Below are 72,089 nucleotides of genomic sequence, written 5' to 3'. Positions count from 1 at the left end.
CTGATTGAAAGAGTAGTTTATACATCGGTCGATGCTAAAATTAGATGCAATAATCCTAGAAGGCTGGTTGAGCTTAATTAATAGTTTATTAAGCATGAAAAGAATTATATTCCTTAAATTGTAGTATAATAAGTTCCTAAGAGTTGGTAGGGACATAGTAGGTGTTATTCTATCATAGACAGTCAGCTATGGAACCCTTTAGCAATATATATATATATATATATATATATATATATGCAATATATATATATATATATATATATATATATATATATATATATATATATATATATTTGTATACCTCCATCTGCCTATCCATGTATCGCTGATTTGGCCAAACCTGGGGGTCGTTCTCAGAGCCTGGGAACTACCTGACATCTTCATTGGCTAGAGGCTGCCATGCTCAAACTCACCCAATCATGAATTGGGCCTGCTAGGCACTAAGTTCAGATCCTGGCACTGCCAGGCATGATGGAGAACACATCTAACATCTAGATGTGATGTAATAGGATGTAAACAATGTAATAAATGGTATAGGTGTCATCAGAATCAATAAAATAAATTCTAAATAAATGAATGACACAAGAAATAAAATGAATAACCACACCAAACACAATAAGGACTGAACATCTGTATGGGAGTATAAATCCTATCTTTAAAATATATATATGGAGGGCTGGGAAGGTGGCACAGTGGTAGAGCTTTTGCCGTGCATGCATGAGGCCCTGGGCCCGATTCCTCAGCACCACATAAGCAGAAAAAAAAAAGCCAGCAGTTTCACTGTGGCTCAAGAGGTAGAGCACTAGCCTTGAGGAGAAGAGCTGAGGGACAGTACCCTGGCCCAGAGTTCAGTCCCACGAGTGGACCAAAAATAAAGTATATAAGGAATATCTTTTCCAGGCCTGAGGCTTGAATTCACCCCCCCTATGCAGAGGGAATGGCGGGAGATCCTGAGATACTTGTTCCTGGACCTGGGATGAGTCATGGAATGTGATCGATCTCATCCTTGAATGAGTAGTTCTTGCAGGATACAAGCAGAAAATGATAGGCAAGACTCATGGGGTATTGATTATTTGTAAAGAACAGTTGATGAAGCATGACAATAATCAGCACAGTCATGAAATGGAAGCATCAGGAAAGATCCAAGAATCGGTAGTCACACAGATTGGATTCCACCACAGGTTACCATCTCTCCTAATCCATACAAAAGTGTACTTATTTGCATACTACTTTCAGCTTATGAATGGATGACTGTTGTGCTCCCCGCTACCCCCTCTTGGGGGGTGCTCAATTGCAGGTCCCAAAGGCTGGTGTGCTCATGTGGACTCATTCACCACTTGGTCCTGCTAGGTCTCGAGTTCAGATTCCCCGCCGTGCCAAAAGATTCATCTTGATTTCAGAAGTCAATCGTTGTACCTGTTTTCTTTCCTGTGCAAGTCCTAGATCTCAGCTAGGATGGAGAATGCTTGGACCACCTTGTGGCCATGGGAATAAGTTGTTATCCATGTCAGCCCACTTATACCTGTCATCATATACTCAAGAAAATACATAATACACTCATGAATAGCATACAAAATAAAGAGAATAACTACACTCAATGTACGATGCAGTCCACACACGGATGTGAATATACATCTCCTGATATACATCTCCTGTTTCAATGATCATTGAAGACTACTTTGGCCTCCCTGGGGTTCGATCCCAGCTCCTTAGTGGCTCACAGTCTGGTGTGATCACGTGGACCCATTGGGCAGTTGGGCGTCCTAGGCCCAAAGTTCGAATCCCAGCACTGCCAAATATTCACCCTGATGTGAGAAGCCAGTCGTTGCACCTGTTTTCCTGTACTGTGAAAGTTCTGGGTCTCAGCTAGGAACGAGAATGTATACGCAACTCTATACTCATGGGAATAGGTTGTCATCCAGTTCACCACAGTTATATCTGTCATCCTATACTCAAGGAAATACACAATACATCAATGAATAATACAGAAAACAAAGAAAATGACTACATCAAACGCAAGATGCCTCCCATCCATGTTTGGAAATATATATCCACTGTTTAATTATGAATTTATGAGTATATTGGCCCCCCACCAGGACTCCATCTCAGGTCCCAGGAATGGCCTAGTTCCTTAGTGGCTCACAGCCTGGTGTGCTCACCATGACCCATTCACCAATTGGGCATGCTAGGCTTTGAGTTTAAATTCCTGCACTACCAGAAGATTCATTCTGATGTAAGAAGCCTATGGTGGCACATGTTTTCCTGTCCTGTGAATGTCCTGGGTCTCATTGAGGATGGAGAATGCTATATAGGCAACTCTTAGCCAAGGGAATAGGTTGTCATCCATGTCAGCACAGTTATTTCTGTCACCATATGCAATAAAATACACAATACATCCATGGATAAGACAAAAATAGAACGAATAACTACACTGAATGCAAGATGCATACCACATCTGTAGGTAAAGAGAAATCCTATGTTTAAAAAAGGTTGGCTTGTTATTTTGTCCAGTGCTGGGCTTCAAATCAGGCCCTACACCAGGCCTGACATTCTAGTCTTCAAAGATGGTGAGCTTCCCCTTCCCCCACAGTGCAACAGAGTTACTCAGACCTGAGCTCAAATCCCAGCACTGACCAAATATTCATCCTGATGTCAGAAACCAGTCGTTGTGCCTTTTATCCTCTCCTGTGAAAGTCCTGGGTCTCAAAAACGATGGAGAATGCATAGACAACCCTGTCAACATGGGAGCAGGTTGTCATCCATGTCAGCACAGTTATACCTGTCACTATACTTATTAAAATACACACTACCTCCATGAATTAGAGGCAAAATAAGGAGAATAATTGCACTGAACACAAGATGCTGTCCACACGTGTATGTCAATATAGATCCTATGTTTAAATTATGAATTTATGACTATAGTGGACCACCCTGGGCATCAATGTCGGATTCTGGGAATGGCCACACTCCTTAGTTGCTCACAGGCTCATATGATCACCTTGACTGATTGGCCAATTGGTTTTGCTCTGCCCTGAGGTCAGATCCCAGCACTACCAACAAGTGGATCATGGAGTAAGAAGGAGAGTTTGAAACTTTTTTTCCTTTCTTCTGAGAATCCTGGGGGTCAGTCATGATGGAGAACATTTCTACAAATCTAGATGTTCTGTGATAGGTTGTCATCAATGTAATAAACAGAATGGGTTTCATCATAGTAAAATCAATGGTAAATAAATGAATAAAACAAAAGATACAAGGAACAACCACACCAAACATGTATGGACTGAACATCTATAGGTAAGTATAAATCCTATGTTTACAATATATATAAATAATATGTATTCCAGGGCTAGGTCTTGAATTCAGGACTAGTGAACAGGCCTGATTTTTTATCTTCATCTAAGGTGATCTTCCGTTTTATCCACATTGTTGCAGATTTACCCAGATACTGAGTTCAAATCCAAAGCCTGTATGAATAAACTGTGAATTGCAAGCCAGGGAGCTAATTCTTTTCTCAGCGTGGGGCTTGAACTCAGGTCTTGGCAAGTCTGCCTCAGCTTCGATCACGCTAGGATGGGGTGCAGCCACTTGACACACAGGTGCTTCTGTGATCCTAGACCCAAGTGTTGCAGGGAAAACAATGCACAGAAAAAAATGTGGCCTTTTATGTTTTATTCCTTTGCACAGTGACCCTTCTGGGTCTGAATGACACTGTTGCAAAAGGTACTTCACCTTGCATTGCTGATGGCTGGCAGACTATCAGGGAAGCCATAGGCCCACATGGCAACATAGGCTCTCATTTCGAATCCCCGTCCTGACACCAACCAATGGCAGGGGGAACTAATAAACTGGTTCCCATCCAAAGGAATAACAGTGGAATTTTGTCAATGTCACAGTTGAATGAGTTGTTTGTGAATGATGATCCTATAAAATTAAACAGCAGCATATCAGAAGGCTGGTTGATTTTATTTAATATTTATGAATCATTAAAAGAATATTATTACTTACAGGAACACAATAATTTCAGGACACTGTGTGCATTCATTAATATTTTCAGGATGAAAACAATAACATTAATTACATGGACGCATAAGAAATACCCAGGAACTGGTAGGAATGTAGTCCATATAACAGAATAATGTATAGACATCTGTGGCACTCTATAAAGATATATATTTATTGGCATATTGTCATCTGCATGTCAATCTGTTCTTATTTCGTTCGCTCCTGGGGCTCATTCTCAGGTCCTGGGAACAACCTGTCAGCTCAATTTGCCCGAGGATGGCATGTTTACACTCAACCATTCATGAATTTGGCCTTGTAGGCCATGAGTTCAGCTGCCAGTGCTGCCAAACAATGAATCGTGGAGTAAGAAGCTGATGGTGACACATGTTTTCCTTTACTGTGAATCTTATGGGTGTCAGTTATGAAGTAGAATACGTATGTAGACCTATAGCCTATGTAATCAATGTTCTATGTGCTATAATAGTCAATAAAATAAATGGTCCATACATGAATACAACAAAAATAAAATAACTACACTTAACACACTATGGAGTCAACATATGTATATAAATATAACACATATATGTAAATTGTATATGAATAGGGTGTTTTCTAGTGCTGGGGATCGATTTTAGGTCTAAGGAACATACATGAATTTCTTGATTTCAAGGAAGCAAGCTTCCCCTTCCCACACAGTGCAACAGAGTTACCCAGACTATTAGTTACAATCCCAGTCCTGGTAGAAAAAATGTCATCTTTATAGTATGTGAGGCCCAATTCTTAGGTACTTCATTATGCCTCCATTTAATGAATGTGATTGTTTAAATGTTTAATAAAATATTAACTAAAATTGATCAGTGTCGTGTAATATAATTGTGTATAATTTTATCCTAGAATCTTTCAAGAACTGTTCATTCAATCATGACTTACATCCCATTCCATTGTTAGTCATATGGATAGGAACAAGTTTCTTAGGCTCTCCTACCATTTGGACGTGGCAGGACCAGGATTCGAATTGTGGGCTCCAGCTCCCACCACTTCAACCCGAGGATAGGGAACTAACAAGTCTGTCCAAGAACATCAACAAGAGCAGTGATTAGGCAGGCACCAGTGGCTCTCAGCACTCCTCCTTGTTACTTACAAGGCTGTGATAGGAGTATCATGGTCAAAGTCACCCTAAGCAGGAAAATCCTTGAGACCCCTGTCCAACTTCATTGCCAGCAAAGCCAGAAGCCTTGTAGCTCTAGTGTAGAGGACCAGCCTTGAACAAAAGCAGCTTATGGATTGTGCCCAGATCCTGAGTCCAAGGTCTGGGACTGGCAACAAACAGAAACACACAACAATCTGTGTAGACATCCAGCTAAAGCAGGTCACCCTCTTGTCTCCAACTGAATAGGACAGAATACCCTGGGAAAAGAGCTTTGAGAACAGCTGTCATCTTGACTCCCCTCATTCTGCTTGCTTCACAGGATTCTGGCCACACCCCCACTCTTTCATGCTTCTTTCTGACCAATGGGATACAAGAATGGTGGTCACACCCACATTCCATGCTGCCTGGTAGCACTGGGATTCCCTGTTAGTTTACACCACTACCAGAAGTTGAGGAAGGTAGAGGTGGCTGAGTGGTGAGGAAGAGACTCGAGATGACTTTGAAGTATAGTAGAAAATTGATGGTCCCACCCCAACCTGGCCCTTTACACTGTGCCAGGTTTCAAACCTCAGGCAATGGTGTGCTGCCAGCCTGCCTAAATCCCCGACCTGGTCCCTGCCCCGAGTCTTCGGCTCTGGGCCCATGTGTCCGCAATGCTGCCGCCATCGCTGCTGCCCCATTTGGAGCAGCTGCCAACAGCTTCTCCCAGCATCACAGGTGAGTGGGCGTCCCAACACCAACCTACCCTGGGTCAAACACACCTCTGGGAGCACCATGACCCCCCTACTTGTTTCCTCTCCCTGGCTCTGATGAGCCACCTTTCTGTCTTGATCATTTCTGAGATAGAAACTAAATATATGCTCAGGCTGGACTGGATGGCGGTTCTCCTCTGACAGGTATGCTCCACCAAGCCTGGTCCTCTGTAGTTGGGATGGTAGACATGTGGTGTCATGCTCAGTCATCGGTTTAGATGGATTATTCCAAACTCAGTCCACAGCAGTGGATTCTTGACCACACGGGCAGCTCTTGGTAGGGTCTCAACCATTGGACCTCAGTCTCCTCACAGGAGAGTTGTGAGGTAACAAGGTATTTATACAGAGAGATCTCTGGAGAATGGCTAGGCAGAGAGGGAGAGGCCTTCAGATAAGGTTTTGGCAATTCTGTGAGCATATGACAGGAAGATACCAGAAAGGGCTCAGGTGGGGCCTGTTATAAATCATTGAACAGGTGTGGGATTATGAATCGAAACATGGCTCTCTTTCATTATTACACTATCCCCATGAGGAAGGAGATCCTTCACTTTGTTCAGTTTTGCAGCTGGGGAAACAGAGGCACAGAGAAGCCAGGTGACCTACTTATGACCTCAAGTTCACAGGAAGCTCGGCCTGACTTCTCTACCATGATCCCTAGGACAATGGATGCTATTCAGTCCACTTCTTGTGGTGGGAAGTTCACTTCTTTTCAGTCATGGGTCTTGAACTCTAAGATTGGACACTGTTCCCGAGCTCCTCATCTCAAAGTTAGTGCTCTATCACTTGAGCCCACAGTGCCACTTCCAATGTTCTGGTGGTTCTTTGGAGATAAGATTCTCACAGTTGTTCCTGCCTGGGCTGTCTATGAACCATGATCCTCATATCTCAGCCTCCTGTGTAGTTAGGATTAGAGTTTTATGCCACTGGCACCCGATTTAAGTGTAATTTTTATTTTCTTTCTCTGTCTCTCTCTGTCTCTCTGTCTCTCTCTCTCTCACTCTCGCTCTCAGGAACTGGTAGAATGGGTGCTATAGGAGGTGGTCCAACGTCCCCAGGTGGCTGGAACCCAAGATGGCCCACTCATTCTTGAGGTGAGCTGTGGGTCAGGAGCTGTCTCATTCAGCGTATTGATACATCTCCATGAGGTAAGCCCTCTATGCCCTTGAAAGACTGTGAGCGTTATTCATTGTCCATCTAGCTTTACTGGATTTACTATATTGTTTTCTTTTCTACATCATTTTCTAGCACCTGGCCAATATTATGGTACATAGTTACTGGATGAAAATGTAATGTCAACTTAAGAAAGTCATTTAGGGATCTGGGAATGTGGCTTCATGATATGGTGATTGCCTAGCATGCATGAAACCCTGAGTTCAATTCCTCAGTACCACATAAACAGAAACACACTGGAAGTGGTGCTGTGCCTGAAGTGGTACAGTGATAGCCTTGAGCTAAAAAGCAAAAAAAAAAAAAAACCAAAACCAAAACAAAACCAAAAAACATTTAGTTAGTAAATGCAAAATAAAGAATCCATACTTGGAATATATAATTGCTCTTGTCATACTGACACCTGACAATAGTCCCTAATTCATGTACTTTACTTATATTAGGATATTATGTTGAAAAAAGTTTTGTTCATTAGGTGACAGCAATTAATGGCTTGAATGTGCTCAGATATCAGGTGAAGATTAATTCTGGAAATTCAAAGCTTCCAGGTTTTTGAATGGTCACTGTTAATCACAATGAGAGGGGTAGTCTGAGATTTGGAAGTCTTTTTGGATACTCATGGCACCAAAACTGCAGAGGCAAAGTAACAGTTGTGACAGAAGAAAAGGAATAACTCGAGAGTTAAGTAATAAATGATAGTAACTAAGGTATACCAAAAACTGTTTTAGAGAACTCTTTTTGGTTATTGAACAAATAGTTATCAACGAGTCTTATTCCTCATTACCTTTAGCATTCTAAATCTCTTAGGCTACTTGTTAATCTCTGTGTAATAAATGTATCTCCTTCTGTGCTGTTTATTCTTACCTTATCTTCTTTGCTTTCTGAAAATCTCAGCCTTTCTATATTTCTCTATGAACATTTCCTGATACTAAATACACCTACACAGATGCCAGAGAATGCTAATTTAAGGGTCCCATAGCTCATGAATCATTAATGAAACAACATGGAAAAGGAGGACATATTTATTGTTACCACAAATTTTCTGAAAAGCTGCAATGCCATCATTTGATTCAAATTTCCAACATTTGTCTACATAGTGTCATATCAGTGGACATAAATGCAAATAAGACCTGGGTGCTGGTGGTTCACACCTGTAATCCTAGCTATTCAGGACACCAGATGATTGTAGTTCAAAGCCAGCCTGGTCAGGAATGTCCATGAGAACTTTATCTTCAATTAACCACCAGAAAGCCTGAAGTGGTGCTGTAGCTTAAGCCGTAGAGCACTCAACTTGAGCTGAAGAGCTGAGGGAGTGTGCCCAGGATGAGAGTTCAAACCCCACAACCAACAAAAAGTGCAATTATAGCCTTAAGTTTCCCCAAAAGTTAGGACAAGATCAATAATCTTGCCAAGCAGAAAAAATAATATTAAATGATTCAGTGCACCTATTTTGCTGAGTTATTTAAGTTATGGCTTCTTTGCTAGACATAGTCTCTTCCTTTAAAAATTGTCAAATATTAGCTTTACAATAAACTTCATCTAATATTTCTTGTTTCAAAAGAGAAGTCTATACAGTTGATGTCACTTAGCTTTCTTACCATCTTAATACAAAGCCAAACCAGGCAGGAGAGTCTGTCAAACTCTTATCGCAAATTGAACACCAAAAAACCAGAAGTGGAGTTTTGGCTCAAGCAGTAGAGTACTAGCTTTGGGGGCAGATGGACACGAAAGAAAGCTGTTCAAGAACAGAATCCAGCCTCTGGGTTCAAGCCCCAGAACAAACACAAACTAAACAAACAAGCAAATAAAAATCCCAGATATTTCTTTGGGACCTCTTTAAAGAAGTACTGGTCAGAGAAGAGGCTCTTTTTGTTGATTATATTCAATGGATCCTGCTTTTTTGGAATCCGTTTTGCTCTGGAGAACTCAGGACCAGACCAAAGGAATTGATAACTGACTCCTGTATCAAAAGAATCATCTCAGGGGTGAAATATCCATCCATAAGACACTTTGAAACCTCCATGTCTTTGTTACTTTACAGGAGAACACTTTTAAAACAACGTTATTTCCTTTTGTTCTACGCTGGCCTTCAAATGGTACATTATTTCTTTTTGTAACACTCTGAGCTAGAAGTTTACAGAAAAATTTTATATGAGTAAAGAGCACACTCGAAAAAGCCAGGGACAGAGGTTCCTTCAAGCCTTGGGATACTTTTCTTGTACAGCAAAAAGGAAAGCACAAGGTAACTTGAACTTTGTTATTCCTCTATGTTCCATTCCTCTCCTGGGGTCAGTTTCCACATCCAGTAACAGTTACTTCCAGTAACAATCGATGGTGCTGCTTGAGGTATAATGAATATTTTCTGGCTTCACTGAAATAACACTAGAACACCTATGGACCTGAGGTAACACGTGTTTCAGAGACAACTTAGTAAAGAGAAAATATTAAATTTATATTGCTTATTAATACATTATACATGAGTACATTGAGTTAAAACTTTGTCAGTTCTCTGTAAATTAAGGCGAATTTTAAATGGGAAGAAGGTTCTCAGAACATTCTTTTTGTGAGTGTACATGCTGTTCATTATTTCCCAAGTGTACATGAGCTATCAGTAAGGGAAACAATAGCAATAATAGGAGAAAGAGAAGTTCTGTGTTTAAGTATAAAGGTTCAATACAATATAGAAGACTACAAATAAGGCAACATTGAAACAATAAAGCCAAGTCCATTATGTAGATTTATGGGAGTGATAAACAGAAAGGATCACTCCTACGTGGAACATGAAGTATGAGGCCAATCTCATTCTAAATCATGCTTGGTAATCATGCAACTTTGTAGAAAGAAGAATGGAAGAATAATTCTTTTTCCAATGAAAGTCAGATATAAGAGCAAGGATTTAACTGGAAAAAAATGTCCATCTTGTGAGAGGAGCGATTATGCTAGCAATGAACTGGTGGCTAAGATCACATTTCTTTTTTTTTCTTTACACACACACACACACACACACACACACACACACACACACACACATATATTTGTTGACTCAGGATATGTAATATGTGTGTTCATCTATCTTTATAAAAATTCTTGAGTTAGGGGGTGGGAAGGTGGCTCAGTGGTAGATTGCTTGGCTCGAATACATGAGGCCCTGGGTTCGATTCCTCAGCACCATTTAAGCAAAAAAGAAAAAAGCTGAAATTGGCGCTGTGACTCACGTGGTAGAGTGCTAGCCTTGAGCTGAAGATCTGTGGGAAAGAGCCCAGGCCAAGAGTTCAGGCCCCATGACCGGACACCCCACCAAAACAAAAAAAAATTCTTGAGTTAAAAATCTGGGCTACATCTTAGACATTACCCTTACAAAAATGTTTGTAGTTCAAAAGTTGGTATTCCTGGAGAAATAAAACCTAAGAATGTAAAGGAGTCTGGGAAGTTAAGTTTGCATCCAGCCTGGGCAGAACACTCTTTGCAACAGTATATAAAATTAAGCACTCAAAAGCTGGATTGGAAGAATGGCTCAGGTCATGGAATACCAGTCATGAGCAAGATTGCTGAATAAGAGCTTGAGGCTTTTGCATACATACATATAAACATACACATACACACAAAGGCACTTATATGTGCACACACAAATACACAAATGAAACAACTCTCAGAATGTGTAGAAAAGTTAGAAAAAAACAGAATATATATTCTGAAGAAGACTAGAATCAAGTGATCATTTTTAATATTAAAAAGTCCTCAAATAAACTTCCTTCAAATAAGTTTGAGTATATTACCTAGGTAGGGACCAGAGTTAGTAAGTGAGTCAATTAATCATTATTAAAGGGATCGCATCCATGGAGGAATGAATCAGAGACCCCGCAGGTGCATCTGAAAATATTCATATCCTGTGTCAAATGTTAGAACATCTTTGAAAATAGTAGATAAACAGTCTGAACAGTCACTCTGGTGTATAATATCCCTGGAGAAGTTCAGAATTGGTAGTCTGTATCTAGATTAAATAAACCAAGAAACTATGGCAGGACAATGTGATACAAGCCTAGAATTCTAGCACTGAGATTAAGACAGGAGATTAGAGAGTGGAATCACATAGTGATACCTTCCCTGGACCAGGTAGTATACTTTTGTCTTAATAAAACAAAACAAACAAGAAGGGAATACATAGTTGGAAGTTTGGGCTAATTTTGTCACTATGTTTTGAGAAGTCAAATTTCCTGTTGAAACGCAACTCATACTTAATCCTCACTTGTGTTTTAAATTCTCTCTTAATTACAGAACATTCCTAGATGCAAAATCACACATGATTCCCATCCAAAATTTGAAAAAGTATGTTATCATTATAATGTTATATCCCAAAGAAATGATGAAGGATTACAAAACTTAAGCCTGGAAAAATTGCAAAGTACCTCTAATGTAGGATTTTTTTTTTAAATTTTATTTTATTTTATTTGAGAACATACTGTATAGAGGGGTTACAATTACTTGGGTAGGATAATGCATACATTTCTTACCAAGCATTGCAGCCTCCTCTTTGTTTACCCTTCACCTCCCTTCCCACCCTCCCCCCTCCCCCCCCACCCAATCAGCCCCCCCTCCCCCCCCACTCCGACATTGTAAAGCTGGTTTTGACATGACATTTTGTACTTCTCATTGTTGCAACAGGTCCACCTGAATCCTTAAACGACTTGTTTGTCCCCGTCTCCTCCACATGTTATACTGACATCAAATATAGTGAAAGCAGGGGTTACACTGTGGGGGAGGGACATACAAACCAACAAAGAAATAATCTTATAAATTCGCTAGAAACTCATGCATGAAAGAAACAAAAACATTCAAATACATATTTGAAGGTTCGTTTTCCTAACATCACATTATCTGACTTTTTCCGCTTGACTCATACCTATACTAGATATTGCAAATAAGGGAAACCATGGGACTTATGTTTCTTTGGGCCTGGCTTACTTCACTTAATATAATTTTTTCCAAGTTTTTCCATTTCCTAACAAATGGGGCAATGTCATTCTATCTGATGGAGGCATAGAATTCCATTGTGTATATATACCCCATTTTCTTGATCCATTCATCTACTGAGGGGCATCTGGGTTGGTTCCATATCTTAGCTATGGTAAATAATGCTGCAATAAACATAGTCGTGCTGGTAGCTTTAGTGTGGTCTTGTTTGTAAACATTAGGGTAAATGCCCAAAAGTGGGATTGCTGGGTCATAGGGGAGATCTATGTGAAGTCTTTTGAGGAACCTCCATACTGCTTTCCAAAGTGGTTGAACAAGTTTACATTCCCACCAACAATGAAGTAAGGTTCCTTTCTGTCCACATCCCCTCCAGCATCTGTTGTTGTGAGAGTTCTTGATTTTTGCTGTTCTAACTGAAGTGAGGTAATATCTCAATGTTGTTTTGATTTGCATTTCTTTTATGGCTAGGGATGTTGAACATTTCTTCATGTGTCTATTGGCCATCCTTCTTTCTTCTTCAGAGAAGCTTCTCTTTAAGTCTTTCGCCCACTTACTTATTGGGCAGTTGTTTCTTTGAGGATTTGTTGTTGGGTGGTTTAATTTTTTGAGTTCCAAGTATATTTTAGATATGAGACCCTTGTCCGTTGTATGGCTAGTAAAGATCTTCTCCCAATCCGTGGGCTTTCTATTGATTTTGCTAGCTATGTCATTTGCCCTTCAGAAGCTCTGCAACCTTATGCAATCCCATTTGTCCAACCTTTCTTTGATTTGTTATGTTTCCGGGTCTCTATTCAGAAAATTTCGGCCTGAGCCAAGGAGATAATTCACTGAATGCATTTCTTTTGGACAATGTTAACCTTTCACTTTATCTTTTTCCGTTTTCCCGTCCTTCCAAAAAAGCAAATTACATAGGTCATTTTCAACATAGTACCAATTGAATACCAGTGTTACACATATTCATTCCTTGCCCCTCCTTTTCTATGACCCCTTTAACTTCTGAAAGAGAGATAAATGTAAAAAAAATGACAGAAATGAAAGAAAATAAATATCTTGTTTCTTTTTCCTGGTCACTGGGACGGACTCTTGGATCATGCACACGGACACTCCCTATCCTTGTCTAGCGAATCTCACCCCCAGACTTGCCTCAAACCCCTTGTGTGGCCAATGCTATCCTTACCAATGTAATCCTGTTAAAATAACCTTTACAGAGGGGGGGAAACGATAACTAACTGGGAGGTGGGTCTGCCATTAAAACCAAAAAGGGGAATCTGTAGAGCACATGGACAGCAAAGATGGCACTGAAAGGGAGTTGAGTGGGCAGAGCCCAATTTGCTTTATGTTCAGTGCGAAACTAGCCCGTGCAAACTTAGGTGCATGATAGAGTGTGACCTTCACAGTGATTGGTTCCTCTTCCTCCCCTGCCATGCCACCTGCTCTTTTTTCCTTTAAAAGGGCTTGCTCTGTGTTAATAAATGAGTTTTCCTACTTGACTTGACTCCCTGCTGTTGCTTCTGATTGTCTCCTGGGCTGAGGGAGGCTGGCGATCGGCCGCGCAGCCGCACTTACCTTTCCTCAGACCACGTCCATCTTTCATGGGACGGATAAAGACCCGACACCCAACAACTAATGTCTTTGGATCTATGTGAGATTTGCAGGAAAGTAGTGTTTCTCGTTGTTTGGCAAATAGATATTTATAATTGTAATATCCACCTGAAGGAGAGATCCCCTAATTAGTATGTAGCAACATTCTTTATCTCTTCTCACGAATTTTAATATAAGTCTATTTTATCTGATATTAGGATTGCAACTCCTGCCTGTTTATGGGGGCCGTTTGCTTGGTACATGTTGTTCCAGCCTTTCACATTTAAATATGTTTGTTTTTATGGGCTAGGTGTGACTCCTGAAGGCAACAAATAGAAGGATCTTGCTTTTTAATCCAACTAGACAGTCTATGTCACTTAATTGTGGAGTTAAGTCTGTTAATGTTGAGAGATAGGACTGAGAAGTATTTGGGAGTTCCTGCCATTTTATCCACCTTCTTGGGGGCTGTGGCAACTAGGTTCTCCTATGGTTCTTGGATTCTCATTTTCAGTGCAGTTTCTTGACCTTCATTGTGGTCTTGTTGGTTTTCTATGTGTAGAACATCTTTAAGAATCTTTTGTAGGTCTGGTTTGTGGAGATATATTGTATCAGTGTTTTTTTGCAATGGAAGGTGTTCATTTGACCCTCAGTTATGAAGGAGAGTTTAGACTGGTACAGTATTCTTGGTTGATAGTTGTTTGTCTTTAAGGCATCGCATGCATAATTCCAAGATCTACTTCCTTTAATTGCTGAGAAATCTTTGGTGATTCTAATTGGTTTCCCTTTATAGATGGTTAATCTTTTCTCCTTGACAGCTTTCAGGATCATTTTGTTGGTCTGAATTGATCCAGTATGGATTATAATGTGACAGTGGGATAGCCTGTTCTGGTCTAGCCTATTTGGAGTTCTAAAAACTTTTTGTATCTGAATAGGCCTATCTTTTTGCCAATTTGAGAAGTTCTTTGCTAGGGTCCTGTTAAAAAAATTTCCTAGACCATTAATTTCTGTCTCTAGGTGCTCCTCTACAACCATTATGCTTCTGATGGTATCTTCTAAATTTTGAATAGATCTATCATATATCTTGGATTTGTCTTCGATTGTTGTAGGTTCTTGCTCTATAATATCTAGGCTGTCTTCAATCCCCAAGTTTCGATCTTCCAGATGGCCTCACCTACATTCAGAAATTTCTACTTTGTTTCTTTTGTTTATTCCTTCTAATTGGTCGCCTTTGATGGCTTCAAGTTCTTTGTTGAAGCTTTGTTATAGAAATTGTATGAAGTCTTTTACATCCTTAATTTGGTGTTCAGTGTTTATTCTCAAATCACTTATTTAATTGGTTATGGTTTCCTTAGACTTCCATTCCTTCTGTTGGGTTCCATTCAGCATTCCCTTTGTAGTCTCCCTGACTTCTTTCAGCTCTCTGTTTATGGGTTCCATAGATTCCTCTATTGATCTTCGTCTATTCTCGTCCCACTCTCTCAATTCCTGTATTACTCTGATTAGCTTCCTCATATGAGCCCAATTCCTGTAGTTCTCTTTAAGTGTTCTCAGCCTGCTCACTCCATTCCTGACTTTCTCTTTGTCTGGTCTTGGCCTGCTCACGTAATTCCTTTATTTCTCATTTAGTGTTCTCAATCTGCTCATGTAATTCCTGTATCAGTCTTTGAGTAGCATCCTCACGCTCATGAGATTCCTGTACTGATCTTTAGTTTGCCTCCTCTTTCTCCATATCATGCTCTTACTGATCCTTTGCAGGTTTTCAATCTTTTCATTTACCATGTTTACCATTATTATTTGTAGAGCTTTTTGGGAACTCTTGTCTGGATTATTCATGATCTGTTCTGCCCCCTGATTATCATGAGTGGGAGTTGAGCTCCCCGGACTTGCCATTTTTCTTGTGTTTTTTTCCAGCTTCTTCTGCCCATTTGGGATGAGAGTAACATCAGCTTTGTGGTAGAACACTATTTTAAGGCAACCATGAACCAATGTCCGTAGTTGCACAGTCAAAAGTCTGCAGATACAATCTAATTCAAAAGATACAATTTACTAAATACCAAACAATTATGTATTAATCGTCCACAAACAACAAAGAAGAATTTGCCAGAAATTAGGAAGAAATGTGGGTAAAAATAAGACTAAAGGGATGTGGAAAGGTAAAGGGAGAGTGTAATTAACCAGGTCCTTATCTCAAGGAGGGAAATGGATTGGACAGGATGATAGTAGAGAGAAAAAAAGAAGAAAAAGAAAAAAAGACAAGAAAAAATGGAAAAACAAAAATTTAAAATTAAAAAGTGAAACACTTAGAATTATGCAAGTTTAAAGAAGTAGTATTCTAAGAAGAACGGGGATAGGAAGAGAGGAATTGAGGGATAGAAAGGAGTTAAAAAACTAAAAACTAAAAAATGCTTAAAATATTTTATAGGTATAAAGCGTTAATACTGCTACTAAGGAATTTAAGTCTAAGAGGTTTTGAATTGAGTAATAAATTTTTGGATTAAGTGTGTACACAACATGGGATAAGGTCTAATAATCAATGTCGGGTATATCTAGGGATGAGCAGAGCAGCAATTAAGTCATGCAAAAAAGAATGAAAGAGAAGAAAAACGAAAAAAATGAGAAAGAAAGAAAAAGGATCAAAAATTCAATAGAGCTAAAAAAATAGCACACACACATATACACCTAAAATCTAAAATAAAAATTGTAAGAGGAAGAAAAAAGAGATTAATAGAGAACAATTTTTTCAAAAAAATTAAAAAGTAAAAATTTAACAAAAAATTTAAAAAGTTTTTTAAAAAGGTACAAAGAAAAGATTTCTTTGATTTTTTTGGGGGGATGGGAAGATCCTGTATCTCCCTTGTGTCCATAACCAGTGTCCTGTTGGAGTCTCTGGTCTGCTTGTGGTGTTTGGTTTTCCTGTGGCTTGATTGGTTACTTAAGTCAGTTTGTTTGGGCAGGCAGAAAAATGCACTGCTTTACCCAGGATTTTGTGATCCTCCTCCTCCCAGGCTAGTTCAGAGGGAGGGAGATCTGCTTTGAGCATCACAAAAGAGGGAGATGGCTGTTTCCTCTAGTTTAGAGATGCTGTGATGAGGCTAGGTTCTGGGTAGTGTTGAGGCCTTTCAGCAAACAGTAGCTTTTTCCTGAGGGGCTAGCTTCTGAGACACTCACAGAGCCTAGCCTGTAGCCTTTCTCAGGGTTTATGTTTACTGAATTTCAATTGATTTTCTTGGCTGCTGTAAGGAGTGGCAGCCTCTGGCTCTGTTTACCCTGTGAAGAAAGTCCCTCCCACAGGGGCAGAGTTTTCTCTGGTCTTTGTCAGTATCAAAGACAGAGATCTCCGGTAGTTGGGCGGGGGGGGGGGGGGGGGGGGGGGGGGACCGAGGGGTGGCCTTCCTTCCTCTGCTCTCTGAGAAGGAGTGAGAATGTCAGGGTTCTACTCGAGAGTCTTGTTTCCTGTGTTGTCTCTGGTCTGCAATCTGCAGGATGAAGATATCTGACACTTGTCAGTTCTTGCTGGTGTTGAAAAGAATCCACTCACCTGCTGCCTCTGGCGCCTTTGTCCCAGACTCTTTCTGTTGTAAGTATGAAGGCTACAGCCTTCGCTGCCGCTGCCAACACAACAGCAGCCATGGCCTCTGGCACATGCTCAGATCTGTCTCCTTGCCTGTATTTTCCCTCTCTGGCCAAACTCTCTGTACTGTAATGGCACACTTGGTGAAATTCTCTGGCCTAGGATTGTTCACTGGAACACTAAAACTGCTTCCTATGTGAGAGCATGTTTAGCCTCCAGCTTCTCTTCCCCCATCTTCACAGAACTCCTTAAATGTGTTTCTTAAAAATAGAAATATTTTTAAATTTTCATGCACACTTCCCATTAGGCAGTTCAGATGATGTTAATCTGAATTGTGGTCAGATTTATTTGTGCATATGTGAGAGGTCTTTGAATATGAAGTTTGGCCCTGGATGCTGTCCTCTGTCCCCACCCCTCCTTTTGGTTTTGTTTGCTTTAGCAGCCTCTCACTTGAGCCACATCTTCCAGCTTTTTGTTTTTCAGTTGGAGGTAAGAGTTTTCATGGTTTTCAACCATGATCTTCAGATTTCAGCCTTCAGGTGATCTACTGAGTGTTTTCCTGTCCTCTTTTGTGAAAATACACACCCTCCTGGCATCAAAGGTAAAAGAACAACTTAAAAGTTGTTATGATACTCTCAACCCAAAGAAGATAGCTGATATATTTGATTTAAGTGTTAAGATATAAAATTTGGATTTTTGGAAAGACTGAGTCTCTTTAGTGTCATTTTGGGAAAAGTGAATCAAATATTCACAGATAAAGGGAATAAAGTAAACCTGTTTTCATGAGGACTGTTAATGAGAAGAACAGTAGTTTTGTCATTACTATAGCCTACTTGAAACAGTTTCAAAGTACAGATGCTAAAGTATATTTTCTGTGTAATAATCACTGAATTCTAAAATTATTTGTTTTCCTCAGCATTTTCTGTTTGTCCTTATCTGCTATCTCATTTGAAACATACATCTTGGTAAGAGGGCCTTGTGTAGTTAGTTTACATTTTAGGAAAGGAATTTTAGGTTTTTAAAAATCAGAAAAGCTAATAATGATAATCATTTTCAGATGTCCTTCACATTTCTCCACATTTCATTATATTGGTTTAATATGCTATCAGTATATTTATAGGCTATGAAGTATGATTTTGGTTTTGGTTTTTGTGCTGGTATTGGGGCTTGAAATCAGTACATTGGTCTGTCACTAATGCCATCATTGATGGCTCATTCCTGTGATTCAGGCTAATCAGGAGGCTGAAATCTGAGGATAAAGGTTCAAATCCAGCCTGGTCAGGAGAGATTATGATGCTCTTTTCTTCAATTCATGACTAAAAAGCCAAAAGTGGAGTGTGGCTCAAGTGGTAGAGCACCGGGCTTGAGCAAAGAAGCTAAAGTGTAGTTATGTGTAGTTCCTAAAGGATAGTTCCAAAGTCCTGATTTTAAGTACCAGTACCAACACACAAGAACACACACACACACACACACACACACACACACACACACACACACACACACACACACGTTTTCTTTGTCCCCAAAAGCATTATGGTTCTCTTTATGTGCCCCTGAAATCCACTTTGCTTTATTTTTCATTCGGTTGGTGATGTTTTTACAGGGAGAGCAAAGAAGTGGCTGTTACCTGAGTCTTGGCTGTCTGTGCTTTTGCTGGGATGACCGCGGTCTGCCTTATTGAGCATTGAGTCCCAGAGAAAACTCCATGAAGCACATGGAGGGAAATATATGAGAAGACATGCATTCAGGTAATTCTTCAGTCCATCTTCCTCCTGCCAAGGGTTTTCTCTCTCTGTAGGGCGAGTTCCTTTTTTTCCACGTAAAGCTGAACTTTGTATAGCTTTCTGTGTGAGCCCACATGCAAATAAGGCTTTTGTAAAATATCAGCCATCGCAAACTTGCTCTTTTTTCTCCTCTCACCATTAGTGAGTATCTTGGCAGCCTTCATGGTTCTGAGAAAAATGGAATGATCTAGAAATTGTCATGGGATGTTTATAGATGTAAGTCAGAATTTATAGTTCTTTTGCTCTAGTGAATTGAGCAACATCTATGTGAATTTATAGACAGCCTTTAGGGAACTTATTTATATGGTATAGATGAAGTTTTGGATATGATATCTCTATGAAAGTCCAAAGATATCTTTAAGTACTTTGTCCAAATTAAACAGAAATTGAAAACACTTTAAAGTTTTTAGTTTTAATCAGAGTCTTCTTTTAATTTGGGATGTAGGATTTTTAAATGTTGGAATAAATTAATTTTCATTTGTAGAAAAAGTGACAAAAAGGAATGTACCTGAAGATACAGCATAAGTTTTCCCTTTTGATGAGTTATGAAGTTTAAGTTTGATTTCAGATAAAGTATTGTGAGAAATACCAATATACAAATCCAGTTACTGAGATTAATTAGATTAAATTAGTAGGAAAGGTACTTTGTTTGCAGTAACAATTACAATATGCTATATTGAAAAGTGTGTGACCAACACATTTGTGTAGTTGTGTAGTTAGATATCATTAACGTGGTGTTATAGATTTTAATAAATTTCTTCAAGCACAAGCAAGAAGTGTGAGAGATGTTAGAGTTTTACACAGAGCAGAGAAAACACCAGATGCTCTTCAATAAATGCTCTCATTTTTCCATTATTTTTTGTGTATGTACTGGTATTGGAGTTTTAATTTAGGGTCTTGAGTTTTACTTAGCTTTTCCCTTAAGGCTGGTGCCGTATTACTTAAGCCATACCACCATTTCCAATATTTTTGCTATTTATTGGCAATATGAATATCACAGACATTGCTGCTTGAGATCCATTTGAATCTGGATCCTCAGATCTCAGCTTCCTATGTAGCTGGGATTACAGGTGTGAGGCACCAGTACTCTGAGAGATGCATTTATTTAGTCATGATATGTGGCAAATTACCACAAATTTATTTGTTTGACCATTAAATACCAGCAATAGTAGGACATAAGTTTGGTAGTTTAGGTGTAGTTTGTCTCTAGCAGCTGCTCAGTTTCTACCAGGGGGCCACCAGGCTATAGTCTCTCATGGAATGTGGGGATCTCTTCCAAGCTTAAGGGATGCCTGGTATGCTTTAGGTTCTGTGGTTGTGAGACTGTGATTTCTGGTTTCTTGTCTCCTATCATACAACCACTTTTGTCAGCTCCTAGACACCTCCATACTTTCTTGACAAACATATTCTCTTTACTGTTTGATTCATCCTGTTGGCGGCACTGACTTCTAGAAAGGCCTTATTTTGCATTCTCTACTTGGAAGTAACTCATACCCAAATCTTGTGGGAACTAATTACATTTGTAGAATCTCTTTAATTTTGTTGTCTTGCAGGGCATATTGTGGGGTTAGATCCTTCCCAGACTGGAAGACAAAAGATATCCCAAGGTTCTGAGTTGTTGTGTATCACCTGATACACATAAAAAGCTATTTATTAGCTGGGCAGCCGTGGCTCATTCCTGTAATCCTAGCTACTCTGAAGGATGAGATCTGAGGCTGCTGGTTCAAAGCCAGCCCAGGCAGGAAAGGCTGAGAGACTATTATCTCCCATAACGTACTAAGAAAACTGGAAATGGCACTGTGGCTCAAGTGGTGAAGCACTCGCCTTGAGCTGAAGAGCTGATGGACAGCGCCCAGGCCCAGAGTTGCAGCACCACGGCTGAAAAAATAAGTAGAAAAAGCTACTTACTATTCTAAGTGTCCTCAATTTCAGACACTGGTAATTGAGTTATTCCTTCATTTTTAGCAAATGAAGTGTGAAATTTAAGAAAAGGAAAGATAGTTTCTTTGGTGGAGTGGAAAACAATTCAGCACTTATAGGGAATGAAAGGCAGTTAGGAGTAAAACTGAGGATAGATTCAAGAACATTGGCAGTGGATTCAGAAATGGGACAGAAGTAAACATGACAGATATATTTTCAAAAGAGATCGTGTGGCTTGGAATGTGGTTTAGTGGTAGAGTGTTTGCTCAGCATGCATGAAGCTCTCGGTTTAATTACTCAGTAACACATAAAAAGAAAAAGCCATAAGTTGCACTGTGGCTCAAGTCATAGGGTGCTAGCCTTGTGCAAAAAGAAGCTCAGTGACAGTGCCTAGGCCCTGAGTTCCTGCCCCAGGATTGCAAAAAATAAAAAGAGAGAATATATTAATAATGGATGAGGGAAGGATGCAGAGAACAAATTCATCACTGAATTTTTCCTCTATTTCAAAATCAAGACATCATTCAAGAGACAAAAATGGGTCATAAAGGTGGTCCAGAAAGAACATATCTTATGAAGAAATACAAGATTTTTTTTTTACTGCAACTATCCTGTACAGATAATCCATTAGACATAATTGTGACTTTAAAAAGCACAAGAGCTCATTGTAATAGCTCAAGTGCTATCTGGAGATTTTGTATGGGTGCTGGTCCTTAACCTTGATAAGAGCCTAGGTGCTATTTCTATTTTTTCCTCTAGAATATTACTCTATTACTTAAGCCACAGCTCCTCTTCTGACATTTTTGGTGATTAAATGGACATAAGCGTGTCATAGACTTTTTGTGGCTCACCTTGCTTAACAGTGTTATCCCCAAATCTCAGCATTCTGAAGAACTAGGATTACAGTTGTGAGCCACTAGCACGCAGAGAAGCATTTCTTTTTTAGTGAAAAGAATTAGAATGCAAAATCATCAGGAAGATTCACCCTCAGTACAAAATAAATCACCAAGACCAGTACCCGAATACACACATACACACACACACACACACACACACACACACACACACACACACACACACAAGCACACACACAAATACACATAAGCTTCTTCTCAGGGGTCTGTATCTCTCTTCCCAAAAGAATAGTATATTCGAAGGAGTAAACTGGTGTCACAGGCTCTAATCCCAGATATTGAGAGTTAGAGGTATAGGAGGATGGGGTAATGAGGGTAGCTTGAGTGAAGTTAGCACAAGACTATATGAAAAGCCAAATGAAAAAGAAAAAAAAAATGATTGGGGGAATGCAGGCTCAAATGGTAACGTATCTGCCTAGTAAGTGTAAGGCTCTCAGTTTATTCCTCAGTTCCATGAAAAAGACAAAAATTATAGCATCTCAGTTCATTTTGTCATGGTTTAACAAAATCCTTGAAGCTGTATATTTCATACAGAAAAAAGGTCGATTTCAATCAAAATTAATAGTAGATGCAATGTCTAAATAGCATGCTAGCACATGGGCTAAGGCCCCCTATGTGCATTATATCACAGAGGATCTTGGCATCATGGCATGTGCTAGAATGACAATGATGTTAGTCCCTTCAGAGTTGATGAGATGGCATTAATCTATTTATGACTGAAACCTCTCTTACAGGTTCCACCTCCTGACACTGCTACATTGAGAAGTTAAGCTTCAGTGTGAGCTTTGATGGTGACAGACCATCAACAGGCTTCTGACAGAGGCAGGTACAACCATTGGAAGCCGAAGTCATTCATACAACTAGGAACCTTGGATAACTGCTTCGATCTCTTTGATTCTGATATTTGCTGTATTTGGGGCCATCTCACAGATAGGATCTATCGAGTTCATGTCTGTTCCATGTGCCAGCTTCAGTTATGCTCAGTGTGATATAAGCTGCTAAACAATAGGGAGGACAAGGACGGAGTTGGGCACAAAAATGGAGGTTTGGCATTCTTCATGGCACTTAATTAACATTAATAGATTTTATAGCTAAGTCATTAGAAAGTTCTATGTCATTATACAATACTTACATAGAGCCATGTAATACCTACAGTATGACATGGAAAGATACCTTGTAGAGCAGCCTGTTTACACATAATACAGACAATTCTATGAACACAAAGGATGGGGTAAAAAACAAGTTCTGGCCTACAAAATTGTCAACCTCAGAGTCAAAGCACACACCCTGAAAACGATATTGGAAGGAATAGGAGAAACCCTTGTTCTCCTAGGCACAGGCTGAAATTTTCTTAATAGAGACCCAGAAACAGAACAAATCAAAGAAAGGTTGCACAAATGGGGATTGCCTGAAAGTGCAGAGCTTGTGCATGGCATAGGACACAGCTAGCAAAATCAATAGAATCCCGTGGATTAGGAGAAAATCTTCACTAGCCATACAACAAACAAGGGTCCCATACCTAAATTATGCTTTGAACTCAAAAAATTAAATCCCTCAACAACAAATCCTCAAATAAACACTGCCTGATAAGTAAGTGAGCTAAAGACTTAAAAAGAAAATTCTATGAAGAGGAAATAACAATGGCCAATAGCCACATGAAGAAATGTTCAACTTCTCTAGCCATAAAAGAAATGCAGATCAAAACAACATTGAGATTCCACCTTTCCCCTGTTAGAATAGCTATAAATAAGAAATCTAATAATAGATACTGGAAGGGATGTGGCCAAAACGGAATTCTATTGCATTGTTGGTGGGAGTATAAATTTGTTCAACCACTTTGAAAAACAATATGGAGGTTCCTCAAAAGATTCCACATAGAGCTCCCCTATGACCCAGCCATCCCACTTTCGGTCATTTACCCAAATGATCACAAAGTAGGCCATACTAAGGCTTCCAGCCCAAATATGTTTATTGCAACATTATTTACCATAGCTAAGATATGGAACCAACCCAGATGCCTTTCAGTAGAGGAATGGATCAAGAAAATGTGATATATATATATGAATTCTATGCCTCCATTAAAAAAAATGACATCGCCCAATTTGTTAGGAAATGGAAAGTCTTGGGAAAAACTATATTAAGTGAAGGAAGGCATGCCCAATGAAACATAGGTCCCATGGTTTCCCTTATTTGCAATAACTAGTACATATCTAGGACAAGCAGAAAAGGTGAAAAGCTATGTACATATGACCAGATAAGATGAAGTTAAGCGAAATAAACCTCAAGATAGGGTCGCAAGTAGTTTTTCCTTTCTTGCTAATGTTTCTAACCTATTTATAAGGTACCATGTGATTTTTGGTTGCTTTATATATTCCTTCCCCATGGTATGACCCCTGTTTTCACTATATTTTATTCTTGTAACCTGCATCTTGTATATATAATTCTCTAATTCAGGGAGTGTAAGGGAAAACACAAAATACTTAATTAAGGATACAGGTTGACCCATTGTAAAAATTTTATGTACAAGACGTACAAGACACTACCTTGAAAACGAACTTTACAACCTCGGGGTGGGTAGTTGTTTAGGTGGGAGGGAAAGAATGGTAGGGGTAAAACAAAGGAGGAGGCAACAATGCTTGACAGGACATGTACTCATTACCTTGCTCATGTAACTGTAGCAGCTCTGTACAGATTTTTATAATAAAACAGGTAGAAAATTAATTTTATATATGGTTATGGGTCAGTACTAGGACTTGAATTTATGGGCCTTCCACTTACTTTCACACTTCAAACTGGGATCTATATCTGTGTTTAATTTTTTATTCATCTTTTTGTAAAAGATAAATCTAGTAACACTGTCCCCTAATGTTTGTATGAAATAAGTTTTGGAAATTTTACAATAACTTAAGTGTTTTATTTTACATTAATCATTCTATCTTTCAGTTTCTAATGTTTTTTGGAAGTTAAACACAGGCTCTCTGTTGCATTTATTAGGAAATGTTTTGCCTGACCCCAGTCTATAATCCTAGCACCTAAGGAGGCTCAGATGAGGAGAATGTTGGCTTGAAGCAAAAGCAGAGAATTCCATGAAACTCCATCTCCATAATTATGTATATTTATGCATATATATATATAACATATTTAATATGTAATATATTTGTGAAATATATACATATATACATGCTATATATCTGCAGAAGATTGGCACACTGAAACAATTGAAGGCACTGATTTAATTTCACTGCTGTCATTCTACTTTATTTCATTGAATGTCCTGTCCAATATAGATTTGTGCTTATCAGGCAGGCTATACCCCATGTCACATATGAGTGCAAGAATAATAGGTTTTAGCTCATTATATAGTAGCTCATCAGGACAGAGGAAATATTCCTCAACTTGGTTGAGCCAATCTTTATTGTTTGTTCCATACTGTGATGCTCCCTTGAGTCTGCAGTTTACAGTTTCAAGATGATATTTTGTTCTTTTGAAGACAAGTGAATAGAGAAAAGTATGTGACCTTCAAGACAATTACCTCTATCTGGCTAAACTTCATATATTCAAATGGGAAATGTGCCATCCCCATAGAATACAAACGAGGACACCCAAGCACCAGATGTCTACAATGCAGGCATTGTAATTTCCATGCAGGAATATTTTATAGGGACAAAATTAAGGTACCAATATGAACTTCAACTACCCTTGGGAAGTCCTTATGCTCATGCTAAAGCCATTGACCTTCACATTGCCTTTGTCATCCAACACGATGTTATTGGGTTTAAGGTCTCATTGTTCATTTATATATTCGTTAAAGTAATGCACAGTACTCACAATCTGAACAATCTCCTGACTTCATTCTTGAATAGGTGGTATAATTTTCACATATATGTTAGGAGGTCTCTGGATGACCAGTTCCACTGCCAGGTATTGGTGCTCATCCTTTTCCCTCACCTGGTATGACCTCATCATGGGTCAGTGATGGAAAACCTTAATAATATCCATCTCATTTTTTAACTTTTTGTGGGTCCTAGGGCTTGTAGTCTGGGCGTAAGCACTGTGGCTTATCTCCTCAGCTTAAGGCTAGTGCTCTACCACTTGAGCGACAGCACCACTTCCAGCTTTTTCTGTTCTTGTGGTGCTAAGGAATTGAACCCAGGGCCTCCTGGTTGCGAGGCAAACATCTACCACTGAGCCACAGTCCTGACCTGTCCATCTCATTTTTGATCTGACAATTGTTGAACTCTCCTTTTAGGGTTATTTTCACTACCACCTTAGTGTCTATAAGGTGGTGCTAGGCCAACTTTACATATCCATACTACCATAGTCAATGATCTCCTCCTTCACACTGTATTGTTCAGGGAAAATCTCCTGTCGTAGCCAATGATTTCCTTCATACTGTCTTGTTCAGTGAAAATATCCCTTTCCTAAGAGCTTGAGCCTAATTCACTGTGTTCTCCCATCTTTTGCTAGGATGGCAAGAAGTAAATCTACCTAAACTTAGCTAAGCAAATAACAACTCCAGAGCAATAACCAAAAGGAAATACCCAAATCCAAACAAAACATAGCCCCCCCCTCCAAATAAAAAAAAACTACTACACACTCAAAATTGTCAACGTAGAACTGAGTCCAGCAGGTCACCAGGAACTCCCAGCACTTTAATGGACTACAGAGACCACTCACAATGGTTGCAATGGACCAATCACAGGTTGGCATGAACCCACTGGCTCTTTTAGTCTTGAGCCTGTATGACTGTTGCCAAGGTTTCTACAGGTATATGAGGGGCACAGAAGGATGTCATTGCTACAGCCATGGCAGTGTTGCAGGAACTACAAGGGTATCAGCCAATGCCTTCTGTCCTCAGTGGCTGCCAGGTCCCAGTGTTTGCTCCCAAAGATTTTGTCCTTCAATACTATCCATATCCTCATGTATGCTCCTGTTAGAACGCAGGCCATGTGCAAGAGCCATACACCAGTGGCTTCCATTCAACATATGTGCAGGTCTTGGAACTTGCTCCAACAATTTAAAAACAAAGTGAATTTCTATGTATTTCTAGGTGCAGAGGGTTCATGACAAAGGGTCCAATTGGAAACTTTCACTAAAGTGGATCCAGATTTTTTTAAACTTGACAATAAAGAGAGAATTCAAAGAAGTAGTTAAGGCATATGAAGTGTCTGTATTTGTTGAATTATAACCCCCAAACACAACTGCTTAAAATAATACTAAAGTCTTTATTTGGTATGGACTTGATTTATTGTTGGAAACATACAATACATCATTTTTTGGTCTTAAAAAATTGTAATATCAGAGCAGGGCACTGGTGGCTCACCCCTGTAATCTTAGCTACTCCGGAGGCTGACACCTGAGGATCGCGGTTCAAAGCCATAACATACAGGAAAGTCCGTGAGACTCTTTTCTCCAATAAACCACCAAAAAACCAGAAGTGGCACTGTGGATCAAGCCCTAGAGTGTTCGCCTTGAGCTGAAGAGCTGAGGGATAGCACCCAAGCACGGAGTTCAAGCCCCATGACCAACAAAAAAATAAATAAATAAGAAGTTATAATATCAGTATGCACTTTGGTGTTTTCTTAATGGAATCCAAGATTAACCGCATAGCTCTTGAGAAGAATTAAAAAAAAACACACTCAAAAATAGCATGTGTTTGAAAGAATGCAGGTAGTATCAGCCTACTGCAAAGTCACTATTGCCAGGATGAATCCCCTATAGAAATACTTTTTTTTTTCCTTTTCAGTATTTACTAATAAAATACATCCTTGCATTAATGGCAATATATTACTACTTTAATATAAATTAAGCACGTTCTCTATTCAACTCAGTAAATTTTGACAACTATTTAACTATGTAATGCTGAGTCCCTTATGAAGTCACTAAGTTGGCACTTTTGTCATTTACCTTAAAATGCAACATAACTAAGACCAAGAAAGTTTTATAGTTAGGTGGGTCATGAAAACAGCTGTTTTCTCACTTAAAAATTAAATCCAGTACGATACTTCATGGCATCCATAATCTGAAAAGCTGCTCTATCTTTTGGATTTTAAAGACCTCATCAATTTTCTGAGGATATTTAAAGTCTTTTTCTTTAAATCTAGAATGATTGATGTTAAAAGAATAGTGGAATTACTTCAGAATCATCTGATAGTGGCTGAGAAGTTGGCTCAGTTGTAGAGTGCTTGCCTTGCATGCCTGAGGCCCTGAGTTCGATTCCTCAGCACCACATAAGCAAAAACAAAAACGCCAGAAGTGGTGCTGTGGCTCAAGTGCTAGAGTGCTAGCCTTGAGCTGAAGAGCTGAGGGACAGCGCCCAGGCCCAGAGTTCAGGACCCATGACCGGAACCCCCCCACAAAATAAAAGAATCATCTAATATTGTAGCAAAATGCCCTATGCCATACAGCTCCATGAAACGGGTTATTAACACCTATAAGAGTGAGAGAAAAGTGAGCATCATCCTTTCCAAAGATAGTTTCTTAACAGATAGTTTACATCAGCATTCTTGAAATCCATAAGGCAGTGTGTTGATATGCTCAAAGTGAAGAACAAGGGTTGGAGTAAGCGACTTATGTAGTAGAACCCCTGCCTAGAATATTGGAGGTCATCAGTTTGAACTCTCCTACTGCCAAATCCATCAGTATTCCTTTAGAGAAAGAGTTATAGCTGTGTATTTCAATTTCATTGTGATGCTATAACAAAATTCATTAAGACCGTAAGAAAGCCCCCATTTGACCACAGGTGTGCATTGTAGGAAAAAAGATAGATCAATAAAAACAAATTCAAATAGTCTGAGACACTTACACAAGTTCTGGACATCATTTTCTCTTGGGCTGCTGCTGTGCAGGCCCAATATTTGATCTGAAGTGAATCTTGGAATTACAAAAGTTAAAACCCAACGTCTAGTAACCTCTAAATGGTCTGTGTAACTCCTTAGTTCTCATACCTGACACTGTGATTTAGTGGGAAAGGCAGAGGGCTGATTCCAAGCTATTGCAGACTTCTTCTATAGTGAACAATGAGCTACCACCTTCAGTCATGTGGTTCCATCACAGACTTGGTTCAGGTCTTTGAACCTGAATGTAGAAGTTTGAATCTCCATTGTGTGAATTGGAAATTTGGCCTCTTAGTAAGATAGGTTTGGAGGACCTTGGGTGACTCTCTTTTTAATAGCTCCCCCTTTGTGCACATTTGGTTTAGATGCAGGGATACATAACTAACTAGTAGGAGTGGTCACCCTATGGTAGAGCAAGAGAGCCACAGGAGAGGGACAGAGATCAAACTCATGACATCTGCCATTTTATGCTGCTTGAATTGACATGTTCTGCATGAATTTTAGTAATTCAAGAATAAAAACTATGGGTTGGGAAGGTGGCTCAGTTGTAGAGCGCTTGCCTTGCATGCATGAGGCCCTGGGTTCGATTCATCAGCACCACATAAGCAGAAAAATGCCCGAAAGTGGTGCTGTGGCTCAAGTGGTAGAGCTCTAGCCTTGAGGTGAAGAGCTGAGAAACAGCGCCCAGGCCCGGAGTTAAGACCCACGACTGCCCCCCCAAAAAAAGAATAAAAATTAACATTACATATAGATTTTTAATTGCCTCTTTGCTTCTGAAAAAAAGTAAAAGTAAAAACGAATTTAAATGGAAAGGAAGAGCAGGGAAAAGGAATGAAGCAATGATCATGGACAGCTGCTGAAGTCCAATCTGGAGGCTTTATTTACCAACAATGGAGAATAAAATGAACCTATGTAACAAGAAAGGACCATATATTTATGATATCAGAATGGTTTTCTGATATCAACCCACATGCCACATTTGAAATAGAATGAAATAAGAGAATAGGTATTTACAATGTGTCTATGACATCACAATGACAATAATGTCATAATGATATGAGGTCATTGTAAATTGGTGATGTTGCAAGGAGGTTATGGTGTCATAATGAATATGTGTTGTCACACTGGTGATGGGTTCACAAAGTGTTTGTGATCTTACAATGGCATATATGAATACAATTGTCATGTGTTCACAATGAGGATATGGGTACACATAGGGATTGTGATGTCACAAATGACATATGTGTTTTCAAAGATACTTAGGGGTCATGATAGCTTTATGATACACAATTGTGATGAGGTTACAATGCGTTTTTGATGTCATGATGCTTTTGTAATATCTTAAACACATGTCCAAATTCAATTGCTACTATTTCACAATGAGCACACAAGTTCACAGAAGGAGCTTGAAATCCTAATGGACATGAATTTTTTTTAATGTTTGAGGTCATATTAGGTTTGTGAACACACAATGGGACAGTGATATTACCATGGCAATGTCAACTCACTACATCATGTCAAAATATTGTTTTGGTGTCAGAATTAGTTGATGATGCCACATTGGTGATGATGTCACAAAAGATTGGTGATGTCACAATATGTTGGGCATTTCACAATGACATAATGGTTCTCAATTGTCTTTAACTTACAATGAGTATATAAGTTCAAAAGGGTCTGTGATTTCTCCAAAAATATGTGTTGCACAAATACATTGAAATCCTACAAGGTTTGTGATGTCAGAATTTGGCACAATGGTTATGACATCTGGCAGTGTGTGATATCACCATGGTCATGATGTCACTGGGAATTTGTTATATCACATGTCATATGTGAAATCTAATGTGGTCAACAACAGATTATGAGGACATAAAGGCCTAACGTATCAGAATTGCAGCATGTCACAAAAGTTATGATGACAGGATAGATTTGTGATGTCACGGTAGGTTAGTAATATCACAATGGCAATGTGATGTACAAAGGGATTGTGATGTCACAATGGCTATGAATTCAAGATTTGTTTATGATATCAACGTATGGGCCACATCTGAAAGAGAATGATGAGATCACAGAAAAGGCATTCATAATGTGTCTATGATGTCATAATAACAATGTGAAGTTATAATTCTATCATATCATTTTAGTTTTTTGATTTCACAATGAGCACACAGTGTCAAAATGACAATGTGATGTCACAATTATGATAATCTCACAAACTGTTTTTGATGTTAAAATGTCATGTCTGATTCTCAATTAATAGTTCACAGTGGGGATTTGGGTACACAAAGGGACTGTGATGTCACAAAGCTATGTATTTTTTTCAAAGGATATAAGAGGTCATAATAGATTTCGGAGGTCACAATGTGATTCTGGTGTCAAAAGAGCAATGTGATGTCACAATGGGTTTGTGATGTCACAGTGGTGATGAGGTCACAATGGGTTAGTTATTTCACAAGTTTGTAATATCACAATTATTTGTTCAATTTCAATTGCTCCTAGTGCACCATGAAGACACTGTAATAACCATCAGTGCCCCTATAATCCACGGGAACATATAGTCATCATGGCCTCCTGGTCTGGACCACCAGAGAGGGGAGTGCATGCCGTTGGAGGGAGCAGGAAATGCTGCTGAAGGAGATAGGATGTCAAGCCTCACATGGTGGGCTGCCAAGAAGTGATTGTGCATGGACATTTGGGAAGTGATGATTGAAAACTGTTATGCAAGAAACATATTGCAGTGGGGGAAAGGTACAGCCTATATTTAGGCTGCATGTTCAGAGCAAAAGAAGGGGAGAGAAAAAGGGGAAAGGCCTGGAAGAAAAGAAGTGATGAGACTGCAGGAGGGTAAAGACCTGGGAGGAGAGGAAATTGAGGGAGAGCAGGAGGTGAAGGATGGTAGCTGACCATCTGGATAAGGCAGGGCAGGCCTATCAAGAGTAGAGCAGCCTGAAGAAAAGAAAGGAATGGTTGCAGGAAAAAATGAAAAGACCTGAAATATAGGGCAGGTCTGAAAAGGAGGATGAAGAGAAAGTAAAAAGCCTTGTCTTTTGAAGTGTGTAACTTTAGAGATCATTATTTTGTGGGTTGGTTGTTTGAAGACTAGTTAACAAATGGCTGGGCTGCTCTTTGGATGTCTGAGGGTTCATGGTTGAGGCTGCAATTAGCTCTGGGCATGCAGCCCAGGTCAAGGTAGTCGCTTGTTACAAAATTTCTGAGGACAAGACAGATTTGTGATGTTACATTGCATTAATGATATCACATTATCAATATGAGGTCACAAAGGGATTGTAATGTCACAAGGGTGATGTGGGCACAATGGGTTTCTGAAATCAACCGATATGCCACTTTTGAGATAGAATGAAATCACAGAATAGGCAATCACATTGTCTCTATGACTTCACAATGAAAATGTGATGTCATGATGCTATGATGTCATTGTCATTTTGGGATGTCACAATGGGCCGATGGTATCATTACAACAATGTGATCTCATTCTGGAGATGATGTCACAAAGCATTTGTAATGATACAATGGCGTGTCTGATGTCAGTTGTCTTTTGTTCACAATGAGGATATGGTTACCCAAAGGACTGTGATGTCACAAACACCATGTGCTTTTTCAAAGGTGCTAAGAAGTCACAACCGGTTTGGGATGTCACAAGGTGATCTTAATATCACTGTGGCAATCTGATTTCACAATGGGTTTGTGATGCCCAGTGGTGATAAGTTTACACTTGGCACAGCTGTAATGAGTCTTAACAGGTTTGTGATGTCATAATGTGACTCAGTGGTCATGACATCTGGCAGTGTGATGTCACAGTGGTCATGATGTCACAGTGCATTTCTGGTATCACATGTCATACCTGAAGTATTATGAGTTAAAAAATTTATGAGCTCAGAGAGGCCAGAGATCACACTGGCAACATGTCAAAATATTTATGAGGATAGGACAGTTTTGTGATATCACAGTGTGTTAGTGATATCATAATGGCAATATGGTGTCATCAAGGTATTGTGATATCATAATGGTTATGTTGTAACAATGTCTTTCTGATATCAACCCACCTGCCACATTTGAAATAGAATGAAATCACAGAATAGGCATTCCAATGTATCTGTGATATCACAATGATCATTTGATGTCATAATGCTATGATGTCATTGCTGTTTTATAATGTCATGATGGGCTGATGTTGTTATAATGACAATGTGAAGTTACAATGGTGATGATGTCACAAAGGTTTTGCGATGTTAAAATGGCATGTCTGATCTCAATTGTCATTAGCTCAATATGAGGATATGGGTACACAAAGGGCTGGTGATGTCACAAAAGCCATGCTTTCTTTCAAAACTTCTGAGGTCATAATAGGATTGGGATGTCACAATGTGATCATAGTGGACAATTGCAATGTAATATCACAATGAGTTTGTGATATCACCTCAGTGATGAGGTCACAATGGGTTATTGATGTCTCATCAAGTTTGTAATATAACAATGACATATACAATTTCAATTGCTTCTAATTCACTATGAGGATAATGTAATAACCAGTGGAGCCAGAATTATCTGTGGGAGCCGATAACCATAGTAAATTCTTGGCCTGGCCCACCAGAGAGTGTGGGGAATGCCACCAAATGTGGAGGTGTCAAGCTTCACATAGTGAGCTGTCAAGAAGTGATTGAGCATTGGGCTTGGGAAGTGATGGTTAGACAGAAGACCCGTTGGAGTGAGGAGGGATAAAACCTATATATAGGTTGCATTTTCAGAGCACTGGAAGGGGAGATAAAAATGGGAGCTACCAGGATGGAAGTAAGTGGTGAGATAGCAGGAAGGGAAAAACCCGAGAAGAGAGGAAGTTGAGGGAGAGCAGAAAGTTGGAAAGTGGTCACTGGGGCAGAGTAGGGCAGGCCTGTGGAGAGTGGAAAGGCCTGAAGAGAAGAAGGAAGTGGTGGAAGGGAAAAAGGGAAAGACTAGGAAGGAAGGACAGGTCTGTAGCGAAGGAGGGAAGAATGGAAAAGTAAAAAGCCTTGCCCATTGAGGTTTGGCACATTTGAGATGATAGTTTTTTGGCTGTTGGTTTGCAGACCAATTAAGAAAGGGTCTGGCTGCCCATTGGAGGTCTGAGGTTTGGTGGTCAAGGCTGCTTTTGGACCTGGGTATCCAGTCCAGGATAAGGTAATCCCAGGCCCTTTCTAGTGTAAACTAGTTCATTTTATTAAATGTGACTCGATCGTTTTTCTCCTTGCCTTAGAGGTCATAAGTACACGAGTTCACAGAAAGAGCTTGAAGTCTCAAAGACCATGAATTTTCTAAGATGTGATGTGGCCATAATAGGTTTGTAAAAACACAATGGGATAGTGATATCACAACGGCAATACACAATATCATGTCAAAATAATGCCACAATTAGTTGTTGATGCCATTCGCATGATGAGGTCATGAAAGACTGGACAATACTGATCAGGTTAATATTATAGTTACTAACTGCTTGTTTTGCTTCTGTAATTTGCTTTTTGCTAAATAAGTAATTTCGTGTTACTTGAACCTCAACTCACTGCAGATAAAAAGGGCTTGATGGAGCAATTCTCTGAACCACAGATGGTTCTGGTCTGTTACACAAACACAGGATATCAGCACAGATGGTGCCTAACAGCACAGATGCCTTATCAGAACAGTTGGTGCCTTAAAACCACAGGTGGTGCCTTATCAGCACAGTTGGTGTCTTATCATCACAGCTGGTGCCTTATCAGCACTGAGGGTGCCTTATCAGCATATCTGAAATGCCAGAAAGCCCCTTCTGGGCTCTGGAGATCACTATCTTAGTCACGAGCACCTGCAGGTTAGCAGTAGCACTGGAGTTTACCTAGTATATCCCACCAATCAGTTTAAAGCACATCAGCTCTTAAACCACCCAATCCCCTGTCCCTTATACTTTCCTGCTCTGTAATACGCCAATCATATGCTAAAGTAATGTTATGATTTTTCTGCCATGTGTGATGATTTGTTACAAAATGTTATTATGTGTGTTAAGTCTCTGCCCTACCTCAAGAAGTATATAAAAATTTTGTAACCCAAGCCTCGGGGCCTCTTAGCATCACCTGTTACCGAGTGCACGGAGAACCAAGCCTGGGCTTGCCAATAAATGACTCTTTGCTGATTGCATTGGTCGCAGTCTCTGGTGGTCTCTTCGGGGGATCCCAAGTCGCGGGGATCACTTCAGTCACAATAAGTTTGCGATGTCACAATGGGTTCATGATGTCAGAGTGGCATGGCAGATCTCAATTTGCATTAATTGGCAATGAATATATGAGTTCAAAAAAGGACTGTACTGTCTCCAAAGGCATGTGTTATCACAAACATGATGCCATTCTAACAGGTTTGTGATGTCACAATGTGACACAATGGTCATGACATCGGGCAGTATGATGTCACAGGGGATTTCTGACATCACGTGTCATACCAGAAATAGGATATTGAAAACAGATTATGAGCTCAAAAAGGGCCTAATATGTGACAATGGCAGCATGTTACAAAACTTATAAGGACAGGATTGGTTTGTGATGGCACAGCAGGTTAATGATATCACAATGGTAATGTAATGTCACAAAGGATTGTGATATCACAATTATTATATAGTCAAAGTGGATTTCTGAAATAGAATGAATTCACAGATAGGCCTTCATGCTGTTATGTCTATGAAGTAACAATGACACTGTGATTTATAATGCTGTGATGCCATTGTTGTTTGGTGATGTCACAATGAGCTGATGGTGTCATAATGACAATTTGATGTCACTGCTGATTTATGATGTTACAATGGTTATGAGGTCACATTATGTTTCTTTTATAACACACATGTCAAATTTGAATTAGAATGAAAAAGCTGGGCACCGGTGGCTCACATCTGTAATCCTAGCTACTCAGGAGGCTGACATCTGAGGATCACAGTTCAAACCCACCTCAGACAGGAAAGTCCATAAGACTCTTATCTCCAATAATAACTCGTAGAAAACCAGAAGTGGTGCTGTGGTTCAAGCGATAGAGTGCTCGCCTAGAGCTGAAAAGCAGGGACAGCACCCAAACCCAGAGTTCAAGCCCCACAACCAAAAAAAAAATTAGAAACAGGCATTCACAATCTGTCTATAACATCACAATGACAATGTGATCTCATAATGCTATCTTGTTGTAGTTTTTTGATGTCAAAAGTAGTTGATGTTGGCCTAATGAGAATGTTGTCACACTGGTGATGTCATAAAGGTTTCTTGATGTTACAATGGCATGTCTGATATCAATTGTCAATTCATAATGAAGGTATAGTTACACAAAAGGACTATGATGTCACAAAGGCCATATGCTTTTTCAAAGGTGCTAAGAGATCCTAATAGGTTTGGGATGTCACAATGTGTTAGTGATGTCAAATGGCTATGAAAGCTCACAATAGGTTTGTGATGTCACATTGGTGGTGAAATCAAATAGTTTTGTGAAGTCACATCTCATAATCACATGTCCAATTTCAGTTGCTACTATTTCACAATGAAGAGATGAGTTCACAGAAGAAGACTGAATATAAAAGGCCAGGAATTTTCTAAAACTCTATGAAGACATAGCAGGTTTTTGAAAACACAATGGCACAGTGATATCACGATGGCAATGTGATGTTTCAATATGATGACTTGATAATGTTTTGATATCACAATTGGTGATGCCACACTGGTGATGAATTTACAAGAGGTGTGTGATGTCACAATGGGTTGGTGATATCAAAATGACACATGTGATCTCAATTGTCAACTCACCATGAGTATATTAGCTCACAAAGGGACTGTGATGTCTCTAAAGGCATGTGTTGCCTCAAAAGTGATGTACTCTTAACAGGTGTGTGTTGTCAGAAAGTGACAAAATGCTCATAACATCTATCAGTGTGATGTCACCATGATCTAGATGTCACACTGGATTCGGGTATCACATTTCATAACTGGATTGAGTATGAAAGGATTGGAATTTCACAGTAGGTTAATGATATCACTATGGAAATGTGGGGTCGCAAAGGGATTGTGTTACCACAATGGCTATTAGATCACAAAGTGTTTCTACTACAATAGGTTTGTGATGTCACAATTTGTTGGAAATGTCACAATGGTATGCCAGTTCTCAAATGTCATTAATTCACAATGAAGATATGAGTTCGCAAAGGGACTGTGTTGTCTCCAAAGTCATGTGTTGGCACAAATGTGATGAAGTCCTAACAGATTTATGAGTTCACAATGTGACACCATGGTCTTGATGTCTATCAATGTGATGTCACAATGTTCATAATGTCAGAGTCAATTTCTGATATGATATGTCATACCTGAATTATTATGAGTTTGAAAACAGAACATAAGCTTGCTAAAGGCCTAAAATATCCTACTGTCAGCATATCACACAAGTTATGACTAAAAACATATTGTTTGGAGCTTAAGATTCTTTCTTTAAAATTGTATCCTCATTGTGAATTAGTAGAAATTGAAATTGGACCTGTCATTGTAATATTGAAACTCATGTGACATCACAAACTCATTGTGACCTCATCACCACTGTGACATCACAAACCCATTGTGACATCCCGTTGTTGTTGTGCCTTCACAATCACATTGTGACATCATAAAGCAATTGTGAACTCTTAGCACCTTTACAAAACAAACGACCTCTATGGCATTACAGACCCTTTGTGTACCCATATCCTCATAGTGAACTAATGAAAATTATGATCACACATAGCACTGTATCATCACAAATACTTTGTGCAATAATTATGACTGTGAAATCACATCATCATGACACTATCATCTCAGTGTGACAACACCAAACCCCAATGACACCATACCAATTTTTTCTTCTGTGCATTTTTTATTGTAAGTATAGTGTACAGAGGGATTACAGTAATGAGTACATATCCTATCAAACATTGCTGCCTTGACAACACATTGTCACTTTGATGTCATAGACCCATTGTGAATGCCTGTTCTTTGATTTATTTCTATTACAAATGTGCCATGTGGGTTGATATCAGGAAACCATTGTGAACTCATAACCTTTGTCACATCAAAATCTCTTTGTCACATCACATTGCCTTTGTTATATCACTAACCTACTGTGACATCAAATACCTCTCCTGTCCTCATAACTTTTGTGATATACCATTGTGATATTTTAGGCCCTTTGTGAGTTGAAAATCTGTTTGATCTCATATTTCAGATATGATATCAGATATCTAAAATCCAGTGTAACATCATGATATCACACCACTGGACATCATAACCATGGTGTCACTTTGTGACATCTCAGTCCTGTTAGTTCTTTAACTCTTTGACTATATATACTTTGGTGACATCAGAATCCCTTCCCAAAATCATATACTTATGGTGAGTTAATGACAATTGAGATCAACCCACATGCCACATTTCAAATACTATGAAATCACAGATTAGGCATTCATAATATGACTATGATGTCACAGTGACATAAGGGAAAATGCTATAATGTCATTGTCATTTTGTGATGTCACCATTAGCTAAAGATATCAACAACAGTGTGATTTCACACTGGTTAAGACATCACACAGGGTTCATAATGTTACAATGGTTATGATCACAATGTGTTTCTGATATCAACTGATTTGCTATATTTGAAATAGAATGAAATCACAGGATATACATTCACAATGTGTCTATGACAGCAAAATGGCAATGCGATGTCATAATGCTATGATGTCACTATAGCTTGTCATAACTACAATCTGATGTCACACTGGTGATGATGTCACAAAGGGTTTGTGATGTCACAATGGCATGTCAGATCTTAATTGCCATTAGTTTACAGTGAGGTTTCTGTTGTCAAAAGTGTTAATGATATAAAAATGGGTAAGTGATGCCAAACTAGTTTGTAATATCACATCTTATTTCAAATTTCAATTGCTACAAGCTCACAATGATACAAGTTCAAAGAAGGAACTTGATGTCCCAAAGGCCATGAATGTTCTAAGATGTGATGAGGTCATAATAGGTTTGTAAAAACAATTGCAATATGATGTCAAATTATGATGTTGTAAGAATGTTGTTATGTCACAATTAGTTGGTGATGCCATAATAGTGATGATTTCAAAATAGTTTTGTGATGTCGCAGTAGTTTGTGATGTGACAATATCATTCCAGACCTCAATTGTCCCTAACTCACAGTGAGTATATAAGTTTAGAATGGGATTGTGAGGATTCCAGAGGCATTTGTTGGCACAAAAGTGATGAAGTCAGAACACATTTGTGATGTGACAATGTGACACAATGGTCATTACATCTAGCAGTGTGATGCCACAATACTCATGATGTCACAGTATATTTCTAATATTTCATGTCATATCTGAAGCAATATGATGTCAAAAATAGTGAGCTCTCATGGGCCTAACATAACACAGTGGCAACATGTCACAAAACTTATGAGGACAGGACATGTTTGATTTGTCACAGTTGTTTAGAGATATCACAATGGCAATGTTATGTCACAAAGGGATTGTGATGTCACAATGGTTATGAAGTCAAAATTTGGTTTTGATATGAACCCACATGCCACATTTGAAATATAATGAGATCACATAATAGGCACTGATAATGTATATATGATCTCACAATGAAAATGTGATGTCATAGTGGTATGATGTCATTACAGAATGGTGATGTCACAATGAGATGATGTTGTTATAATGACAATGTGATGTCACACCGATGATTATATTGTAAATGCTTTGTGATATTGTAATGGCATATCTAATCTCAATTGACATTTCACAATGAGGATATGGATACACAAAGGGACTGTGGTGTCACAAAGGCCATGTGGTTTTTCAATGGTGCTAAAGATGTCATAATGGGTTTGGGAGATCTCAAGGAGATTGTAATGTCAAAACAGCAATGTGATATCACAATGGCTTTGTGATGTCACATTGGTGATGAGGTCACAATGGACAGGAGAGGTTTGTGATGTCACAACAGGTTAATGTTATCACAATGGCACCGTAATATCAGAAAGGGATTTTTCTTACAATGGTTTTGAGGTCACAATGGATTTCTGATACCCACCAATATTGCTTGCTTGAAATAGAATGAAATCACAGAATAGGCATTCACAATATGTGTACAATGTCACTATGACATATGGTGTCATAATAGTATAATATTTAAGTTTATTCATGTCAAAATGGCATGTCTAATTTTACTGGTCATTAGATTACCATGAGGATCCCAGAGGTTGCTATGTGCTGAGTCTTTCAAAAGGTGCATCGTGCTGAGTCCATTACATAGGGTTCTTTGTGCTATTTTTTTTTAAAGTGTGCTGTGTGCTGACATCCCAAAGGGTGCTATGATCTGAGTCCTTGAGAGGGAGTTATCCCTGACAATCAGACACACACACACACACACACACACAAACACAAACACAGAGGGTCACCATGCACTTGCTTGGTGTGTGGGGTGGATGGAGAAGAGTCTCTCCCAGCGGTTGGGCTGAGGGGAAATTTGATCCCCCCAGGCAGCTGCTGGGGTTGGGGGTAAGCCCTGAGCTGAGATGAGGCTGCTTTTTCCATGGCCTGGTAACCTTAGGGCAGAGACAGGGCAGCACAAGGCCAGGGATAGAGGGCTTGGCCGAGGGGGTAGGGGGCGTGACCGAGGGGAAGACAGGGCATGGCAGAGGGGGCACATATCTGCTGTAGCCAGGGGCAGGCTGGAACACTTGTGCAGTGGGGGCGGGGCAACATGGCAGAGAATTGGGGGCAGAGAGAGAGAAGGGCAGACACATGCACCAGGCCAGGCGGCGTCAATGGCTGGCCTCTGCTGCTGTAGGAACATGGGTCTGGGCAAAGAGCACAGAGCACACAAAGCCAGCACAGCAGGCACATCCCTTGCACAGCCCCAGGGAGTCTCAGAAGCCACATAGACCCTGAGCCTGAGGTCCCTGTGTTGGAAGCTCAGCTGGGGCTGGGGGGCACTCAGCCCCACAACCCGCCTGCTACTGCCCCAGTCCCCTCTCCTGCCCTCCCTACAGCATCGCATTTCAAATATGTCACTGCTGGCTCAGACCCATAGTGCCTCTTGGAGTCATCTACAATGGTGCGCCCCAGGCTGGCTTGCGACCCTGACCAAGTCCCGGGCCCCATTCCTTTGCTCTGGGCCCGAGCATCCACCATGATGCTGCCATTTTTGTCCACTGCACCCAGTACCACAGCCTACAGCTTCTCCCAGCAGCACATGTGGGTGGCCGCCCCACGAGCTCGAACCTTGTGTCCTACCCGAACACCCCCCTCCTCACTGTGGAACCAGACCCACTACTCCAGCCTCCCCGCTTGCATCCCCACCATGCCTCCTCAGTGCCAGGAAGGCCAGCCCTGGCTCTGCCAAAAATGTGCCCCAAGGGTGGGGGTTGGTGGACCCAGGGATTCCACCCCCATTCCTAGTGGTCAGTGTGCCAGGAAATGGGGAGATGCAGGTTTGGGTGAGAAAGGGGCACCACCCAGCCCCTGGCCTGGAGCAGTGTGAGACCCACAGCCCCACATCTGCACCCTTCCTCTCCCTGGTGGGAGCCTGGTGGTTTTAGTCAGAGGTGGGTTGCAGCAGCTCCACACCTGCCTTCTTGGGTCTTTTCCTTTTTTCTGGGGTGGGGGTGTTGAATGCAGAAGATAGGACCCCCTTGCTGTGTGAGTCCTTGACCTCTGTTCTCAGTCTCCCTTTCACGTGAGGAGGGACCCAGAAAAGCCCACTAGGGAGGTGAGGTCACTGGGGGTCAGATAGAAAGTGAATATCTGGGAGGAACACACTCCTCCATCACACATATACCCAGCATGACCCCTCCCACCCCAGCTGTCAACAGTAATCATAGGGTTATCACATTTCCCAGCTCTGCCAACATCTGTTGGTGCTCCCAGTCCATCTGGTCTGCTTGTCCTCCCCAATAATCCACACAGTCGCCCAGAAGTACCTAAGCTAGAAGTAGGGAGTACTTCCATGTATGTAGCCTTTAAGACCCCATCCATTTCCTCAACACTGCCCCACTCCAGGTCAGACACCCCCTGGGGACCCCATGACCCCCTGCTTGTTTTCAATCCTGCCTCTGAGGACCACTTCTCTGAGGATTCCTTCACCGCACATCCTGGCCTAGGGTTTTGGTGAAAGAGGAGTTAAGGCCGGTTGTTCCCAAGGGGAAGGGTCTGGCCCTGGAGAAGGTGAGAGGTGAGATGGTGCTGTGTCATTAGAGTGGTGCTCCCCTTGGGTGGGAGCCCTTGGTTCTGACAAGGGAATGGGGAATCGGAACCTGCATGCTCCAGCTTGTACATTGTCCCCCATGAGGAAACAACAAAATTAGGAGAGGCACTACTCTGAGTCTGTGTGAGTGTGTGTGTGTGTGTGTGAGAGAGAGAGAGAGAGAGAGAAAGAGAGAGACCGAGAGAGAGAGACCATGGAAGAGAGAGAGAGAGACTAAAAGAGAGAGAGAGAGACCATGAGAGAGAGAGAGAGAGAGAGAGAGAGAGAGAGAGAGATCATCTTTCTCCTTGTACAGCTTGACTGTACTCAAGTGAGTGATCATTTGGCAAATTACAGGTGCTGTATGGAAGAGTCTTCTGTCACTGTTCTGGATTTGTGTGTGTGTGTGTGTGTGTGTGTGTGTGTGTGTGTGTGTGTGTGTATGTGTGTGTGTGTTAGGAGAGCAGGGAGATGAGATCAATGAAAATATATTTACATCATCATGTCTAAAAACAGCAAAAGCATTTTATTTCTCTCTCTGTGTGTATTTGTTTTTTTCTTTCTTTCATCAATACCAAGTATGAGCCCAGCCACAATCTTTGTTTTCTCCTTCACAGTTTCATGGCTCCTTTATGGAAAATTTCAGTAGATATTCCTTTCCTCCCCTTTCCACCTCTCTCTTCCCCCTTTCCTATAGCCCACAGTAGATGCTGGGCCTGCATGTGCCTCCCCTAGGAGACCTGTGTGAACCCTGGACTAGAGTGGACACCTGTCTTTCTATCCCCAGCCAGAAGTTTGGTGAGGCGAGTGTGACCACAGCCACAATCTTCCAGCCAGACACTCTGCTCTCATGTGTATAGTTGGAGCTAACTCAAGGGTTGAGAATGTGTCTGCCAAACATAATTAGGTAATGAGATGGGAGAGAAGGCAGGGCAGGGTCTTTGAAGCTATGAGGTTTTGGGGGCTTGCGTACAGTGTGACATGGCAGATGGTTCACCATGATGGAGGATGAGAGGGAAACCTTACCTAGGGCATTCATGATCTCTGTGGGCATCTGGGCACAGGGCTCCATGCCCCTATTGGTGGCGTGTATTCCCTCCCACGGCAGTGTACCAGTGGTCAATCCTCCCTGGAGTCCTGCAGACTCTAATCTGTGTCCTGCTTGAGCCATTTCCAGCTGGATAGTGGTAGGCAAGTCCATTCCCCCTGCTGGAGCCCACTCAGTATCAGGACATGTCAGTTAGCTAGGGCTCACTGAATGCCAGTTTCTGTAACATGCTGTAGGCTGTAGGAAGGGAAAGGGGACCATTGACTTTGGAAACTTTTAAGTTTGATTGGGATAAATTAAATGCCACATTTTCCAGGGTTTTTGTTGTTGTTCTTGTTTAAGCTGGCAATTTCCACTAACGCCTGGGATTATGGGTCAAATTAGATGGACCATTTCAGCCACCAAACAATGACATTCAAAGCTGCACAGGCAGAGTTCACAAGCCATATTGTGTCCTGCTTTGAACGTTGTGCCTTGACTTCCTTTCTCCATCAGCTGCTGAATCTCTTCCTGCTCTCTTTAGGGTGACCACCACAGTGGAGGGCATTGTGGGGAGCAGAGATTGTGACCTCACCATCCCCAGCCTGCCAGCTGTGAATAGAGACAATACCCAGCACCTACATTGAACGCTGGGAGATTCAGAGGCCCCAGGCTGCCTCAAGGATCTTTTATCTGCAGCATGAAACTTGGGGGCCGGATGTGGTAGACCATCCTGGCTGGTCCCAGGGGGAGGAGACGAGGCCCCTTGAGCTAGACGTTCAGCTCATGACAACCTCGTTCACACCTGAGTGGGGAATTGAGTACCACAGAACTGATCAGCCGCTAGGAAGAGATCTTTGAGAAGATAGGCATCCCAGAAGGCCCAGAATCCAGCGAGTATATTGTGGCTCATATCCTCGGAGTCAAAACAGTTAAGTGCGAGGTCACCAGGAGGGCATGAAGAGGGAGGAGGGAGAACTGTGGGAGAGCTATATGAGGCTTCGTCTCCCCTCCCCCACAGAGGATACTTACCTGAATCAGATGGGACTTTTCTGAAGTATTGTCATAGACAGATGCTCATTTATTTATCTAACAAACTATTATAGTGTGTGCCAGGGTCTGGGGGGGTCATAGACAATGAAGGTTCCAGGACTGGTTCCAGAGCACTGGGCTCTGAGCAGGGTTGCTTCTTTAATAATACTCACAACACAGGAACATACCTGGGATAGAGCAACCCTTTTTATCTTCCCAAGAGAGAGGGACCTAGAGCCTCCCCCTCCCCCCAGTCTCCGTCCCTTGACCAAGAAACCCTTTGGTTCCCATATCATGTGGTTGGATAACTAGACCTCACCTCACTGCCCAGTGGTTAGGCAGGACTGTGAGAGATCCTGAGTCTTTGATAATGTCAGAGGATCCTCAGTATGAGACTGTACTTGAACGTCCTAACTTGGTGCATTGTCAGTCCCATCTAAGACTGCCATGATGTAGGACATAGAATCTAGTGAATCAGATCAGGATGGGGTCTGTTCTTGGAGGCTTGAGTATTATGTGTGAGCTTTGAGCTTCCGTGTGCCAACCTGCTTCCTTTTCTTGGGTGGGTCTATGCTAGACAAAGCTTGAAACTAGGGTGTGGTCTTGTATTTTATGCTATAAGATATCACTCTACCATTTGAGCCACAGCTCCACTTCCAGACTTTTTTTTGGGTGTTTAATTGGAAATAAAGAGTTCGCATGGACTTTGCTGCCAAGGGCAGCATCCATCTGTGCAGTCCTCAGATCTTGGTTTTCCGAGGGGATAGGATTCAAAACCTTGGAAAAATATCTTTGGATACTCATGGCTGTTATTCCTAGGTACTCAAGAGCTGAGATCTGAGGATTAAAGTTCAAAGCCAGCCTGGACAGGAAAGACCCTGAGACTCTTATCTCCAACAAAGCAATAGAAAACCGGAGATGGTGCTGTGGCTCAAGTAGTAGGGTGCTAGCATTGAGATGAAGAGCACAGGGACAGCACCCAGGCCCAGAGTTCAAGCCTCACAACTGAAAGAAAAGAGAGAAAGTAAAACATCTTTGCCTATAAAGATGTGGAGGTGTGTGTAGGGGTGCTGTGTTTGAGAGACTAGGTGCTGGCCTCATTGTACAGACATTTCTAAGAACTCCCCAAGTTTGTCCTAGTTTGAAACCACATTAGAATGGGCGGTGCCTTATGAAGAACTCAAGAAGAGGAGACCCGTGGCAGGCAGAGTGGGCTAATGGTTCAGGGGTGGGATTGATGTGTCTGTATTCTCTCCATTGAAGGATAGATTTGGATGCTGGATGTCAAAGACTGAAGTCAAGTGTTGCAAGAAGTATGTGGCCTGACGAATTGAGTTTCCTCTGGGTATATGAAGGTGGTTGAAGCCTGGTGCTGCTGGTGGCTGACAACTGTCGTCCTAGATACTCATAATGTTGACTTGTAAAGACCACGGTTCAAAGCCAGCTTTCGCAGGAATGTCTGTGATAATTGATAGCCAATGAACCATCAGAAAACAGGAAGTGGTGCTGTGGCTCAAGTGGTAGAGTGCACATCTTCAGCTGAAGAGCTGAGTGAGAGCACCCTGGCCCAGAGTTCAAACCCCATGATCAACAATAAACAAAGAGGTAGCTGAGTTTTCCACATACCAATGTATACGGTAGGAAATTACATGCTGGGTTATGAGACATTACAGGTATGTGAGAGGCTCAATGTTGTGTCTACAGTTGGTGTGTGTATGATAGTGCCATCTTCTCATGGGTCGGATGTGATCCTAATGGACAGAGTTCATGGTTCTGTTCTCAGGAACTGCTGAGGCCTTGGAATGTCCATATGTGTGTGTGTGTGTGTGTGTGTGTGTGTGTGTGTGTGTGTGAGTAATTTTCCCTTGTCTTCCTCTGTCCCCTTCCTGGGTGCCTGTCTGCCTCTTCCTGACCTGAGATGGTGCCCCTCCTCCACGTCGACCTTGACTTTAACCCCCTATCCTGGTCTACAATGAGTGCGAAATGGCCAGAGGCCTGTGTTCCAGCTTTTCTCTGGGGCACAAGTCTGGCTGTCCAAATATTTGGCCGGCCCCAGAGGATTCTGGGACAATAGTGCTAGCTGGTTTCCTCTGCCTCAGAAGGAGGGCTTCAGTCACAGGATGTCCTGTCCTTTTCCTCAGCTGGTCCTCTGCACATCCCTCTAAACAGGCTGGCAGTGGAGTAGGGAATGGGGGGTTGCTGGTGGTTCTGGCCAACTCGAGCGTGACAGCTGACTGAAGACCACCCAAGCAAGGGGATCCAGGACTACATGGAAGGTGAAGCCAAGATGGCTTGGAAGTATTGGTCAGTGTCTAGGAAATGTAAACAAACTTTATCACAGGAAAGTCTGTCTTCCAGCCCTGGCTGGGACTCTCTGATCCTTCTAGACAATTCCAGATGTCCAGAATACTGAGGCACAGACTTTAGATTCCAGGGCCTGGGAACTGGGGGATGAGAGACTGGTATGGCCAATACCTCAAAGTTCTGGGGCATTAGCTTGACCTGGCTCTGTCCCCATTGAGTATGTTCACCCAGTGTTGGCCACACACCGGCCACTTGTGGCAGTGCTGTGGAAATGGCAGGAGTGGAAGTGAGATTTAGTATGACCAAAATCTGGATTTATCAGCTGTGGGGCTGGCAAAGGGTGTCTAAAAAAAAATATTAGAGCTGGAGGTCAGGGCCTAGGCACTGTCCCTGAGCTTCCTTTGCTCCAAGCTAACATTCTACCACTTGAACCACAGCTCAACTTTCATCTTTTTTAGTAGTTTAGTGGAAATAAGTGTTTCATGGACTTTCCTGCCTGGGCTGGCTTCAAGCTGCCATCGTAAGATCTCAGCCTCGAGTAGCTAGGACTGCTGGTATGAGCCACTGGCACATACTAAGGATGTTAGAGTATGTGAGTGTGTGTATGTGTTTATGTGTTTACTGGGACTTGAACTCAAAGCCTAGATGCTATCCTTTAGCTTGTTTGCTCAAGGTTGGTGTTCTACCACTTGAACTACAGAAGCACTGCTTCCCAGCTTTTTGGTGATTCATTGGAGATAAGAGTCTGCCCAGGCCAGCTTTGAATCCTGATTGATTTTCAGGTCTCAGCCTTGAGTAGTTAGGCTGCCAGGTATGAACCACTGGCACCCAGCTGAGAATGGCCTTTCTCCACATTGGACTGGGTACTCCTGAAAGGTTTTCCTTATTTTTTCTGTGCCAGTACCAGGGCTTGAACTCAGGGTCTGGTCTCTGATCTCTTACTTTTTCCCTCAAGGCTGGCACTCTAACACTTGACCCAGAGCTCCATTTCTGGTTTTTGGTAGTTCATTGGCATGAAGAGTCTCACTAACTTTCCTCCCCTGAGCTGAGTTTGACCCATGACCTCTCATCTCAGTCTCATTCATGGAGTAAGAAGCCACTTTTGAAACATTTTTTTTTTCCTGAAAAAAGCCCCTGGGTCTCAGTATGATGTATAGTCCATATGCAAATATATCCTGTGTGATAGGATGTAATAAATGAAATGTTGTATGTGTAATAATACTAAATAAATAAGGATAATAAACGCTATACTCACTTTTCCAGTGCTGGCACTTCAATTCAGGCCCTGGGAACTGGTCTGAATTTCTTGTCTTCAAGGACAGTGAGCTTCCTCTTCACCCACAGTGCCACAGAGTTCCCCAGACCCTGATTTCAAATACCAGGCCTGCCAGAAAAATGTTGCAAATTCCAAGCCAGGGCTTTTAATTTATTTTTAATTTATTTTTTTGGCCAAGCATGGGGCTTGAACTCAGGTCTTGGCATCTCTACCACAGCTGGCCCTGGATTATTAAGACCCAAGTTCAAATCTCGGGGTTGGCAAAAATAAAAATAAAAAGGAGAAGTTTAAAATGGAGAACTTCAGGAAGGTGGTTTTACATTTTTCCCCCTTGCATTGTGACCATCCTGGGTCTAAATAACAAGGCCAAAAAGTGCACATGACCTTTCATGCTGATGTTTGGCTGGCTATTAGGGAAGCCATAGATGAAACTTCAAATTAGGCCTGGAGGTTGAGTCCCGGGACTGCCACTAAGGATTGGTGGGAGATTCTAAGAAATGAATTGCAATATGCATCCATACAAATGTTAGAAAAGTAAAAATTAAATTAGTACTTAGTGTATGAGTATAATATAAAATTATACACAACAATTACACTACATTGACTAATGTTCAATTAATACTTTATTATTTATTCAACCATGATACTTAAAAATGGAAGGAATAATTTGATTGTCAATAATTGGTAGTAATATATGTAATTTCATAATATAAGGACATGTTTCTCTTCATATATAAATATATATATATATATGTATATATATATATATATATATGCCAATCTACACCTTTATGTGTTTATACACTTGTCACTAATGGGGCTCAATGGTATAGTGATGACTAGTACATCCAAACCCTGGATTCGATTCCTCACTACCAGATGCACATAAAAATCAGGAAGTCGTGCTGTCGCTCAAGAAGTCGGGCACTAGCTTTGAGCATAAAACCTTAGGGACTGTGTCTAGACCCTTACTCAAGACCCAGGATAGGTACCAAAAAATATTGAATGCTGTGACAGCAACTCTGTATGGATAAGACTTCAAATACCTCATCACAGAGCAAGCCGGGAGTCTGGTGCTGAAAGCTGCCATCTAACCTGACTTAGCCAGAGGTATATCACTGCAACCCAGCTCCACGGAACCAGATGCTGCTGGCTTGCTCACCCCTGTCATCCAAGATACTCAGGGGCTGAGATCTGACACTGATGGTTTTAAAACCCAGTCCTAGCAGAATATATGTGAAAGTCTATGATGTGGGTCAAAGTGGTAGAGCTCTAGCCTTGAGCAAAAGATCTTAAGACAGTACCCCCAACATTTTAGTGCAATCCCTGTGGCTGACTACTCCCCTCCAAAAAACATTCCTCTGAATCATTAGATGTTAACTTTGTGCAGTTTGTGATGTGTTTCTGAAAGAATGGTGATACTGATGAAAACACCATAATACTAACGACAGCTTGTGGGATATAACTATGTGATGAGTCCTTCCTAAGGTGCTGAGTACTTCACGGGGTGCTGTATGCTGAGTCCTGTACAGAATGCTATGTGCTGAGTCCTTCACAGGGTGCAGTGTGCTGAGTCCTGCATTGGGTGCTGGGTGCTAAGACTTTCACAGGATGCCTTGTACTGAGTCCTGTAAAGAGTGATATTTGTTTTGTCCTTCAAAGGCTGCATTCTTTCATCTTATTCTTGTAGGAGCTCCACAACTGAGATGGTTATGCAGACAAGAATATTGAGGTTCAGATATGTCCACATGGCAGGGACAAAATTATGTATTACTGAAGACTCATGAGTTGCCTACTGAAGACAATTGTTTGTTTTTTTTTCTCTGTCATGAACCTTGAACTCAGAGCCTAGCACTGACCCTTACTTCTTGGGCTCATGGTTAGCACTCCACCATGTGGAGCCAAGGACCCCCTTGCAGCAGTGTGCCAGGGCCTAGGGTTCTATAGCCGAGGTCTGCCATCCTGCCTTCTCAGGAAGCTGAGATCTGAGGATCTGGGTTCCAAAATATCCCAGACAAAATGTCCCATGAGACTATTATCTCCAATTCACCACTAAGAAACCTGAAGTGGAAGCTGGGTGCTTGTGGCTCATGCAGGTCATCCTAGCTACTCAGGAAGATGAGATCTGAAGACCATGGTTCAAAACTAGTGTGGGCAAGAAAGTCCTTGAAATACTTAGCTCCAATGAACCACCAGGAAACCAGAAGTGGTGGTGTGGCTCAAGTGGTAGACCATAAGATTTGAGCTGAATTGCTCAGGGACATCAGCCAGGCCTAGACTTCAACTCCTACAACCGACAACAACAAAAAAGAAAGAAACTAACAAACCTGAAGTAGAGAGCTGAGAATATGCCTTAGTGGTAGAGTGCTTTCCATATACAAAACCCTGGGCTTGATTTCTCAGTACCTCATCACTAGGAAAAAGCCCGAAGTCCCTTTGTGGTTCAAGTAGTAGAGGGCAATCCTTGTACAAGAGAAACTAGGTACAGTACTCATGTCCTCAGTTCAAGCTCCAGTACTCGTATATGCGCGCACGCACAGACACACACACACACACACACACACACACACACACACACACACACATGCACACACACACACACAGAGAAAGCAGAAGTGAAGGTGTGACACAAAATGGGAAAGCATTAGACTTCTGCTCTGAGCTCATGGTCGTCACGCAGGCCCTGTGTTCAACCACAAAACCTAGCCACCCAGCGCCCAAATAGGACAGGTCAAAGGTTTCAAAACCTGACGAGCTTCACCAGCCCTAGATGAAAGGAAACTTTGTGATATCCAACATGTGATTGGATTTCCCAAGCTTCTGGAAACCTATGAGAGCTTTCATAGGCCCATTATCGCTGTGATTGAAACATTTGATTAGGTTCAGTGCCCTAGTTGTCTCCCAGAAGGACTCCTGAATAATATTGAGCATTTAACACGGGAATATAGTCTCATAAAGGCAGGATAAGAGCACAGAACATGGCTTGCCATGGTAGGTGGCACAAATGAAGGCTTCCTGTCAAAACATTGCACTGGGAAGAGAGAGAGCTTGGGGTAAGAGAGGCCTTTTTCTCCTGACCTTCAGAGCTCGCCCACACTCCTCCTCACTAATTGGCCCAGATGGAGTTATCTGTTACAGAGCTGTACAGGAGTGAGGCCTTTTGCCTGCCTATCCAGACAATGAGAGAGACTTCTTCCAGCAGGCCTAGCATGCAGAGAAACCCTCTGGCTACCCTGGGATCAGTGAGGGGAGCCCTGGAACATGCAATGTTATAAAAGCAGTCTCTGTGTTATAAACTCATTGTATTGAATACATATTTCCTAGCTTGGGACAGTTCCCAGTCATGAGGCCTTTTGCAGTTTGCCAGGCTACCAGCATTTCCCTCACACAACCACAGAGCAGGAAGATATCACTTTCCCACTTCTCAAGCAGCCAGAGACCCCAGATTCAAGAGGGCAGAGACAGGTTCTAACTCAGCTGCTGGGAGACAGAAGAAAAAGTGCCCTGACTCTTCTTGGACTGGGGATTTGCATTAATGTTGTGGAGAATGAAGGAAGGAGAATGGACTGGCAGAGGTAAAAGAAGGGCCTTCAAATCTGACAGATGGAAACTCAATAACCCATTCCCTAAGACAAGAGAGCAGGGTTTTTCTACTCTGTTCTTCCCCTCTCTCTCTCAGTAAACTGGCTCTCTATTGGTAACTTAAAGATAGCCTGAGGCTCCCTTCACCTGAGGGAAGAAGGATATTAGTCATTGTTTGAAGAGGCTGAGAAAAGCCTGACCCTGGTGTAACTCTAACAAATTTCTCAGGTTTCCCCCCATCGCTGACTGTGCCTGGAATGAATGAAGTGGTTTTGCAGCTCACTTCCCTGTTGAGTGTGGACATTTTGCCTCCTAATCCTGCAGGCCTTTGTGTCTTCACCCAACCTGGCTTTTGCAACTGTTTTCTGCCTTCAAATACAGTGTTATACTGGATTCCTTCCTGCCAACAGTGGTAGGGCTTGGATCCTGAGAACCTCATTTGAACCCAGGGTGGGTCAATGAACTTTCTTTCCTTCTTCTATAGCTTGACAACTCTAAGAACATTTAGAGTGCAAGTAACTTCTCATCACCAAGGGAAACACAGGAAGCTCTTGATCATCTGATCTTTTAGAAGTAGAAGCCAGTGTGTCGTAGACTTTCCTGCTCTGGTTGCCTTCACACTGTGATCCTGAGAACTCAGCCTCCTGAGCTAGGGTGATGGGTGTGAGCTACTGGTGCTATGCTAGGTTCAGAACTGTAATGACATTGACAATACAAGTCAACTGCTTATCACAAAGGGCTTGGGGAGCATATTAAGCCTTTGAACATTGGACCTTTCAGATCCCTTTAGCACACAGGTTGTAATGGTAGAGTCTGAGAGGCTGGGCATATGGATGTGCTACACTTGATCCTTAAGCTCTGACTCCAATTCTGGTGTACATCAGGGTTCATTTTCTAAAGAATGTTCTCATAATTATAAAATAGGAAAAGTACTTTGATTAACCCTTCCTTTTTTCCAGTTGTTTGACTTGTATCAAGCCTGGGCATTGTCCCTGTGTAATTCAACTCAAGGCTAACACTCTACCACTTGAGCCACAGCGCCACATTTTTTTGTTGGTTCATTCGAGATAAGAGTAACAGGCTTTCCTTGCCTAGGCTGTCTTTGAATCTCAGCCTCCTGAGAAGCTAAGATTTCAGTTGTGAGCCACAGGCATCTGGCAGTCTCTTTCTTGTATACTCATTTTTCTTGGTAGCATTGTTTGTTTATAAATAAAATCGTTTATTTCCACATTTTGATGGACAAAGATGTAGTTTTCAACTTAATGTGATTAGTTAAAAAAACTTTCTCATATAGATGCTTTTCAATAACCAATGTTTTCCAATGATTTATTGAGTATGTTCTTCAATACAGTTGTAAGCACATTACACAATTTACATAATACCACTTACATATCTGCAGTTACCTTAAAAGGACATAGGCCTTAGAGCCAAGAGGTAAAATTTATTTTTATTTCTGCATGAAACTATTTGTGACTTTATACCAACAAAGTAATGGCATCCTTTTCAAAATCTATTGACCATAAAACTAAAAATTTATTTTTTTTTTATTTTTTTTTTTTTTTGTCGGTCGTGGGGCTTGAACTCTGGGCCTGGGCGCTGTCCCTCAGCTCTTCAGCTCAAGGCGAGCGCTCTACCACTTGAGCTACAGCGCCACTTCCAGTTTTCTGGTGGTTTATTGGAGATAGGAGTCTCACGGTCTCTCCTGCCCGGGCTGGCTTTGAACCGCGATTCTCAAATCTCAGCTTCCTGAGTAGCTAGGATTACAGGCGTGAGCCACCAGCGCCCGGCGTAAAAATTTATTTTTGATAAATCTGTTACATTCTTCTATGTGTCTGTTCTTATAGCAGAGCTATGTTGTCTTCACTACTAAACATGGTAATAAGTTCAAATCTAGTATGAGGGCTCAAGCTATACGATTTAAAAAAATTTTTCTAGCTGACCTGTATTCCTTGAATTTACATATGAGTTTATTGAGTAGGTGGAACAATTTTCTACAGAGATGTTTGATAGTCACTCATTTTTTGCACCTTGTGAAAACAAAAGACCCCAGATATATATATAGAAAAAAACTGTCTTTAATTAATGCTTGAAACAGCTAAATTTAATTTAGGAATGAGTTAAAATTTAGGAACACTATAGCATAATAGAGCTGAGTGATAACGACTTGAGCTGCACAACAGAGGAGAATGAGAAGGGATAGAATAGAATGATGGACCACATAGTAGCTGTATGTCATTGGTATTGTGTTTCAAAAATCAGAGAGACTTCAGAGAAGAGAAGGAGGAAAATAATCAAAGTTTCCTGAACCATTTCTTTTTAATCCACCTAATACTGTGCACTGAGAGACAGAGAAGATGGGAAAAAATAAAATAGAAAATAAAGCATTTTATAGACTGTTACAATGTAAAGAGATTGTAATAGTAATATGACAATTAATTTCCAAAGAAATAAGAGAAAGAATAGGTAAACACTCAAGGCAAAAAGAATGAAGAGAGAAAAGAAGCAAAGTAAAACCTTTATCAATAGCAAACACAAACTGAATTTTACTCTTTCCTTATTTGTAAGGTAAGGTGGAAAATGTAAGGACTCTTCACTTTTCTTTTTTCTTGCTCTAGAAGTCAACAAATATATTCTCCATTATTTCTGGTAGATTACATCCATTTACAAATGAAAAATGTAAGACTAACAGTCAATGTAGTGAGTAAATAATACTAGAATATATGTCTGAGCTCTCCACTCTGTGTGCTTAGAAAGAGAGTAATTTGGTTATGGAGAGGACCAATATGAAAAGAATACAGGGAAAAAGCATACTTTGGAAATGGTTGTTTTAGGACTAGGTGACAGTGATGAGTAAATGAAACAGGCTGGTGTCAGGGGCATAAAAAGGAGTACATCGAAATCATATTAGTGACAGAAACTCAGAAAATCTTGATCATTCATCATATCTAATGGAAGGGAGTAGAAGGGTAAGAAGAAATCTAAAGTGCTTCCATAGGTCTAGCTGGCAACTGTGTTAGTGATATTCTTAGAGATAAAGACCACAGGTGGAAATGATGGATTTGGAAGTGGAGAGGCAGTGGAAATATTCTAAATAACAATAAAATAATAAAAATTGCTATAGTGGAGAGAATATGGATCACATTTTATCATATATAATTTTCAAAAAACATACTAAGAATGAAAATTTAAAAGTAATAAAACACTATTTACATTAAAACTAGACAGGATAGTTCAGTGCTAAAACATTGGCCTAGCATATGTGAAACAATGGCGTGATCTCCCAAACACTACAAAGTACACACAAAGCACACACACACCAAAACCACATAAACACACACACACACACACACACACACACACACACACACACACACTACATACACACATTTGGAATATTGATATTATCATATTAAACAGAGGAAATTATCACAAATAATAAAAGTAAGTTAATATATGAAATCATAATATTGCTCTTACTATGTAAAAGTTTAGTAGAAATAAAATAGTCACAATATACTTGGATTCTTAGAGATTAAATTGAAAATTAAGAAATAGAAGACATGAGAACCTTTGCAAACAAGTTTTAAATAATAAACATTTTGAAACATATTTCCTTATTTTGACAAAAGATTGATGTTACTGGTGTTGTAACTCAAGATTTAGAATATAATAACCAGGTGCTCTATATCTCGCTATGGATGGCTATATGTCTAATCATTTCACTCTAGATATTTTTATAATAAGCTCTCAGTTTCTCAGGCTCTCCTAAATTACAAACCCTATTTGCAGTTCCTACCATAGCTAGAAAATGGAAGCCATAAATCACCATGCCCAGCTCAAACTTTTTTTAAATTCAAGTACAAATATTTACAAAAAAGTGACCAGGTAATGAAGCCTTTCTTAATAAAGTATGTGCTTCTTGAAAATACAGTAAGTATTTATTACCTGAAAAATATGTTTAGAAGTATAAGAAAATAAATTTATTTAAATTCACCAACCATAAAAAAATAAGAAAATAATTTTTAAATATTCACATGATAAATATTTTAAAAGCAAAATATATGTGTCTGAATAATTTACATGTATAAAAATCATGCAAAATTAAATTAACTAATCCAACACTCTGAAAAAAGAATTACCCTAGGGAATCAAAAGAAAATATGTAAGTTCAAAATTTGAAACTTAGAAAATAAAATGAACTGTACACTTTAGTTGACTTACGTAACTGTAAACCCTCTGTATATCAATTTTATAATAAAAAATGCATGAACAAAAAAAGCAAAAGTACCTATTGATCCATAGCAACAGCAAAAGCATCAGTAGTTGTTTGAGTGTACAAACAAAATCGATGGAGGGAGCATCTAGATTTCTAGGTGTGTTCTCCATCATGCCTGACACCCAGGACTCTCCCATGAAAGGAAAACTGGTGGCACACTTGGCTTCTTACTCCAAGATTAAATTTTTGGCAGTGCTAGGATCTGAACTCAGGGCCTAGCAGGCCCAATTCATGAATGATAGTTCTAAAGTTTATATTATATTAATATAATAATATAGACATCATCAATATTTTCACAATATACTTGCCATTATTTTGAAAAACACATTATTTTAGTAATGTCTCATAGTAAAACAGAATACAATTCAATTCTATGGAAACTCCTAACTTAAAACTGAATAATTGTTAAGAGGACAGAATATATGTGTTCTTCAAAATTCCTTTGACTAATAAATACTCATGTTCAAATTCTGAACATGCCATCCCAGATTCATTTAAAACAGTATCTGTTTGCATTTTATTTAATTCTGCAATAAATGCGGTTTCCAATGTGACGTTACACATTTAAAAGTCAACAGGAAAAAGACCCACATTCTGGTAAGGATAAACCTATGAACTATCTATAATAATTAATTCCAGAAGAGTAAACATTTGTTCATCAGAGTAAGCTATTGTTTCTATGACAATCATTCCCAAGTTTTTATGCCGTAAATTTATCCTAACCCAAAAGTTTCCAACATGTATGATGCACCATAAAATTCTCTAAATTCACCTCATGACTAGCTTAACATTATTGTGAAAAAATAGTACACTTCTGCTGTGATGCCCTCCCAATTGTGCAAAGAACACTACACTAAACTTTGCTGCATCATTTTCCCATATTAATATTATTGAGATAAGAACACTTGCAAAGATTATTTATTTTTATATTTATTTTATATTTATTTTATTATATATGATTATTATTTTATCTATCATTGATATTCAGGAAATTTGAATATCTGAATATTAAGATCTGAAGATTAGGTTCAAAGCCCACCCTGGCAGGAAGGTTTCTTAGATTCTTATCTCCAATAAATTGCTAAGGAAAAGCCAGACACAAGTGGCACTGAAGTTCAAGTAGTAGAGCAGTAGCTTTGAGCAAAAACAAGCTCAGGGACAGTGCCCAGACCCAGAAGTCAAGCCCCAGGACAAACTAAATAGCAAAACAAAATAAAAACAAACCTCAAACCTAGCTTTTTTTCTCATTGTATACAGAGTTACATAATTAAGGAAATTTCTTCCAGTGTTATGTGTTGGTAGAAGAAAAAAGATGTCACACAGTTACTCCCTTCATACCATGTTACACCAAAGTCTCAAAAAATTACTCTTTTTCTAAATTTATAAATTAATAGCATCCATTTGTTGGAAACTCTGTCTAGATTATTTACATTATTATGTCATACATGAACTGTTGGAATTAGCTATTAACTAAGTTCTAATTATACCTCACTTGAAAGAATATTCTAGTTAAATAGAATGCCAGAATTGTCTGTGAATTTCTAAATTACATCTTCAACTTGAAAACAATTTTGTAGTATCTGTTAGAATATGAAATTATAAACAAAATGTTTATTTTAAATCTAATTTCTAATTTAGCCAGGTATACAAAGTCCTACATTGGATGAACTTTGCCATTTCTCCAGGCTTATGCTTTTGTAATCTTTCATCATTTCTTTGGAATCCAACAGAATGATGCTTACTTTTTCAAATTTTTGATTGGGAATCATGAGCTGTTTTGCATCTAGGAATGTTCTCTAATGAAGAGATCATTTAAAACACAACTGAGGATTATATATGAGTTGCATTTCAATAGGAAACTTGACTTCTCAAAACATAATGACAAAATTAGCCCAAAGTTCCAACTGTGTAGCCCTTTCTTGTTTGGTATGTTTCATTGAGACAAAACTACACTATCTGGTGCAGGGTAGGTATCGCTATGTAATTCCACTCTCTAACCTCCTGTCTTAGTCTGAGTGCTAGAATTCCAGGCTTGTATCACATTGCCCTGCCATAATTTGTTTGTTTATTTACTCGAGTAACAGACTAGCAATTCTGAACTTCTCCGATGATCTTATCCACTAGACTGACTGCTGAGAATGTTTATGTACAATTTTCAAAGACGTTATAACATTTGACACAGGATATGAACATTTTCAGATGCACTTGCAGGGGTTTCAGACTCATTCCTCCATGGATCCAATCCTTTTAATAATGATTACTTGACTTTCTTACTATCTCTGATCCTTACTTATGTAATATTCTCAAGCTTTTTTGGGAACTTTCTAATATTAAAAATTATTACTTTTTCTAGTCTTACTCAGGATATATTTTCTATTTTTTCTAACTTTTGTACACATTCTGAGAATTGTTTCATATGTGTGTTTGCACCTATAAGTTCCTCTGTGTGTATGTGCATACTTGTATGTATGTATGAAAAAAAAATATCAAGCTCTTATTCAGCAATCTTGGTCATAACTAGTATTCCATCACTTGAGCCATTCTTCCAATGCAGCTTTTGGCTGGTTAAGTATAGCTAGTGTCCCAAAGACTGTTCTGCTGAGGCTAGGTGCAAAATGAAATTCCCAGACTCCTTTACATTCTTAGGTTTTATCTTTCCAGGAGTATCAACTTTTAAATTAGAAGCATTTTTGTGAGTGTATAGTCTAAGCTGTAGGAAAGTTTCTGAGGCACTTATGTCCAATTTACCACCAGAAAACTGGGAGTGGCACTGTGGCTCAAGTGGTAGACTGCTAGCTTTGAGCTGAGTAGTAGAGGGACAGTGCCAGGTCCAGCGTTCAAGCCCACAAACATAAAAATAAAGAAAAGAAAGAAAAAAGAAATGTGATCTTAGCCACCAGTTCATTGCTACTATAATTCCTGCTCTCTCAACATGGCATTTTTTCCAGTTAAGTCCATGCTATTAAATCTGACTTGCTTTGGAACTAGAATTATTCTTCCATTCTACTTTTTACAAATTTGCATGACTAGCTGCCATGATTTAGAGCTAGTAGAAGAAACAGTGGCCTCATCCTTCATGTTCCACTTAGTAATGTTTTCTCTATATCACTCCATCAATCTACATACTGGCCTTGGCTTTATTGTTTCAAAGTTGTCTTATTTGCAGTCTTCTATACTCTATTGAACCATTATACTTAAGCACAGAACTTCTTTTCTCCTATTATTCGTATTGTTTCTTCAACTGTTAACTTACATACACTTGGGAAATAATACACAACACAAACAAAAAAATATTTCTGAGAACCTTCTTCCCATTTATAATTGGTCATAATTTACAGGAAATTTGAACTTAATTAATCCAGGATAAAAGTTTTACATGGTTTTTCTTATTTCTTTTTTATATAGTTTTTTTTATTATGAAAATACTGTACAGAGGGGTTACAATTACATGGGCAAGAGAATGAGTACATTTCTTATCAAGCATTGTAGCCTCCTCCTTTGTTTCCCCTTCCCATCCCTTCCCATCCTCCCCTTGCCACCCCCCCCCCCCGATGCTTTCCCCCCAACCAAAGTTGTAAAGTTCGTTTTCGACATAACATCTTGTACATCTCATTGATTCAATGGGTCCACTTGTATCCCTATTTAAACGAATTGTTTTCCCCTTTCCCCTCCACAAATTATACTGACATGTAATACAGTAAAAGCAACTCCTCCTCCTGTTTTTTATTGCAAAACTTCTGTATAGAGGGGTTAGTTACATAAGTAAGTTAATGAGCACATAATCTATTAAGCATTGTGACCTCCTCTTTTGGTTTTCCCCATCATCCCTTTCCTCCTCGCTGCCCCAAATTCCTTCTCCCCTTCCCACGTTGTAAAATTCGTTTTCTACATATTGTCTTGTACAACTCATTGTTACAATGGGTCATGCTTGGGTCATGCTGTATCCTTGTTTCAGCATTTTGTTATTTCCCTTCCCCTCCCCACATTAGAAAAAAGTATATGCAAGTCATTAACATCATATACAGTAAAAACAGGATTTATACCATGGAGGAAGAAAATAGAAGAGAAACAAAAAAAACCACATAGTACATGTTAGATACATTAAAAACAATAGCAAGGAAAAAAAAACAACTTGTGTCCTATCTTGGGGTCCATTTCAGTTAACATCTTATAGGGCTACATGTACATGGATAATGTTTTATAAGGCATGCAAATTCCATATTTTCTCATTACTAAGTTGTCTCTGAAACACGTGGTACCTAATGAACAAAGATGTACTTATGCTATTTCAATGAAGCCACAAAATGTTCACTTTACCTGGAGCAGCACCATAGATTGTTACTTGAAGCAAGTGGAAGGAACTGTTACTGCAAGTGGAAACTGATTCCAAGACAAGAATTGAACAGAGAAATGACAAAGTTCAAGTTAATTTGTGCTGTCGTTTTTACTGTACAAGAACAGAATCCAAGGCTTTAAGGAAACTCTGTCCCTGAATTTTTTCGAGTGTGTTATTTACTCATATAAAAATTGTCTGTAAACTTCTAGTTTAGAGTATTACAAAAGGAAACAATACGCCATTTGAAGGCCAGTATAGAAAAAAAGGAAATAATATTGTTTTAAAAGTGTTCTACTACAAAGAAACAAAGAAATGGAGATTTTAAAGTGCCTTATACATGGATATTTCACTCTTGACATGATTCTCTTGTTGAAGTAGTCAGTTATCCATAACTTTAATCTGGTCCTGAGTTCCCCATAGCAATAAGGATTCCAAAGAGCAGTATCCAGTGAGTCTGATCAGCAAAAGGAGCCTCTTTTCAAACCAGTGCTTTAAGGATGGCCCCAAAGAAATATGTTTTTTTTTTTGTTTGTTTGCTTGTTTGTTTAGTTTGTGCTGGTTCTGGGGCTTGAACTCAGAGGCTGGACTCTGAGTTTTGTTTAAATGGACTCTGAGTCTTGTTTAAATGGAACTTTCTTAAGATGGCATTACATTTCATTCCATTAATATGTATTATAATTTAGGCCAGGTGGTAGAAAAGGAAGTGTAAAACAATACTAAGTCCAGTAAGGCTGACGTTAATATCACATCACTAAAGAGGTAGTATTAAGACCTGCAGGACTCATAGGGCTGTTGCATGTGACATTATTATGTAAAACACTATTGGCCATTATCTCCGATATCCATAGCATTCTGTTTCCATTTTCCAGGTCAAGAGCCAAATATCTAAGCCTTTTTATAGATTTGGTGTGTTTCCTAGGAAGGAAGAAAGAAGGAGGTTGTGGAAAGTGATGGTGGAAAAATATGTATATTGGCTCCCTGTCCACATATTTTGCATTTTTAAAAAGTGCTATTGATGAACTCCCACTTCCATCTAATTGACTATATTGTCTGCACAAGATGCAGATAAATGAAGACATTTATTCTGGTGGATAGTCACATATATTAACAAAAACCATTTCTGGAAAAAAAAGATTCTAGGTAAGAAAGTATAAATTATTGTATATAAAATAGTTTCTTTTCTTTGCAGAACAAAAGGTAGTATTGAATGATTACTCCAGCTTTCTTTGAGATTTTATGCTGTCTCAGTATCAAAATGTTCTCTAATTCCAGTAATATCCAAGCATAAAAGACATGATTTGAAGATCTCAGTAGTTTTAGAAACAAAGGTACATAATAGTTTCCTTCCTGCAGAGACATGTGATGATTGCAAGTATGATTGATTTTATTATAGTTCTCTTCTTTTCCCTCTTTATCCCAAGTTTTGCATATCTTGACATATTACTCTTTCCTGCATCAGCTTCCAATAGGTGAGATTTACCTCTACTCTGCAATGTCAAGATGGGTCATGTGACTTACTTCAGCTTACAAAAATGAACCACAAATGTTCAAAGGCTATTACTAGGGGAAGATTTCTATTCCATTGTCTGTGTCTAAGAGTTAACTTCTTTTCCCTTAGCTATAAAAATAGAATATATAGAGAGGGAATCTTCTTTCAACTTATATACTGGGAGAATATAGCTTGTGAAATTGTGGCAAAACTCAAAAATAGTAAGAATTAAGCTAATATTAGAATATGATAATAAAATACTAGTTTCTTACCATTCTTGTATACCTTTATGATAGTTGACTATAGCATACCAGAATTTAACAAATACTAAACATGTATTAAACAAATAGAGAACACTTTCTGTTTGATGTTATTACATTTTTTAATAAATAAGCATTCTTTACTTGATCACTTGTGGGGCTAACTTTTTCTATAAATGTGTTTAATCACTCTAGAGCACTGTATCTAATATCCACAATCATTATCCAGACCTTGTGATTGAGATAAGGAAGAACAAAATATCTAGATTTCTCCTTCTCTTTTCCTCTTCTACTTTTTCTACTGTGAATTCTCATCCTTTCACCAAATTCTATTTATAAAGGAAGAATGACACATTGTGGATATCAAGCAAAAGGCTTCAAAGCCAGAATTTCATTCTTTCAGAAATATATGAAGTATATCAGAGTGGCAAGAGGAAGAATAAAAACATGAATTTATTTTCCCTTTCTGGCTTCCATCATAGAATCTGAACATCACTCTAAAATATCTAATAAACCATTTGCCTTGACTAATTTTTTAACATATAGTTTTTAAATAAATGATATTTTTAAAAATTTTTTAAAATAATTTTAAAATAAATAGTAATTTGTTGTTTGCTTTTGGGAGGCATTAAATAAGACTACATTAACACTGTGTGAGTTGAGAGGCTAAATTTTATCAGAATCTAAACATAATGAAAAATAGATGATTTTAAGATAAATAGCTTTTAGATACATTTTTAATGTGACATATCCACAGAGACATCTTTATTCTTCTTTTCCTCTCTACTCCAATTCAATTTCAATAAGCAGTTCATGTAATTCAAATGGCTGTGTTTCTTTCAGAAATAGATTAGACCGAAAAAAGTTAGAAAAAGAGAACCAGTATTGGGTGGTGCATTCTTTAAAAATAGCAGTCAAATAAATATTTACCATAATTCCAAAATAATAATAATCAAATGGTCTTGAAAAGTCAAGATTGTAAGCAGAATGTATAAAAAGTGATAGTGCCAGAACTGCTTCAGGAGCTGCTCTCTGGCATTTAGTATTTCTAGTATTTGACAATATTTTAAATAGGATTAATTGCTTTCAGGGACTAAATTTTTTCTAGTTATATTTCATTGAAAAAACATGTTGTTCAAAATTAATGAAAGGTAAAAAGCTTATAGTAGAAAGAATACTACGCTCATTCTAAAACCAAAACCTTCCCAATATATCTGTTTTCCCCACATACCTAATCCATCAAATGTAGATTTTCTTTATACATACATACATATATATATATATATGTATATATATACATATATATATATATATATATACATATGTAAAATAATCACCTTTCATTACCCAAGGAACACAAATTTGAATAATTATCAGATGGGGAAAGTAACACAAATGGGTACTTAAAAGTCCCAGCTGTAGTTGAAAAGGGAAATGATTAGGTAAGTACCATCAGAAAGATGTAAAGATAGAAGAAAAAGGAAAAGACGACAACCCAGATTCTGAATTTCTGAAAAGCAGAACAGGAAGTAAATGCCCTTTCCACTAAATCATTTGAAAAATATTTTAACTCTGTAGTTGGCTCAAATTTAATCTAGTGAGACTTCTTTTGGATTTCTGTCCTTTAGAACTGTAAAATGATAAATACGGATTATTCAAGCCAATTAATTGTAGAAATTTTTTACAGCAGATTTGGTTTAGTAAACTAATTCAACTACAACCTTTTCCTGATGCAACTACAGGGACACCACATTACTACATTTCCTAGTTTCTGAGAATAAGAAAATTTTGCCACTGGCTTTGTGCACATGTGTGATATGTACATACCACTAAGGGCCTTACATAAAGGAAGACTCGAAATTCTAAATAATATTTAAATAAGAAGCTCCCTATCTTTATTTTCACATTTAGGGAACACTAAGTTCCAAAGCTATGTACAAGGCTAGGGTAAGATTATGGAAATCGAATCTGTCTCCTTATATTATAAAGATAATTTATATCATTTTGAGTTACATTTTCTAAAGCAATAAAAATTCAGGTAAAATAGAAACAGAAACTCAATTTTCTATCCTTTCTAACTTTCCAACAGAAATTAGAGAATCCAGTAAAGATATAGTCATCCCAGGATGGTGTATGATATTATAGGAGCACTAGATGTTGAAAAAGAAGATAACAAAAATGGTTCCCCTGGAACAATTTAAAACAAAATCTACACCTACAAATTGTGGTATAGCTAGAAAATAGTTTCCACTCTGCTAAGTATTTGATATTTTGTTTGTTTACCCAACAACAATCCTCTCGTAGGAAATGACCCTTTATTAGTACTCAAGGGTTTGCAGTTTATAACCCAGAAAAAATAGTGCTTCAAAATGTAAACAAGCATGATACTAAGAGTAACCCAGATTACTTCCATCACTATAGCTGATAAATAAGAATGATCTTGGGGAATAGTCAATCTTGAACTTTTTCATACTTTTTCTCTTCTCCAACCTGAGAAGTCCTAGTCAAGATAAGTAAAACATTAATACAAGATTTTCATATTTTTTATTGTTCATACCAAAGCAAATACACTTTCCTCTTTGCAAGCCTGACTTTGTAAGTGTAAGATGCTCACAATTGTTTCATAGCCAAAAGTTTACTGCTTTGGCTTAGGTGTTTTCCTGCCTTTGGGTGTTGCTAGCTATTATTTTGGCAACTACATAGAAAAACAAGATAAATCCATTATACTTATATTGAATTCTTCAAAGTCAAGGTGTCTTCAAATAAAGTTTTCTGTTCCCTTCTTCACTGCTAACTAAGGTTTAATTATTGCTCTTTTAATTTTTTTAATTATTGCTATTTAAATGCAACAAAAACTTGATACATTAAGGTATATTCTTGTTCGGACCGGTGAAAACAGGAGTGACTGTGATTGCTTTTTTAATTGTTTTTTAATTGTTTCCTTAGGTATTTTCATTATTGCCTTTGTTCCAGTCTTTTAATCAGGAAACACAGGGTTACCCAAAAAGATTTTCCTAAGATATAAGATGTTAGGAAGAAAAAAATAGATGTATCATTAAAGATTATCATCTATTAAGAGACTGATAAGCTCAGAAGACATTTGCTATTAATATGTCTTCAATGTTTTGGTTCTTAAATTAAGTGAAATATATGTAAAATGTTACAGTTGTTCCAAACAATGATTATGACTTATACTTTTCTGCTCCAATGAGATGCAACCTCTGACAAGGTTGGAGGGCATATCAATTTTAGGGTAGAAGGGTTAACGTTAGAAAGCCAAAGAAGATTCCTAAAACAGAGTGGCAGGAAGATTGCAGAGGACAAGCTCTCGCATAGAAAGCAGTTTTAGTGTTCCAGTAGACAGTCCTAGGCTAGAGAAATATATCAAGTGTGGCATCTCAGTACAGAGAGTTTGGCCAGAGAGGGAAAATCCAGGCAAGGAGACAGAACTGAGCACTTGCCTGCAGCCATGGCTGAAGCGGTGGCGGCGGCAGAGGCGGCCATAGCTGCCATACCTGCAGCACAGAGACTCCGGGACAAAGGCGCCAGACATAGCAGGCCGACGCATTCTACTCAACACCAGCAAGAACTGACAAGGAGCAGATATCTTCATCCTGCAGATTGCAGACCAGAGATGACCCAGGAACCAACACTCCGACAGCATGAGTAGAAGCCTGACATCTTCACTCCTTGTCAGGGAAGAGAGGAGGGAAGGCCAACCATCCACCCCCATCTACCAGAGATCTCCATTTTTTGATATTGACAAATGCCCGGCTGAGCTGCTATCTCCAACTCAGGCTTTGGAAGATAACAAAAGGGTCATTTAGTATGTCACAGGAATCTGCCCAGACCTGTCAGACTCAACTCAACAGGGCTCAACAGGGAAAACTCACCCAGTAAAGGCAGAGCAAAATACGCCCCCAGGAGTGGTTTTCTTCACTGGGTAAACTGAGCCAGAGACTGCCAGTCCCTACAGCAGCCTAGACAATCAACTGAAATTCAGTAAACATAAACCCTGAGAATGGCTCCAGGCTGGCTTTTGTGAGTGTCTCAGAAGCTAGCCCCTCAGGGAAAAGCTACTGTTTGCTGAAAGGCCTCAACTCAACCCAGAACCTAGCCTCATCACAGCATCTCCAAACTAGAGGAAACAGCCAACTCCCTCTTTTGTGATCCTCAAAACAGATCTCCCTCCCACTGAAGTAGGCTGGCAGGAGGATCAAAAAATCCTAGGTAAAGCAGAACATTATTCTGCTTGCACAAACAAACTGACTTAAGTAACCAATCAAGCCACAGGAAAACCAAGCACCACAAGAAGATCAGACTCTCCACCACGAGACTGTTTATGGACACAAGGGAGACACAGAATCTTCCCATTCCCCCCCCAAAAATAAAAATCAAAGAACTTTCTTTTTTTGTACCTTATTTTTAATTTTTTTATATTTAACTTTTAATTCTTTTTTTAAATTTTTGTTTTCTATTATTTTTTCTTTTCTTCCTCATATAATTTTTATTTTATGTATATATCTATGTGTGCTTTTTTTATTATCTCTACTAACCATTTGATCCTTTTTTTCTTTCTTTTTTTTCTCATTCTTTTCACTTCTTCTCTTTTGTCCTTTTCTGCATAACTTAATTGCTGTTCTGCTCATCCTCAGATATACCCGTCGTCGATTATTAGATCTTATCCCCCAACGTGTACACACTTAAACCAGAAATTTATTATTTAATTCAAAACCTCTTAGACTTCAATTCCTTAATAACAGTATTACCTACTTATACCCACATAATATTTTAAACATTTTTATTTTTCTAGTGTTTCATGTCTCCTTTCTATCCCTCCCCTCCTCTCATCCAATCTCCATTCTTCTCTGGATATTACATCTTCAAACTGGCAGTTTTTAAGGGTTTCAGTATTTAATTTTTAATTTTTGTTTTTCCTTTTTTTCTTGTCTTTTTTATTTTTCTTCTTTCTTCTTCTTATTCTTTTTTACTTTTTCTTTTTTCTATTTTCTCTCTCTGCTATCTTTCTGTCCAATATATTTCCCTCTTTGAGATTAGTACTTGGTTAATTCCACTCTCCCTCACCTTCACACATTCCTCTAAGCCTATTTTACCCCACATTCTTCCTAAACATAATAATTTCTGTTTGCCAAATTCTCCTTTCCTGTTCTTAGGCCATTAAGACATGGTTGTGTGATGTTGAATAGATTGTATCTCTTGAACTAGATTGTATCTGCAGATTTTTGATTGTGCAATTATGGGCTTTGGTTGATGCTAACCTTAAAATAGTGTTCCATCACAAAACTAGTGTTATTCTCATCCCAAATGGGCAGAACAAGCCAGAAAAACACAAGAAAAATGGCAAGCCTGGGATCTCAACTCCCACTAATGACAATCAGGGGACAAAAATAATAATGAGTAATGCAGAGGAGAGTTCCCCAAAAGCTCTACAAACGCTATAGATAGATAGTGTAAATGAAAAAAGTGAAAAGCTGCACAGGTCTCAGTGTGAGCATGATAGGGAGAGAGAGGAGGCAAACCAAAGATCAATACAGGAGTCTCATGAACGTGAAGAAGCTATTCAGATTGATACGGGAATATCATGAGCAAATTGAGAACACTCAAAGAGAAAGAAAGGAATTGCATGAGCAGGTTGAGATCAGTCAAAAAGATAGGAATTGCATGAACTGGCTGAGAAAAGACAAAGAGAACATAGTCAGGAATGGTGTGAGCAGGCAGAGAACACTCAAAGAGAACTATATAAATTGCATGAACCTGAGGAAGCAAATCAAAGTGAAATACTTGAACTGAGAATAGACAAAGATCAATGGAGGCATTCATGGAATCCATAACCAGATAGTGGAAAGAAATCAGGGAGACTACAAAGGGAATGCTGAATGGAGCACAACAGAAGGAATGGCAGTACAAGGAAACCATAACCAATCAACTAAGTGATTTGAGAATAAACACAGAACACCAAATTAAGGAAATAAGGAAGTTCTTACAAGATCTAGGACAAAGTACCAACAAAGAATTTGAAGCCATCAAAGCCGACCAATTAGAATGAAAATAAGTTTAAAACAAAAGTAGAAAGTCTTGACAGTAGGTTGGACCATGCAGAAGATCGAATCTCGAGGACTGAAGACAGCCTAGATATAATAGAGAACGAACATACAACCATCCAAGACAAATCCAAGAAATGTGAAAAATCTATTCAACACTTGAAAGACACCATCGGATGGCCTAATCTGATGATAATGGGTGTAGAGGAGAACCTAGAGGTAGAAGTTAATGATCTAGGCAATTTCTTTAACAGGATCCTAGAAGAGAACTTCCCAAAAATACAAAAAGATAGGCCTATTCAGATACAAGAAGCTTTTAGAACCCCAAATAGACCAGACCACAACAGGACATCACAATGTCACATTATAATCTGCATAGGATCAATTCAGACCAAGGAAAAGATCCTGAAAGCTGTCAAGGAGAAAAGATCAATCACCTATAAAGGGAAACCAATTAGAATCACCTAAGATTTCTCAGCAGAGACAATTAAAGCAAGAAATGCCTGGAATGATGTATGCCATGCCCTAAAGACAAACAAGTATCAACCACGAATACTGTACCCAGCTAAACCCTCCTTCAAAACCAAAGGTCAAATAAAAACCTTCCATAGCAAAGAAAAATTGAAACAATATATCTCTACCAAAACAGCCCTAAAAAGATACTTAAAGATGTCCTACACATAGAAAACCAACAAGACCACAACAAAGGCCAAGAAAGTGCATCCAAACTGAGAATCCAAGTACAATAGGAAGAACTCAGTTGCCAAGCCCCCAAAAAGGTGGATAAAATGGCAGGAATACCCAAATATCTCTCCATCCTATCTCTTAACTTTAAAGGGCTTAAATATCCAATTAAAATACATGGACTCTCAATTTGGATTAAAAACCAAGATCATTCATTCTGCTGCCTTCAGGAGTCACAACTTTCCCATAAAAACAAACACATTTTGAAAGTAAAAGGCTGGAACAAAATCTACCAAGAAAATGGCCCCCATAAACAGGCAAGATTTGCAATAATAATATCAGATGAAATGGACTTCAAATTAAAATTAGTTAGAAAAGATAAAGAAGGTCGCTACATACTTATTAAGGGATCTCTCCTTCAGGAGGATATTGCAATTGTAAATCTCTATTCGCCAAGCAACGGAGCACACAAATATTTCCAAGGAACACTATTTTCTCTCAAATCTCATATAAATCCACAGATATTAATTGTTGGGGATTTTAACACACCACTATCCACTTGGCAAAAACTCAATAGAGAAACCACAGACCTAAACAACTGTATAGATCAACTAGATTTAACACACATTTACCAAATATTTTACCCAGCAACATCATAATATACGTATTTCTCAGCAGCACATGGAACATATTCCAAAATAGACTACATTTTAGGTCACAAAGCAAACTTGTCCAAATTCAGAAACATTGAAGTTGTACCTTGCATTCTCTCAGACCACAATGGAATTATATTATTACTCAACAGCAAAAGCTACCAAAGAAAGTCCAGTAACACACGGAGGCTGAACAGCACACTGTGAAACCACCAGTTGGTCATGGAAGAGATTAGAAACGAAATTCAAGTGTTCATGATATTCAACAAAGATGATCACACAAACTACCAGCTCCTCTGGGACACAGCAAAGGCAATACTCTGAGGCAAGTTTATAGCTCTGAGTTCCTCTATCAACAAATTAGAGAGATCTAACAATTTAATGAGACAGCTGAGCCTCCTTGAAAAAGAGCAGCAAGATAAACCACAATCCAGTAGACAGAAAGAAATAAGTAAAATTGAATGAATTAGAATAGAAAAACCATAAAAAGAATGAACAAAACAAAGAGTTTGTTCTTCGAAAAAATTAACAAAATTCAGAGAACCTTAGCAATTCTTATCAGAAAAAGAAGAGGGCACACCCAAATAAATAAACTCAGAGAAGAGAATGCAAACATCACCACAGAAACAACCAAGATTCAGAACATTATAAGGGAATAATTCTCAAAACTTTATGCTAATAAGTTTGAGAACCTGGAAAAAATGGACCTCTTCCTAGCAAATATCAACATGCAGAAACTAAATCTAGATGAGTTAAACCATCTTAACAGGCCCATATCAAGCAATGAAATAGAAACAGCAATAAGTAACCTCCCATCTAAGAAAATCCCAGGACCAGATTGTTTTAGAGCAGAATTGTACAAGGCTTTCAAAGCAGAACTTACACCAATACTCCTTTAACTCTTCAATGAAATTGAAAGAGAAAATTCACTACCAAATTCATTCTATGAAGCTATAATTACCTTCATCCCAAAACCAGGCAGGGACTCATCAAATAAAGGGAACTATAGACCAATATCTTTGATAAATATTGATGCAAAACTTCTCAACAGAATTTTGTCCTATCGACATCACCAATTCAATCAAAAAATCGTACACCACCATCAAACAGGATTCATTTCAGGGATGCAAAGCTGGTTCAATATATGCAAATCAATTAACATAATTCATCACACCAAAAAGAGCAAGGATAAGAACCACATGGTTATCTCAATCGATGCAGAAAAAGCATTTGACAAGATCCAACATGCCTTTATGATGAATGTTCTGGAAAAATTAGGAATCCATGGAACCATCCTCAATACAATAAAGGTTGTATATGTCAAACCTACAGCCAATATTATATTCAATGGTGAAAAACTAAAGCAATTTCCTCTAAACTCAGGAAGGAGATAAGGATATCCAATCTCCCCACTGCTCTTAAATGTAGTATTAGAATGCTTAGCTACAGCAGTAAGACAAGATGTAAACATAAAGGCGATGAAAATAGGGAAAGAAGAAGTAAAACTCTCCCTCTTTGCAGATGAATTGATCTTGAACTTAAAGAATCCCACAGACTTCACTCCCAAATTACTCAAGGTGATTCAAAACTTTGGCAAAGTAGCAGGGGATAAAATTAACCATCAAAAATAAATAGCTTTTCTGTATGCCAACAATGAGAAAAGTGTAGCTGAAATCAGGAAAGCAACTCCATTCAGAATAGTCTCACAAAAAAATAAAATACCTAGGAATTAACCAAAAAGTGAAGGACCTCTAAGATGAAAACTTTAAAACATGAAAAATGAAACCAAAACAGAACTAAGAAAGTGGCAATAACTCCCATGCTACTGGATTGGAAAGATCAAAATCCTGAAAATGGCAATACTTCCCAAGGCTATCTACAAATTCAATGTGATATACCTATCAATAGTCCAACCTCATCCTTCAAGGAAATAGGAATGGTAGTACAAAAATTCATATGGAATAGTAAAAGACCCCGAATAGCAAAAATGGTCCTTAACTGAAAGAACAGTGTTGGAGAAATATCAATAGCAAATTTCAAACTCTACTAGAAAGCCATAGCAATCAAAACAGTTGGTACTGGCAAAAGAAGAGATCCCAGGACCAATGGAAAAGAATTGAAAACCCAGAAATGAATCTAAAGACCTATAGCCATCTAATCTTCGGTAAGGCAGCTAAAAAATAGAATGGAAGAAGACAGCCTCTTCAGTAAATGCTGCTGGCAAAATTAGTTAACTACTTGTAGAAAACTAAAGCTAGATCCTTATATATCATCCTGCACCAGAATCAACTCCAAATGGATCAAAGACCTCGGATTCAAAGCAGACGCTCTGAAAACATTACAGGATGGAATAGAAGAAATCCTAGGTCTCCTTGGCACAGGCGGAAATTTCCTTAATAGAGACCCAGAAACACAACAAATCAAAGAAGGTTGTACAAATGGGATTGCATGTAATTGCAGAGCTTCTGCATGGCAAAGGACATAGCTAACAAGATCGATAGAAAGGCCACGGATTGGGAGAAGATCTTCAGTAGCTATGCAACAGACAAAGGTCTCATATCTAAAATATATCTGGAACTTAAAAAAATTAAATTTCCCCAAAAAAAATCTTCCATGAAACAACTGCCCAATAAATAAGTAAGCTAAAGACATAAAGAGAAACTTCTCTGAAGAAGAAAGAAGGATGGCCAATAGACACATAAAGAAATGCTCAACCTCCCTAGCCATAAAAGAAATGCAAATCAAAACAATATTGAGATACCACCTCACCCCTGTTAGAATGGCTATAATCAAGAACTCTCATAACAATAGATGCTGGAGGGGTTGTGGACAGAAGTGAACCTTACTTCATTGTTGGTGGGAGTCTAAATTTGTTCGACCACTTTTGAAAGCATTATGACGGTTCCTCCAAACACTCCACATAGAGCTCCCCTACAACCCAGCAATCCCACTTTTGGGCATTTACCCAAATGATCCCAAACAAGACCGCATTTAAGTTACGAGCATCACTATGTTTATTGCAGTATTATTTACCATAGCTAGGATATGGAACCAACCCAGATGCCCCTCAGTAGATGAATGGATCAAGAAAATGTGGTATATATACACAGTGGAATTCTGTGCCTCCATCAGAAAGAATGACATTGCTCCATTTGTTAGGAAATGGAAAGACTTGAAAAAAGTTATACTAAGTGAAGTAAA

Source organism: Dipodomys spectabilis, unplaced genomic scaffold (assembly GCF_019054845.1).
Source record: "Dipodomys spectabilis isolate Male_0828 unplaced genomic scaffold, ASM1905484v1 ptg000185l, whole genome shotgun sequence".
NCBI classification, from domain to species: Eukaryota; Metazoa; Chordata; class Mammalia; order Rodentia; family Heteromyidae; genus Dipodomys; species Dipodomys spectabilis.
This window is presented reverse-complemented; position numbering follows the sequence as displayed.